The following is a 72,089-nucleotide window of genomic DNA, read 5'->3' as shown; positions in this document are numbered from 1 at the left end:
GACAAATTATTTATTAAAAGAATACATTGATCACCTCCTGAAAGGGATCTCAAAATGAAAACACCAAACAGTATGGAGGTCAAACTCCATAACTATCAAATAAAAGTGAAAATTCTGCAAGTAGCCAGAAAGAAGCAATTTATATACCAAAGAATCACAGTACAGGTTGCACAGGACCTGGCTGCATCAATATTAAGGGATTGAAAGACCTGGAATATGATATTCCAAAAACCAAGGAAGCTTGGAATACAGCTAAGAATTCACTGGCCAAATTGAACCTTCTGTTCAAGGGGAAAAGATGGACATTTTAAAAATAGAACTTGTCTGATGAAAAGATCAGAGTTAAATAGGAAATTTGAACTTCAAACAGGAGACTCAAATGGAAAAAGAGAAAAGGAAAAAAACTGCTTAAAATGCTCTTCTGTTTCTTCTCATCTCACTCAGCATCAATTCATGCAAGTTTTTCCAGGTTTCCCTGAAGTCCCTTCCCTCCTGATTTCTAGTAGAATAATAATGATGGATATGTATACATACAACACAATTTGTAGTGTTTCACCAGTTGATGTATGGATGCTAGATTTCCAATTCTTTGCCACTACAAACACAGCTGTTGTAAATATTTTTGTCTCTGTGGACTTTTTGCCCTTTTTCATTTTCTGTTCAGGATACAGACCCCGTTTTGGTATTGCTGTATCAAAAAAATATGCACATTTTTATTGTCCTTTGGGCATAATTCCAAATATCTCTCCAGAAAGTCTGGATCAATTCAGAGGTACACCAATAATGAATCCCTGTCTCATACTTCCCACATGCCCTCCAGCATTGATCATTACCCTTTCTGTTCACAAATTGACCAATCTGAGAGGTATGAGGTGATACTTCAGAGATGCTTTAGTTTTTATTTCTCTACTCAATAATGATTTAGATCAATTTTTCATATGACTATAGAGAGCTTTGATTTCCTCATCTGAAAATTGCCTTTGTACATCCTTTGACCATTTGTCAATAGGGGAATGACTTGCTTTTTTTAAAAAATAAATTTAACTCAGTTCTCCATATATTTTAGAAATGGAGCCTTTATCAGAAACACTACTTGTAATGTTTATTGCCCAATTTACCACATTTCTTTGGAAGTTGTTAGAGTGGCTTTATTTAAGCAAAAGTTCTTTTAATTTAACATAGTCAAAATTACCTAATTTGTTTTTATAATGTTCTCAATCTCTTACTTATTCATGATTTGCTCCCCTTTTCATAAATTCCACAGGTAAACTATTACTTGTTCTCCTAATTTGCTTATAATATTGTCTTTTTTGTCTAAATCCTGCACAATTTTTTTTAGGATTTTGCAAGGCAAATGGGGTTAAGTAGCTTGCCCAAGGCCACACAGCTAGGTTATTATTAAGTGTCTGAGACCAGATTTGAACCCAGGTACTCCTGACTCCAAGACCGGTGCTTTATCCACTATGCCACCTAGCTGCCTCTCCTGTACACATTTTGATCCCATCTTTGTATAGAGTGTGAAATGTTGGTCTAATCCTAGTTTCTGCTATACTATCTTCTGGTTTTTCCAGTAGATTTCATATAGAGTGAGTTCTTATCCCCTAAGATGGACTCCTTAGATTTATCAAACAGTGGATTACTATGATAATTTTCTGCTGTCTCTTTTTGCACCTAATCTATTCCACTGATCCACCCCTCTATTTCTTAGTCAGTACCACAGAGTATTGATGACTGATGATTTATATTATGATTTTAGATCTGTTAAGGCTAAGCTGCTTTCTTTTACATATTTTCCATTAAATTCCTTGATATTCCTAATGTTTCTCCATATGAATTTAATTACATTTTTTTCTAATCCACTAAGGTACTTTTTGAAACTTTAATTGGTATGGAACTAAATAAATATTTTAATTTAGGTAGAATTGTCATTTTTATTATATTAGCTCCGCCTATCCATGAGTATTTGATATTTTCCCAGTTATTTAGACCTGATTTTATGTGTGTGAAAAATGTTTTACAGTTATTTTCATAGAGTTTCTTAGTATCCTTTAAGCAGGTAGATTTGCATAACTTTTATATTACCTGATGTTATTTTAAATGGGATTTCTTTTTCTAACTCTTGCTGCTGTATCTTGTTAGTTATATGTAGAAATGCTGAGGATTTTTGTGGGTTTGTTTTATGTGTTGTATTTTGTTAAAGGTGCTAAATTGTTTCAAGTATTTGTACAGATGATTTTTTATGGTTCTCTAAGTATACCATCATGTCATCTGTAGAGAATGACTATTTTTTCTTTGTTCCTAATTTTAATTCCTTTGATTTCTTTTTCTTCTCTTGTTGCTGAAAGCTAGCATTTCTAGCACAATATTGAATAGTAATGGCAATAATGGGCATCCTTGTTTCACCCCTTATCTTATTGAGAATGCCTCTAGCTTATCTCCATTGCACATAATGCTTATTGATGATGTCAGATAGATACTCCTTATCATTTTAAGGAACAATCCATTTATTCCTATACTCTAATATTTTTAGTAGGCTGAGTGCTGTATTTTGTCAAAGGCATTTTCTGCAACTATTAAGATAATCACATGATTTCTGCTAGCTTTTTTATTGATATGGTCAATTATAATGGCAATTTGCCTAACATTAAACCAATTGTGCATTCCTGGAATAACTCCTACTTGGTCATAGTGTAATAACTTGCTGCAATAGCTTTCCTAAAATTTTATTTAACATTTTTACATGAGGGAAATTAGTCTAAAACTTTTTTTCTCTTTTTTGATCCTTCCTGGTTTGGGTATCAGCACCATCTTTGTGTCATAGAAGGAATTAGGCAGAGTTCTCTCTTTACCTATTTTTCCAAATATTTTATGTTGAATTGGAACCAATTGTTCCTTGAAAATTTCATGGAATTCCCTTCTGAATCTATCTGACCCTGGAGAATTTTCCTTAGGGAGTTCATTGATGGCTTGGTGAATTTCTTTTTCTGAGGTAGGATTATTTATGTATTTAATTTCCTCTTCTTTTAATTAGGGCAATTTAGATTTTTGTAAATATTCATCCATATCACTTAGATTGTCAAATTTATTGGCATACAATTTAGCAAAATATTTCCAAATTATTATTTTAATTTTCTCTTCATTGATGGTGAGTTCACCTTTTTCATTTTTGATTCTAATAATTTGATCTTCTTTCTTTTTTTCACCAAATTAACCAAAGTGTATCTATTTTATTTTTTTCATAAAGCCAACTTTTAGTTTTATTCATTAATTCAATAGTTTTCTTGTTTTCCATTTTTCTAATTCCTCCCTTAGTTATCAGAAGTTCTTATTTGGTATTTAATTGGAGGTTTTTAATTTATTCTTTTTCTAACTTTTTTAATTCCATGCTCAGTTCATTACTTTCCTTTTTCTCTATTTTATTCATGTAATCATTTAAAGATATGATATATCCACCTAATGACTTCTTTGACTGTATCCCATAAGCATTGGTATGTTTTCTCATTTTTGTTATTGTCTTCAATGAAAATATTAGTTCTTTCTATAATTTGTTGTTTAATCTACTCATTCTTTTAATTGAGGTTATTTAATTTCAAATTAGATTTTGATTTATCTTGGATTGTCTTGAAGGGTATATCCTAGGTACTGATATGGGTCTGATTTTTTTACCTTATCACTCACAATTTCATGGCCAATTGAATTAAGACATTGTATTGTCAATATTAGTGAAGCTTTGAGCCCCTTTGTAGAAGGAGCAGCTCCTAGTATTTTTTTAAATCATTGCCTCAGAGTCAGGGGGAAGTCATGTGTGTTCATTTCTTTTTGGCTAAGTATATTCACTCTAATATAGTCACAATTATTAAGAGTTATAAGAACCTTTCTCCCCAGTTGGGATATAGCCAGTTTCATCTTATTGAATAGCAGTTTTTTTTCTTTTCATCTTTTTACCTTCTCATGTATCTCTTGAGTCTCCTGTTTGAAGACCAAATTTTCTTTTTTACCTCTGAAATTTTCATCATGAAAATTTGAAAGTTTTCTATTTCCTTAAATGCCCATCTTTTCACCCGAAAGGGAAAACTCAGTTTTCCTGGATAGTGAATCATTTGTTGCATTCCAAACTCCCTTGCTCTCCAGAATATCATATTCCAGTCCCTTCAATCCCTTTAATGTTGATGCAGCTAGCTAAGTCTTGTGGTATTTCAAACTTTTTTTAGGTTTTTTTTTCTTTTGGCAAGACAAATGGGGTTAAGTGGCTTGCCCAAGGCCACACAGCTAGGTAATTATTAAGTGTCTGAGACCGGATTTGAACCCAGGTACTCCTGACTCCAAGCTGGTGCTTTATCCACTACGCCACCTAGCTGCCCCACTATTTCAATTCTTTTCTTTCTGGCCACTTGTAGGATTTTCTCCTTGATCTGAATAAAGTTCCACTTTATTCCTTGCTGTTTTTATTTTGGTATCCCTTTTAGTAGGAGATTTGTATGTTCTTTAAATGACTATTTTACCTTCTGGTTCCAGGATATCAGGGAAGTTCTTCTTCACTATATCCTGAAGTATGGAACACAGGTTTTTTTTTTTCACCTCAATGTTTTCAGAAAGCCCAATGATTCTTAAATTATCTCTCCTGGTTCTATTTTATAGTTCTGTGGTTTTGCCATTGAGGTATTTAAATTTTCTTCTATTTTCTCATTTTTTTTTTAAAAATTGGTTAGTGTTTATAGTGTGTTATAAAGTCATTAGTTTCTGTCGATTCAAATCTTTTTTTAGCAAAGAGTTTTCTTGATTTACCTTTTGCATCTCTTTTTCTAATTGACAAATTCTATTTTAGGAGGAGTTTTCAATTTGTTCAATTGTGCTTTTGAGAGAATTATTTCCTTCTTTGCACTTGTCCAATTGTATGTGCAAAGGACTTGTTTTCTTGTAAGATGCTAATTTTCTCTTGCTTTTCATTCCTCAGTTTTTTTTCATTTCATTTTTAAAATCCTTTTTGATCTCTTCTAAGAAGTATTTCTGGAAAGAAGAACAATTTATATTTTCCCCTGAGACTCTAGTCCTCTCTGAATTTGGTTCCTTGTCTTCAGGGTAACATCCAATGGACTTCCCTTTACACTCATCTTTTTTTTTCATTTTGGGTCCTTTCATTCTGTTTTTGTGCTGGTTTAGGGACTGTCTCACATAGCTTTGGTATTGAGAAACCTAGAAGCCTTGCCCACTTCTGGGGGGGTTACTCAGTGGATTAGCCTGTACGAGTGACCAGAAGCATTCTTTAGATTTTCTTTGTTGTTGATTACTGGTCCATTCCATAGACCTGGAGGAGGAGGTGTCAGGACCTGGGCTGTTCTTAAACAATGTGGTCTGGGCCCTGGGACTAGATCATTAATCTACTTTAACAGCAATTAGGCCTGGAGAAGATCTGTTGCCCCACACCTGAACTCTGAGTAAGGCACAAACCAGGGTGAGGTGAGGGGCTGCTTGTTCTGAAGAAAGTCACACATTTGAAAACACAAGGACTCTGCTGAAAATATAGGGGATCATGTATGAGGTCTTGCAGACCAGTTGAGTTGACTGAATAGATGTCCATGCTATTGCACTGAATCTCTTCTGCCCACCATGCAAACAGAAAATGCTTGTGTCATTCTTCTCAGGTCTTACCCCTGGACAAGCTCATGCTCCCTTGTGACAGGCTATTTTAGTAGATATTCTTCTTTTTTTGGTTCTTCTCTGCGTTCTGTGGTTCCATGTTAATAAGAGGCTTAGTTCATGTAAGTTCTGAGGGAAAGCCAGGTGTGTTTATAACATAGCATATATTTGTAAAAATAAAATATCAATAAAAAATCAAATAAAGGAAGTAGATGAAAAATTGTGAAGATAAATAAGAGTGATACAGAAAAGTAATGAAAACTGAATCAAAAACTTGGTGAAGGACATACAAAAAATAATGAAGAAAAAAATCTTCAAAACCAGACTGAGTTAAATGGCAAAAGAGGTCCAAAAATCAATGAGGAGAAGAAAGTCTTTAAAAGCAGAATTTACCAAAGGAAAAGGAGATGGAAAAATCCTCTGAAGAAAATAGTTTCCTGTATATGACAGTTATAGATCATGACAAAAAAAAAAAAACCAGAGAAAAAGAGTGAAATTAGTTCTCAATTGTAGATATCATGAAGGACCTTTCAGGGGAAAAGGAATAATAGAGTCAGCAAGGTAAATATTGCAAAAAGCAGCAGGAGACTTCTAGTCACAGTACAGTGTAGATCCCAGAATCTAGACAGAAGCCCAAGTCCCATTGTAGTTCCATCATAGGACATCAGGGAGGGCCCCAATCCCAGCCAAAGTCTAAGCCCTGGGAACACTGGAGTAAAAGACAGGACTGAATCGGAAACAAACTTATGCATTGGCAATGACTGTGCTGCTTAGGCAACACATTGGCAGGCCATGGAGAAGATTCTAACCCTGGAACAAAAAGTTTGGGATTATACTCTCTATAACCTAGGAGAAGAGCTCAAATATTAAATGAGTCAAAAAAAAAAGGTAACCATAGAAAGCAACTACTCAGAGAGAGAAATGTCATCTCAGAAAAAGAAAGCAATGATAAATTGCTTATATGGGAAATTTCAAAAGAATTTTTGAATTGGATTAAAATCCAAAATATCATGGAAGTGCTTATAAAAGATTTTAAAAACCAAAGAAGAGAGGAAGAGAAAATGGAAAAAAACAGAAATGAGAATCATGCAGAAAATTGTAAAAAAATGACTGAACAAATCAATTCTTATAAAAGTAAAAATAACGAAATGGGAAAGGACACACAACAGCTAACTGAATAAAATAAACTGTAAAAACTAGAATTGAAAATTAGAACCTAATGAACCTATGAGACACCAAGATTCCAGCAAATAAAATGGTAAGGCTAAAAAAATGAAGAAAATGTAAAGAAATTTTTATGAAGGACAAATAATCCAGAAAATAGATGAGTAGAGACAATTTATGAATAATTATTGCTCATCTCAACAATACAGTATTAAAAGACAATTCTAGAGGATTCATGATGTAGAATGTCATCCACATCAAGAGAAGGAAATATGGAGTCTGAATGTAGACCAAAGCTTACTATTTTAAATTTTTAAAATTCATCTTATATATTATGAGTTATTTTAATTCTCCTATTTTTTTTTCCCTTCCAGGGAAAATGATATCATGTTATTGATGGTGACAATGATGAAAACTAGCAATTGCACTTATGAGGAAAGAAGAATGAGAACAGAATGCAGAATGGCAACTGGAAACCAAAGGAAATCTCTCTGTAAAATGGTAGGGTGTCACAGAGCATTCCCTGATATTGGGGAGTAAAATCGTTCCTGTAGAAAAATAGTCATCCACTACTATTAAGAGTTTCAACTTTTTATGAGTTCAGATGAAAGATATTTCTGTAATTTTACTGAACAGTATTCTGTTTGAAGCCTTGTGAAAATTAATACTTCCAATAAGATCTTCTCTGTAATCTTAGAAAAATGCTACAATTTGCAGCCCCAAATTTCTACTTATTTGGAAACAATTGATAAGAAAAAGCAAGAGGTTCCTAGGGAATAACCATCTCTTTATGTTAGAGGATAGACTAATATCCAACAATATGTATTGCCCCAACAGGGCTGGAGTTCTTACCTTCTTCCTCTCCACAAAAGGTGTTCTCCTATAGGTTTCATCTTAAGGAGACTCATTATTAAGGAAAAGTGTTAAAACATTCATTAAATTATCTAGCTCCTTAAGTCCACAAATCAAAGGTCTGAGGAAAATATTCAAAGTTTATGTTAACTATAATGTCTATGATTTCTCCCATGGGGCATGGTACTATATAGATCATCTTTAGGGGAATATGTATTTCCTTGTCACTCAGAACCACAAATTGACATTAAAATAAATAAGGGGTAGTAACAACAATGAAAATTAGTTTTGTTTTAGTGTTCCAAGAGGTTCGTAGTTAAGACTAAATACGAAGCAGTTTGGAGGATTTTATTTCACTTTTGAAACTGTACTATCTGAACCATATCATCAAAGTCTACATCTCCTGATAAGTCAGGCTGGAAATGAAACTCTTACTATTCATGGTCAACTTATAGCACACAATTGGTGTGTAGGGTGTGTTCAAGGAAGACCAGACCTCTTCAGGGCTGTTTTCTACCTTTGAAATCCACCTGAGTCACCTAGCTCTCACCTGTGGCTCCACAATGGCCACAACTTGGTAAACCATTTCAGCAGATGGCCTAAACCAAGTTGAAGGTAACGGAGGGAATCTCAAACTCACTGGTGAGTAGTGGGTACTATCTACCCCAAGCATGTGAATTCTTTCACTGGTGGAATGGGCAGAGGAGAACAATCCATTCCAATGACCCTGAAAACGTCTGAAGCAAGTGCTATGAAGTGCTTACAACTTAGTTAGACAATGAAGACACCAAAATCATTCACTGCATCTAAAGCAATAACCACTTTTCTTGACTCCATCTTACTATGCTGGATCATGATGACTTTGGAAGAGAGTGAACCTGTTGATTTCATGGAGCTCTACCTCACTTAAATCCAATTTATGCACATAACAGCCATTTTTCAAAGTTTTGTGCATCTCATGACCTAATCTTAAACACTATCTTATATTTATTTAAACTCAATAAAACTTCCTAGATAGATCCTCATAGCAAACATTGGTATCTATTAGGCTATGTGATTATAAGGAGAAAAGACAGAGATATTTGAGAGTGACAAAGGCACTGTGTGGTGCAGAGTGCTGCACTGATCACAGACTCATTCTCTCTAAGCCAAATATTCATGTTCATGCAAAGTAGGACTCCCAAGAAAAAATGAATATTAGAAGAATTAATGTTGGGAAATTTGAATGTCTCTGTGAGCAGGAGCAGTTTGTTCCTAGCTTGGAGGGAAAACTGAGTTAACATAAAGCTGGCAACAGTGGAACAGAAAAGGAGTGGGCAACTTTCAGAGATCTGGTATACATCATTACATTTGCTCATCTAGGCCAGCACATTGGCAATCACCAAGACTGGTTTGCTGAAAATGATGATGAAATACAGAAGTTGCTAAATGAAAGAATGAGAACTCCACAAAGCTTACCAGCATGACAGGTCATCCGATCTCTAAGAAGGCAGCATTTGATTCCATTAAAAGTAAAGTCCAAGTGAAACTTAGAGAGATGTAGGATTCTTGGCTCAGTAAGAAGACAGATGGAATTCAATTTTGTGCATACAGTAACATGTCAGAATGCATTTATGATGTCCTGAAGGCTATTTATGGGCCGAAGACATATTGTGCATCTCAAATATTCAGTGCTGATGGATCCACATTGATTAATGATAAGGAATTGAACCTGGAGAGATGAGATGAACTCTTCCATAGTGCTCCTAACACCACCATCATCATCAATGCAGAAGTAAGTCATTGACTGTTTACCTCAGTCCCAAGCTGAAGTTCCAAATGAATGCCATCAGGCTCCTTTCAAGAGGCAGGCACCTATTCCAAGGCATTCTACTCCAGTTGATATCTACAGGGTGGGGGATCCATTGCTCATCCAAAAACTGACTGAAATCTTCCAGGTTATATGATAAAAATGTTATCCCCCAGAAATTCAAGGATGCCTCCATCATCCATCTCTATAAAAGTAAAGGAAATAGCTTATCCTGTGACAATCACAGGGGTTTTTTTTAGTCATTGGTGGTAAGATTCTTGCCAGAGTCTTTCTCAATAGGCTGATCCTTCATCTGAAAGATGGTTACCATCCTGAGAGTCAGTGTGACTTCAGAAAAGGTAGATGAACAGTTGTTATGGTGTTTGCTGTCCAACAACTACAGGAAAATATCAGAAAAAGAACAGAGCTCTGTATACATTCGTAGATCAGACCAAGGCCTTTAAGACCATCAGTAATGAAGATTTATGGAAAATTATGTCAAAATTTGGTTGCTCAGAAAAGTTAAATATTATTGTATACCAATTTCATGATAGCATGCATGCCCAGGTTCTGGATATTGGATGATGCTCTCAAGATTTCTCAGTCACCAATGGAGTAAAAGAAGAATGTGTCCTTGCTAGCATGATGTTTTCAGCCATGTTATCAAATGCCTTCAATGAGGATGAATATAACCCCAAGGCCAGCTACCACACTGATGGCAAATTGTTTAACTTGTAAAGGCTACAAGGCAAGACTGGATTGGAGGGGGTGTTGGTGCATGATCTTCGCTCTGCAGATTAAGGTGCACTCAATGCAACCACTGAAGCTGAGATGCAGCAAAGTATGGATCAATTCCTTGCTACTTGTTCTAATTTTGATCTAACAATTAACACCAATAAAAAACAGGTACTCCATCAGCCAGCCTACAACATCCATTTATGGAATCATCATTTTCAGCAAATGGAGAAGTTTTGTGTACTGAGGACAAGTTCACTTACCTTGATAGTGTCCTTTCCAAGGAGGTACACCATGACAGGGTTGACACTTACATTACCACAGCTAGATCAGCATTTGAAAGGCTCTGAAAAAAATATGGGAGAAAAGAGGTATTAGACTGACTTCCAAACTAAAGGTCTACAGAGCTATTATATTGACCTCATTGCTATATGCCTGTGAAACCTGGACAGTCTACCAATGCCATGACAGAAAACTGAATTGCTTCCATTTAAATTGTCTTAAGGAGATTCTGAAGATCACCTGTCAGGAAGAAGATACTAGACACTGAGTCCTTTCTCAGGCTAAATTGCGTAGCTTTCCAACATTACTACAAAGAGTGCAACTATGATGGGCTGGCCACATTATTAGAATTCCAGACATACACTTGCCAAAAACATTTTTTTATGGAGAACTCACATAGAGCAAGCTCTCACAAGGGACTCAGAAGAAGTGAACACAAGACACCATGAAGGTCTCATTGAAGAACTTTAGAATTGACTGTTCAGCTTGGTAGACACTAGCACAGGACTGCCCAACATGGCTTGCCCTCTTCAGTAAGTTTAGAATACCAACCCCAGCTGTTCACATGGACTATTTTTTGCCCAATTGTTGTGCCTGAACTTTTGCTGATCTGACAAGCCACAGTCAGACACACTGCAATTTTTCTCATAGTGATGTTATTTTTGTCTTCTTTGATAATGAAAGACAAGAACCAACTATTGCATGAAAAAACACATCTTAATGCTAGTCAGCTTCAACCAAGGGCAATATTTCACTACTTTTTGATGTCAAAGATTGTCCTAATGGATGGTAGGTCTTCCTCTGCACCATTGCACTGTTATATATTCTCAGAACTGTGTGTAACAAGAAACATCTCCAGACAAGTAAGTCTGCTTCAGGATAGCCAAAATGGCATGAAAATATACTATTTCCCAATATGAAGTAAGTTCAGACTTTCTGCAGTTGGTTCCAGGTGACTTACCACATGATGAAGTGAAGGTGGATTGGAATATAGCTCCAACTAACATATATTCAAAAGGAACTTAGAAGACAATATTAGAGTAAGGCCTCACAGATCATTTAGGATCCTAAAATTAAACCCAAGGAGAAGAAGCTTTTATTTTCCCATTGTGACCAGACAACCTATGATTTTGAATCCTTATTGTTGCTTCTACAGTTATTGTATCTCTTCTTTCCTGTTATAAAGGGAAAATGATTGGAGCTTCTATGACCTTCTTAGCTTTGAATTGTGAGTAGAGCAAGATAAAAGAAGTCTCAAATCTGGAATCTATGCCATGATTTTCCAGAAGCCAGAAAGAAAGGATAAAAGTCTTGAGATACAGTATGATTTAGCTCAGAAGTCATAAAAACTGTGACTGTAACACATTTTATTTTTTAGAAAGATTTTATCTCTTTTGAGTTTTACAATTTTTGCCCTAATCTTGCTTCCCTCCCCCCACCCCACAAGAAGGCAGTCTATTAGTCTTTATATTGTTTCCATAGTGTATATTGATTTATGTTGAATGTGATGAGAAATCACATCCTTAGGAAAGAAAAATATAGTTAAAAGTTAGGAAAATTACATAATAAGATAATTTTTTTCTGCGTTGAAGGTAATAGTCTTTGGTCTTTGTTTAAACTCCACAATTCTGCTCAGGATTCAGATTGTATTCTCCATCGCAGCTAGCCCCAAATTTTCCCTGATTGTTGCACTGATGAACTTTTGCTGATCTGACAACTTTTGCTGAGCCCATCAAGGTTGATCATCATCCCCATCTTGATGTTAGGGTATACAATGTTTTTCTGGTTCTGCTCATCTTACTTAGCATCAGTTCATACAGATCCTTCCAGGCTTCTCTGAATTCCCATCCCTCCTGGTTTCTAATATAACAATAGTGTTTATTCAGTGAAATACATTTACCACAATTTTTTAAGCCACAACCCAATTGAAGTGTATTTACTTAATTTACAATTCCTTGCCATCACAAATAGGGCTACTATGAATATTTTTGAACAAGTGATGTTTTTACCCATTTTCATAATCTCTTCAGGTTATAGACTCAGTTGTGGTACTGCTGGATCATAGGGTATGCAAATTTTTTTTTTTAGTTTTTTGCAAGGCAAATGGGATTAAGTGCACCCAAGGCCACACAGCTAAATAATTATTAAGTGTCTGAGGCCGGATTTGAACTCTTGTACCCCTTGTACTCCAGGGCCGGTGGTCTATCCACTGTGCCACCTAGCTGCCCCAGTATGCACATTTTTGTTGCCCTTTTGCCCTAATTCCAAATTGCTCTCCAGAAAATTTGGATGAGTTCACAACTCCACCCACAATGTATTAGTGTACCAGATTTCCCATATGCATTCCAACATTGATTATTTTCCTTTCTGGTCATATTGACCAGTCTGAGAGTTGTGAGGTGGCACCTCAGAGATGCTTTAATTTGCATTTCTCCAATAATTTTTCATATGACTATGGATCATTTTGAATTCCTCATCTGTAAATTGCCCTTGCATAACTTTTGACCATTTGTTAATTGGGGAATGGCTTTTTTCTTTGAAAATTTGACTCAGTTGTCTGTATATTTTAGAAATGAATCCTTTGTCAGAAATACTAGTTGTAAAATTGTATCCCAATTTGCTACATTTCCCTTGATCTTGGTTACAGTGATTTTGTCTGTGTAAAAGCTTTTTAATTTTATGTAACCAAAATTGTCTAGTTTGTTTTTAATGATGTTCTCCATCTCTTTCTCGGTCATACACTGCTTCCCTTTCCATAGGTCCGACAAGTAAACTACTCCTTGATCTTCCAGTTTGGTTATAATATTGTTTTTTATGTCTAAATCCTTTATCCCTTTTGATCTTATCTTGGCATATAGGGTGTGAGGTGTTGATCTAATCCAATTTCTTCCATACTGACTTCCAATTTTCCCAAGAGTTTTATTGAAGAGAGACTCTTTGAGTTTATCAAACAGCTGATTACTATAATCATTTCTTGCTATTGCACCTAGCCTGTTCCACTGATCTACCACTCTACTTCTTGGCTAATAACAGACAGTTTTGATGACTGATGTTTTATAATATAGTTTTTAGGTCTGGTAAGGTTAAACCACCTTCTTTTGCACTTTTTCTCTTTGAATCCCTGGAAATTCTTGACTTTTTATTTCTCCATATGAATTTACTTACAACTTATTCTAAGCTGTAACACATTTTAAGTGAAGTTGTTTACTATCTGTGAACTTCCTAGAGACTAAGGTATTAGGGAGAAAAGTGAATACCAAGGTCAAAAGTAAATTCTTAGGGTGGCTACGTGGCGTAGTGGATAAAGCACCGGCCCTGGAGTCAGGAGTACCTGGGTTCAAATCCAGTCTCAGACACTTAATAATTACCTAGCTGTGTGGCCTTCCACAAGCTACTTAACCCCGTTTGCCTTGCAAAAACAAAAAACAAACAAAAAAGTAAATTCTTTAACTTCTGTCTTTGTTACATTTAATATCACTTTTTAAAAGTTCAGTGATCTCGATTGGTCAAATGGAATTGGGATGTCAATTGCTGATAGATAAGAGCAAAGGGATACTTCAGAATGGAGGAGCATGTTGAGGTTAATAATAAGACATATACTGACCTTTTTATTGTAAATTTCTTGAAATTGGAGAGGGTATTATAGCCAATATTTCACTAGAAGAAAGAATTAAAAAGAAAACAACAGAAAGAAATCAGAAGAAGGAGCCCAAGGACCAGAATCAGGTTCATCTAGATGTAAGATATGCTGCTGTTGACATATGTTCTCAGTCACCATGTTGGTAAAGAGGGATATGGACACCATTAGTCTCTACTATCCTTATAAGAAGAGATAAATAAGTATAAAGCATTTTTTTCAGATGAAAAAATAATTAGTATAAAATATAGTCTTTAAAATGTCACTGCATCAAGAAATTTTCCTGCTCAGGGGCCAAAAAAGTGATTGCTTTATCTTCTTAAAAGAACACATTTTTCTATAATTGAAGTATATATTTCCCTGGAAGTAGATATCCTCTTCATACTTGATGAGTTAAGCATCCTTCCATTTTTATATTCTTTGAAATGTCTAATTATGTAGGCTTCATAAATATTAATTTCAAAAGTTTTTGAGTGAATGGTGACTAAAGAATATTTATGATTCTTTTCAGAGCTGATACTAAATATCTAGTTTCTTTGAAATGTATTAATTGGTGAAAATAAAAGGTAAATAACATAATATTGATTTTATTGCAAAATCATAAAATTAAGTTGAAAATTAAGTTAAAAAAAAGTCCTATGGGTCCAAATATGAAATCTTTAGAACTTCCAATTCAAGGAAAATATATAACAGGAGTGCAAGATCCAGTTAAGATTCATAAATGAATGCAGGAATTTAGAATTTGAAGAAGTAGAGAAGTTGATTTTCAAAGAATGAAATAAATATTAATAACTATAATCTCAATATTGCTTGAGGCAGTGCCTCTAGTAATATTTAAACTGGTAGGTCATTGGACAAAGATCTCACACTTAGGGCAACAAGAATGAAATTAATGTTTATAGATTGCCTAAAAACTAATTCTGAACAGCCCCTAGACTCTCTCTCTGTCACTCTATCACAATCTCTGTGAAAGTCCCAAAGCTGAAGGGTATTTTGGATTTTTCTTTCATAACCTAGCCTCCAATCTGCAGGAAATGAATCTCTCTGTACTTATCTAGGCTGAGCCTGTCACCAAGACAGTATTTCAAGGAATCAATTCTTATTTGGTAGAACCTATAAATGCTCTGATATAGCCCCCAGGAATCCAGAACCACCATCATGTCATGAAAATACATTGAAATTGGATTTTTTAAACAAATAATCTATTTATATTTATGCCATTGCTGTATACATATATAGAAACCTTATAAATGCAAATGATTACATAAAGGTCTAGGTGAGCCCTAATTTATTACTCATTCAAAATTTAAAAAACTTATTCTCATCCAAGGGTCTCTATTTTGTATTATCTCCTATATTTAGGTCTGAGTGGCTGTTAGATAAGTTTCACATTTAGCATTCTTTTCACTTTGGAGTAAAATATTAATCACTAAAATAATCTCATTGCTCTTTCTTTCTTTTTCTTCCTTCCTTCTTTCCTTCCTTCCTTCCTTCCTTCCTTCCTTCCTTCCTTCCTTTCTTTCTTTCTTTCTTTCCTTCCTTCCTTCCTTCCTTCCTTCCTTCCTTCCTTCCTTCCTTCTTTCTTTCTTTATTTCTTTCTTTCTTTTTTCTTTCTTTCTTTCTTTCTTTCTCTCCTTCCTTTCCTTCCTTTCTTCTTTCCTTTTTTTCTCTCTACCTTACCTCTGCCTTTTACTTTGCCCTTTTCCCTTTGTCTTTCTATCCATCAGCCTCTTTTCTATCTCTCTCTCTGTTCCTCTCTGTCTCTATCTGTCTCAGTCTCTTTCTCTCTCTGTCTTTGTCTCTTTGTCTCTCTCTCTCTCTCTCTCTCTGTCTGTCTTTCTGTCTCTTTGTCTATCTGTCTCTCTCTCTCTTGCTCTGTCTCTCTCTGTCTCTCTCTCTCCCCTTTTATTGAGTAGAGACCAGAAGAAAGACAAAGTATTAATGATTTCTATAGAAACACTCTTCTTGCTTTAACATACATATAGGATTTTCACACTCCTCAAACTTACTATTTTTTTTTCTATTTTGTAATGCCTACTAGAATATATTGAGAGAAGAATATAAGGTTTGAAATTTTTTTTGGCATTTTCAAGATGAAAATGCCTTGCAAAAAAGCATCAGCTTCAGAAAGATTTTACTGAGATATGACATTTTATTACATGTGGAGAAATCTACCAGAAGTACCAAATATTAACTATGGAACAAAATGAAAGTAAGAATGCTATGCTAATATATAACTCCTATGATCTAGTGACTGGTATGTTTTTAAAGATGTGAAACCATCCATATTTGGGAAATAAAGATATAAGGTGGAAACATGACCTGGGTTCAAATCCTACCTCAGATAACTCACTATCTGTGTTGGTAAATATAAAGCATTTAGCTATTGACAAAATTAAATACTCATCTGTCAAATGGAAATAATATCTATGATAAAAGGCATCATGAAAGAGAAACAGAAAAATGTGGGTCCTGAATCCTGCCTCTGAAACATAATGGTTCTCTAAGGAAAAAAGTCGCATATATAAATTTTGGCTCTCAATAAGTCAAGCTGGGAAATCTCTACATCAATTAAAACACCTTGAAATAAAAATAAAATCAGAAACAAACAATCCTTAAATCCCCATTTCATAAGAGAGCTGTGAGTTTCTGAGCTAATCTATGTAAGTTTTTTGAAAACAAGATGCTATAAAATTGTACTTTTTGCTATGACTTATTAAAAATGTCATTTTTGGAAAATTTGAAATTTTCAATTGCTATAGCTTAAGATTTCCTTAAAAACAGTTACCATAATCTTTTGGGGAAGCACTTTGAAAGACCAGGCTAGGTCAATTTATGCAATGGATTAATTATTTCAATTAAAAAAAAAGTCAAATAGAGAGAGTAGGGAGATTTTTTTTTAATTTCAAAGTAAAATTGTAGCAATTTTATTATTTATAAACAAGAATTTTTATACAAATAGCAGAAATTGCACTGGCACAAAAATATTTTTAAAATGTACCACTTTATATGCTTGGTCCTTCTTTAATGTTTCTCCAGGCCAAACTAAGTCTAGATTCTATCCACAGAAAACATTTAAATATGCGAAGTTTTACTGACAGGTTTTCTTGGGATTCAGTCTAGTAAATCCTCTCAGAAATGCAAACTTCAAGTATAGGTCAACTAGGGCTCCTAATTTTCTTCTCCTTCAGACTCTTTGGGCAGCCCAAGGAAACCTTTTTGCTGAGACATTTGTTTTCCTCCCTCTTGTTCTTGCACTTATGCTGAAACCTATCAACTTAATTCTGACTACCTATAGGAGAAGTCTCTAGAAAGAAAGACACAGGCTAACTTTTCCTAAGATATTTAGAATCCAAGTGATATTAAGAAACTTTATGTCTTTGAACCAAACAACACTTTTTTTAGGTTTTTGCAAGGCAAATGGGGTTAAGTGGCTTGCCCAAGGCCACACAGCTAGGTAATTATTAAGTGTCTGAGACTGGATTTGAACCCAGGTACTCCTGAATCCAAAGCCAGTGTTTTATCCATTATACCACCTAGCCACCCCCAAACATCATTTTTAATGAACAAATAATTTATTTGGAAATTACCTTTATGTGAAAACTAATATATGAGAGAAAAGGGAAAAGGATATAAAAATGTTTAATTTTGAAGGATTGGAAAAAATAGGAAACTTCAAGAAAATATGGGAGAGAGTATTTCACTAGAAAAGACATATCTCTTATTGATAGTTTTCTGTCTATAGAATGAGAAACTTATTTCTATCTATCCCTTGGAGGAAATGAATATCACTTAAATAGTTGAAATTATATGTGGATAAAATTTTCCCACCTTATTCTTCAAATATGCCTGTTATTTTATCAATGAACTTTTCATCTAATTATATAGATCTCAACTCTCCATTGCTTCCAATATTTTTGTTCATAAGTACTTTTATTTTTCATTCCAAGCACACCAAAAAATATCATCTGGTAGTCAATATATTGACAATGAGACTCCTGATACTTAAGTTAATTTATCTAGAAATGAGAGACCATAGGTCAATACTTGACTTATTCTGGACGTTTTTCTGTTTAATAGAACTTGGAATAGATTGTGGTTTACAAGAATGCCTATCAAGAATCTGGATTTGTGAGATGGAGTGAAGAAGGCAGAATAAAGATAGAAACTCTTCTGAGTTTCCCCCCAAAGCACTCCAAATATTTTTAAACAATGCCTAATCAAATTCTAGCATGTCAGAACCCATTAAAAACATTAAAGGAAATACAAACTTAGAAGAAGACAATAGAGTCAAAGACAAAACCTCCTAGAAAAATATGAATTGGTCTCAGATCATGGAAGATATCAAAAAGGATTTTGAAAATCAAGAAAAGGAGGTAGAGAAAAAATAGGGGAGTAAAATCAGAATGATGAGGAAAATAATGAAAATTGGATCAGCAGCTTGGGGACAGAGATACAAAAAGTATTGAAAAAAATAAATTTTTAAAAACCAAACTGGGTTAAATTGAAAAAAAGGCATCCAAAGAAATATAGTGAGGAGAAGAATGCCTTAAAAATGCAGATTTTTTTCAAATGAAAAAAGTTGAAAAAGCTCATTGAAGAAAATAATTACTTAAAATATAGAATGGAGCAAAGGAAACCTGATGTCTTTGTGAGAAATCATGAGGAATTAAAAAAATCAAAAGAATGAAATATAGAAGAAAAGGTGAAATATAAAACTGGAAAAGCAGCTTACCTGGACAACAGATCCAAGAGAGAGATAATTTAAAAATTATACGACTACCTGAAAGCTATGACCAAAAAACAGCCTAAGCATCTTTTTTAAGAAGTTATCAAGGAACATTGCCCTGATATTCTAGAAAGAGTTTGAAATAGAAATTGAAAGAATGTGCTAATCACATACTGAAAAAGATCCTAAAATGAAAGCTGTCAGTAATATTAATGTCAAATTTCAGAATTCTCAAAACAAGGAGAAAATATTGGGACAAGAAAGAAACAATTCAAATATTTTGTAGCCACAATCAGGATGAAATAATATTTAGCAGGTTCTAATTTAAGGGATTGTGAATTTTAGAATATGTTATTCTGGAAGTCAAAACATCTTGGATTGCAACCAAGAATGAATTACCCTGCAAAAGTGAACATACTCTGTAGGGGGAAAAGATGCATATTCAAAGAAATAGCAAACTTTCAAACTTTCTGATGAAATGGCCAGAACTGAACAGAAAATTTGATCTTCAAATACCAGACTAAAGTGAAGCATAAAAAGGTAAATAGGAAAGGCAAATCATATGGGACTTAAGTATTGAACTGTTTTATTCCTACATCGTAAAAAAATACTGATAACAAATATGAAGTTTCTCATTTATTGGAAAAGTTAGAAGGAGCTTATAAAGACAAGAAACTGGTGGGAGTTTAATTTGAAGAGATAATATATGAAGAAGATGGAATTAATTGGTGAGAGAGAAATGTCCAGAGACAAAAGGAAAGGTATATTGGGAAAAGGTATTTCAGATAAAAGAGTCAAGGAAAAAATGTTTGCAGTGGCAAGGAAGGAGAAAATGAGGGGAATTGAGTAAGCCTTACTCTGATCAAAATTTGATCAGAGAGGGCATAATACACACTCAAATGAGTATGTAAATGCATCTTATCCTAAAGGAAAGTAGGAGAGGAAGGAGGGGGAATAAAAGAGTTGGGGAAGGGGGGTGATGATAGAAGGGAGGAAAGATTGTGGGAGGGAGTAGTAAGAAGCAAAACATATTTGAGTAGGGAATGGGTGATAACAAATAGAAAATAGAATAAATGGGTGGGGGGGAACACAATAAACAATAGCAACTATGGGAAAAATATTGAGATGTTTCTCTAATAAAGACCTTATTTCTCAAATATAGAGAAATAAGTGAAATTTATTTATGTTTTTTGAGGTTCAGAGGTATTATAATGAATTTATAATTATCAAGGACAGTTGCTGCCTTGATCATTTTTCCATTTTTCCAATATATTATACCTTTAGATTCAGCTCCCTCATGTACCTTGTCTAAATTTGCTCCTTCTAACTGCTCTGTTAAATAAGAAGGTTCATATGAGTATTATCAGTATCATCTTCTCATGCAAAAATGTAAGCAGTTTAATGTCATTAAATCCATCTTAATTTACCCTTATCTATTCTTCACTCTCTGAATGCTTCATCAGATTACTATACTTGAAGATCAATCTTTGTCTTCAGCTCTGGCCATTTCAACAGGAACAATTGAAATTCCCCTATTTCATTGAATATTCATCTTTTCCCCTGGAAGAGGATGTTCAATTTTCCTGAGTAGTTGATTCTTGGTAGTATTCCAAGTTCTTTTGCCTTCTGGAATATCATATTCCAAGACCTATGAGCCCTTGAGGTGGATATTTCTATGTCCTGTATAATCCTGACTGTAGCTCCACCATAACTGAATTGTTTCATTCTGCTCATAATATTTTCTCTTTGACTTGGGAGTTCTGTGATTTGGCAATAATATTCCTGGGGGTTATTTTTTTGCATCTCTTTCAGGAGGAGATCAGTGGATTCTCTCAATTTCCATTTTACCCTCTGCTGCTAGTATATCAGGGCAATTTTACTGTATTATTTCTTGACAAAATGAAGTTAAGGCTCTTTCCCTGATCATGACTTTCAGGTAGTCCAATAATTTTTAAGTTGTCTCTTCTGGATCTATTCTCCAAGTGAGTTGTTTTTCCAATGTGATATTTCACATTTTCTTCTAGTTGTTTATTCTTTTGATGTTGTTTTATTGCTTCTTGATTCCTCACAAAGTGATCAGCTTCCTTTAGCACCATTCTACATTTGAAGGTGTTGTTTTCTTCAGAAAGCTTTCTTATCTCCTTTATCATCTGGTCAATTCTTTTAAGGTATTCTTCTCATCATTAACATTTTGGACTGCTTTTTGTATTTGCCTCAAATGGGTTTCTAATATGTTTTTTCCTTGTGCATTTTTCTGGATCTCCTTGACTAAGCTACCAACTTGATTTTCGTGTTTTTCCTGTATCTCATTTCTTTTTCTAATTTTTCCTTCCTTACTTGATTTTAACAATCTTTTTGAGCTCTGTCATAGTCTGTGGCCAACTCATATTTTTCTTGGAAACTTTTGATACAGAACTGTGTGTTTTCATCCTCCATGGGACCAAAGTAATTGTCTATGGTCAGGTTCCTTTTTTTCTGTTTACTCATTTTACTAGTCTGTGCCTTTGTTTTGGGGGTACCTCCTGAGCTTTTGAGTTATTATTGAGAAACCCCTGCAAGGATCTCAATTCCTTCAAGGTCTTATGAAAGGCTCTGACTATTCTTCTGGCCTGTGCTTTAGTCTATGCATGAGCATAAGCACATCCTTCTGCCCTGGAGTTGGGAGGAGGGTCCTTGATGTGCTGGCTGTAAGGGGACCAAGACTGTGAACAGAGTCTGAATCTGAACAAAATTACAGAGTCCTGTTCCAGGGACAGAGAGACCTTGATAGTCTCCTCCCACCCCTTCACTTTCTGTGGCTTGAGTGCTCTGGGAACCCCTGCCAGACAGCTCCCTACTGGGCACTTGTGTAGACCTGCTTCCCTTTCCTGGGATCTGTACTGCACCCAGGACTCTGGCTGCAGTGAAGGCCACAGCTGTACTGAGGGCCACATCTGCATTGAGAACCATCCTGGCCTGTTCCCCATGCTCACTATGGAAGAGGTTTCCCCACTTGTCTTCCAAGCTGTGCTTGGTGCTCCCATTTGGCAGTTCAGGAAACTGATTCTGCTCCCAGGGCCCAGGCACAATGTGGGTTGTTTTTGGATGACTGGATTTCTTTTGCTTCTGCCCAGTGATCCTGGCTGCTCTGCCACCTCCTCCAACCTTATTCAAATGAGCCTTCCCATGGTTACCTTGGGCTTGAGAATTGCCTCATGGGATCTTTCTCTGGGTTCTGTCTCTTGAAAATTTAGAGTCATAATTTTAATTTTTTTGGAATATGTTATAAGAGAAATTCTGGGAAAGTGTGTTCTTATGCCACCCTCTTGGCTCCACCCTGAGTGAAATTTATGCAAAATAAGAGCCATCCCCCAATTGATAAATAATCAAAAGATATGAACACGTTTCAGAAAAGATAACAATGCTATATTTGTCCACATCTAATATAAATGTCTTAATTCATTCCAGATAGGAGAAATAGGGGTTGGAAAAGTTCTGAGTTGCTAATTTCTACCTATTGTTTTGACTAAAGGATAGAACAACAAAATTACAAATTGTCAAGGGGAAATAGGGGAAAATGAGACAATAATGCACTGCTGGAGTTGTAAGAGGACTCAACAATTCAGTAGAGTAATTTGAAACTATGTTCAAAGGGCTATAAAACCATTCCTAGCCTTTGGACTAGCAATGCCACTACCAAGTTTATACTTCAAAAGAGATAAAAAACAGGAAAGAAAAGGATCTATATGTACAATGATATTTATAGTGTCTCATTTTCTGGTGGCAAGGACCTAGAGATTTAGGGGATGACCATCAGTTAGGGAATTGCTGAATAATTTGTGGTATGTGATTAAGATGAGGTGCTACTCTGTTATAGGAAATGAGGACCAGGATGCTCTCAGTAAAAAAAAAAAAAAAAAAAAAAAAAAAAAACTTATAAGAGCAGATGGAATGGATAATATACTATATACAAAGTAACAGCAATGTTGAAGGATGATCAGTTGTGAATGACGTACCTTTTCTTTGTGGGGGCGGTCATGTTTACTTTTATATGACTATTGAGGCAATGTTTTTCATGACTACATATTTATAACCTATATCAAATAAGTTGCTTTCTCAATAAGGGAAAGTGGAGTGAAGGGAAGGGAGAGAATATTGAAATTGAGATTTTAAAAGGTGAATTTGTTTTTGCATGCACCCAAACAAGAATAAAAAAAAAAAAGAATTAAAAAGAATTAGAAAAATAAATCTGGCTTCACCCGAGATGAAGCAATGAAATGGGACTTTAGCTATAGTTTTAAAGACTATGACATTAAAGTTTTAAGTTTTCTAGACATCATATTTGTAGAAGTCTACATAAACCTGACACCTTTCCTCTTAGACGCTACAATACACTTTGACAAAACTATTTCCCCAATTTGTGTTTATCTTCCAAGTTTGGAGGCCTAGGCTTTTGACAAATCCCACCATAATATAATCTCATCATGTAATATAAAAAGTTGTTAAATGAGTACAATAGGTGAAGACACAATCATATTTCCATGGTAACATTACAGTAAAGTCAATTTTACAGCTGTTCTTACTTAGATGCATTTAAATTATATAAATGGAAATGGTACAGAAAAAGTCAGGTCTTCAGAATAATACAGCTTTCTAGCTTAGGAGTTCTAAGCCTTTTTATATGTCATGGACCACCTTTTTATTTATTAATCTATTTAATGCCCAAATGCATTAAATTAACAAGATCATCAATAGTTCTGAATTCCAATCTTTTTCTTCACTCCCTTCCCTCTTTGATCCAAGAGAGTAAGTAATATAAAATTTATTTCCATGTTTGACATGTTGTGAAAGAAGAATCAGAACAAAAGAAAAAAAGCATGAAAAGGAAAAATTAGCAGATTTTAAAAAGTGAACATTGTACATTTTGGTCTGTATTTTAACTCTAAACTTCTTGCTTAGAAAAGCTATCACAGATTATACAATGTTGTTGTTAATGGCTATAGCATTCTCCAAGGTTCTGCTCACTTCATTCATCATTTGTTCATATAAGTCCTTTCATAGACTATATTTTAAATCTGGAGTATATGGATATATTCTCTGAATAATTTTTATAAGAATTGAAGAAAATGAGGGGAGGCTAGGTGGCTCAGTGGATAGAGCACCAGCCCTGGAGTCAGGAGTACTTGAGTTCAAATCTGGTCTCAGACACTAAATAATTAACTAGATGTGTGGTCTTGGACAAACCATTTAACCCCATTGCCTTGCCAAAAAAACGCCATAAAAATAATTGAAAGAAATGATAAATTTCAGTTACAAGTTACAATACTCCAACATTCAACTTCACACATCTGTGGTCAAGAATTCCTGGTCAAGGGTGAGAAATGTTTCTTCAAATTTTTCAAATCCTATGCACATTTGTTATTAGTTCTTTGACATAACAATCAGAAAATATTCCCAGATATTCCATTAGAAATTGCTTTTTTCTGTATAAATTTTTAATAATAATATTTGTTAAATTATGCAAAATGTTGTGTATATATAAGAATATAATAAAAATCTTCTCTGTAAATATTTGCAGGTGTGTATACATGTATATATGCATACATGTTTATATGTATATATGTATATGTGAGTATTGAATAAAGGGGGAAAAAGAAAAGAGGTAATGTATCTACTACTGCTCTAAAGTGTAGTGGCACTGTTATAAATTCTGTGTTCAGGAGCCATGACTAGGGCCAATATTAGGGTAGGTAAATATTGCAAAAATAAAGGGAATTCAGCAACTTCCTAAATGACTCTAAAAAAAGACATAAATAAGCTATGTTATGCTGTGTTTTCTGTAATTATAAGCTTCAAATTAATAATTCAATATGAAACTAAGTACAAGTGATAATAAAGAATAAAGGTTCATTAGTATTCTGTACAAAAAGTTATTTTAAAGAATTATTTTTTCCATTCTTTCAGTCTAAGAAAGTATACCATGCTATAACTTTTGAAATCCACTAAATTCATGGGGAAGAGTATTTCAACAAAATAATTTAAATTTACATATTTTTGCCTAATTTTACTTAAATTATTTTATGTCTTTAGAAGATAAGTTAAAGTAGGATGAGTCACATAGTAGTATTTTTGGTTTAAAAATTACTTTTGCATACCCTATTGTAGAAATTAATATAACATATACATTTTATAATATAATAAATAAAATACCAATAGAAAAACAAAAGAATAAAAATATAAATACCACAAACAAAAATAAAGTGCTCTCTGGCATCCATGAGGTATACTTCGCCTTAGGCAATATTATGTAAAACTGTATCTGGCTTCTATTACTTTGGATAGAAATTCCAGGTGAGTTTCCTTCATTACTTGTGGTGGAAGATTTTTCATTTATTCACTAGTGGTTATGATTTTCAAATTTTCAGTAAATACAAAACTATCCTAGGAGAAATACATTACTATTTGGTGAATTTAGTGATATCATATGGTCATATCATATGTATTTTAAAAGACATAAGGCCATTGACCTCAAATATATATTTCCTGTGACAAAGTAATAGGAACTATGGAAACTGACAGCACTTTAATCTAACTTCTCATTATGCATAATAATAGGAATCCTTTGCTTAGTTTCATAGCTTAGCTAACTGTCTATCATTTTCGAATTCCTCATTATGACATCCTTCAGTGAAATATAGGATATATTTGTTGACACCATTTTTTCAACACTCATTGACTCTTCTACTTCTTCCAAAATAGTTTTGTTACTCATCAAATGAAATGGTTTTCTCCAAGGTCATTTAGAAATGTGTCACCAAATGCAGTAACTTTTTTTTCTGTCCTCATATTCATTGAATTTTCAAACATATTTCACTTTGTAGCATCTAATATTTATAGCTGTTCTTGTATTCATTGTTGCTCTTTCCTAATTTTAATTTCTTGTCTCGCTAGAATTCAGTAATATTTTCTGCCTCATTGTCCTTTTCCCCACCCATTTTGATGTGTATAACACCAAAGATATAATCTTCATTCTAATTCTTCTTTCTCTCTTTTAGGTAGCCAAGTGTTGCAGCATGTAGGGTCCTGTGCATAGAGTTGGGAAGACGTGAGTTCAAATCCAGACATACTTACTAACTCTATTATTTTGATCAAAAAATGATATCATCTATTTTCCTTGATTTCCTCAAAAGTAAAAATAGGATAATCATGTCATCTACTTTTCAAGGGTATTTTGATAATCAATTAAATATTTATTAAAAATAACTTAATCAGAGTACATGAAACATAGAAGACATTATACAAGTGTTAATTTTCTTCTCCTCTTCCTTTTTCTTAAGTGATCTTCTATGGTTTCAATTAGAGCCTAGACTGATATAATTTCAAAATACATGTATCCCAATTTCTTTCTTTTCAATTCCTGCCTGGGATGATGCTGGATGTACCATAAATCAGGCTGTACTATAAAATTCAAGGTAAGAAAAGCACTATCTTCCTCACTAAACTTATCTTCCATTATTTTTATTATTTCTTCATTTTAAAGCAATATTACAATCCTCCTAGTAACATAGTTTTATAATCATAAAAATAATTTTTATTTTGTTATTACCTTCATTGCACAGTCTGATCACTTAAGAAATGTTGTTTCTGTTCTTGAAAAATGTCTATGATCAAGCCTTTTCTGTATAGTTGTAATAGCACAGTTCATGTCTTCATTTTTTATTTCATAGGTTCCTACCATAGGCCTCTTTCTGGAAATTCAAAATTAACCTGGACTTGATGTATGTAAACCTTGAGAAATTTTTAGTCCATGAATACAAGACATATTTAGTCCATATTTAGTCCTGAATTGTATGAGAAAAAAAAGGAAAAAATCTTTTTTTATTACATATAATTTGAATTTAGAAGTATCTTCAGTTATGATCTTATGAAAATAATATTATTGTGAAAGCATCCATAGGATTCTTGAGATTGTCAAAAAGGTCCAGGACACACACACACACACACACACACACACACACACACACACGTACAAAAATTTAAAACAAAACCTGGCTGCTTGTTTCTTAAGAGTGAGTCTTATTTTAAAATGGAATTTTCAACATGTTTCCCTATGCTGATCTTCATAGTGAAGACACTGAGAATAAAATTACTTACTGATTTTGTTTGTAATTTTTTTAGGTTCTTTTTGCAAGGCAAATGGGTTTAAGTGGCTTGCCCAAGGTCACACAGCTAGGTAATTATTAAGTCTCTGAGACCAGACTTAAACCCAGGTACTTCTGACTCCAGGGCCGGTGCTTTATCCACTACGCCACCTAGCCGCCCCTTTTGTTTGTAATCTTATTGAGAGATTTGTTTTTCAATTCTTCATTTTCTCCAAAAATCATTAACAAAAGGTGTGATTATCTTAACTGTAGTCTTTTTTGTTGATAATCATGAGCACTGCAAGTATTATATGAAATGTTATTTCTTGTTGCCACTGTAAAGGAATGAATGTATTTATTTCCTTTTGAAAGGAGAAACTATCTCTATTACTTATTATCTAATATTTCACAAGTTCTGGTTTCATTTACTTAAAAAATGTCAACATTGATGTTTCATTTCTGCTAATAATATTTAACATTTCTTCTAATAACATTAGCTCCATTTTTTGAGAAGTTACAATTAACCTCAAAATTTATATTTTTATGCATCAGGAATGGATATGCTGTTTGGATTTTCCAAGGCTACACTAGCATAGGATAATATTTAATAGATGTTAATAATCAATAAACTCTTTTCCTCTCCTGCCGTGATGATGATGATAATGATAAAGTGGGAGGAAAAGTTTAAGGTAACATAATTTTATAATCATGGCAAACCATGTGATTTGGTGAAACATTTTATAAATATTAATTTATCTACTCATACTCTAGTTGTTCAAATTCTAAATTATAATAATTGATAACAGAAGTTTCCATCTTTGATCATTTTATATCTATCTTTCCAAGTGGAGGCAACTTTCTAAAAAGTTCTTACTTCCTACTTTGAGACAATTTAGGACAAGGCTTTATACCATGAAATAAGACAAAGATGGAGGGAAGAAGAAATGGCATGTTTCTAACTACTACTTGAAGAAGGAGTGACATTTCTGTTTCACATAAAGTATTCTAGGTCCCTTAACAGCATTTCGAAAAGTTACTGACCTTACTTTTCTTTTCTGGAAGAGTAAGTTGGAGCCTATAAATCAAACTACTTTACATTTCCAAACTTGATATAAATGTTATATTGACTTGGGTTCTATTTCCAATGCCCTGAGTTAAGTTTTTGTTATTTCTAATCAGAGTGAACTGTTGGTATTTGTTTTTACTTTCATAGTTCATTAAAGTTCAGGTCCACTGAGCTGCTTATAGTTATAGTGAGAGAAAGAGACTTTCACCTACATAACTCACCTTAATAGACTGATAAATAACCATGAAGGTTCTAACCATTTTCTGTTATTGGAAATGGAGAGTACTGTCAGACTTAAATGAACTAGAAACAAACCTAGAATTAATTTTCTGATATCAGAATTTGAAACTGATTAGTTCTGAAAACTCGTGTTTGGAACTTTCACTCTATTGGGAAATAATTTTCAGAAATCACTGGCTAGGTTTTTGTGCATTCTTTGTTTAAGGTTTATGAAGACCTATAATATACAACATTTATCCTACAGGATTGTTCACAAACTGTGTTAGAATTCTTATTGTTTGATGCAATCAGTTTTCAAGCATAAATTAAATGCCTACTATATCCCAAGATCTGTTGATAGAAATAATTGTATCTCTTTGTAATTGCACTAGATATTTAGACAATAGGAAATAAAATCCCATATATTCTATTGTCAGAAATTCTTAAATAACTTAATTAATTAGATGTAGTGCTGCTTGGTTTTTTTTTTTTTTGCATTGCAATCCAAGAAGTTATTCAGCATAGTATTTCAATTTCTTTACTACTGGAAATCATTTAGATTTTGAGAGATGATTAGAGTTTAGAAGATAGTTTGAGTTAAAACAATACACATCACTAAATATCAGCTAGGTACTAGGCATAATGCAAGGTGCTGGGAAATATAGATAACCAAAATGCTAATAAAAACAAGGAAAGACTAGGATGAACTCATTAAAAATTCTCTATTCCATTCACTAAAATGAATTAGTAAAGAAAAGCTTGATTATTTTTCATTTATTTATGATTGAAAATTTCATTTTTAAAGGATAAAATGTCAGGATACTTACCAGTGAATTTAGTTGTACAAAATTTTCATCTGCACAAAACTTGCTAAGAAAGAATTATCATTCACTCCCAATATTTTATTTGTGACATATGACAATTGTTATACTAACTATATTTTCCCCAAAATATAATAATTTACTGCTTCTAAATTAAGTTGTATGAATTTTTGTTTTAGCTGCACATCAATGTGGTACCTAGAAAAAAAGGCACATGCTAGCTACAACAGTCCAAGAAATGACATTACTTCTCACTTTTTGTCCCAACACCATTCCTCCTCTACTCTATAACAAACAATTAGTTTCTGAATTCCCAAATTCCATCCCCTAATTGAACTTGCTTCTCAGATACAGTTCAATGGCAAATTGAAAAATCACCACCAAATCTCCATTTTTTCCCACCAAAAGTATAAAACAAATCAAAAGAAACCATAAGCAAAACAATAACTACTACAAGCACAACAGCAAAAAAAAGGTGATCCACTTGAATCAAAGTTAATCTTGAAATAAAAGGGCAATTCATGGCACCATTGATGCAGTGAACTTTTCACATATTCCTTAAAGCAATACAGTTGTAGAAAGAAAAATGAAATAGTTAAGTAAATTTACTAAGAGAAATCCAAGAAGTAATCTGAGATCTCTTTTGAAATTTCAAATTTTACTTATTTATTTAACTATATTATTCTATCTTTGTCCATTAAAAGTTTTTAGTACTTTCATATGTACTTGGAGATTGCTTTTGGGTCTATTTAGCTTTTAATTTAGAAATACTGAATAAAATGATGAATTTAAGAATTGAAAGAAGAAATCATTTGTTATACCAGATTTTCTGAGTTGGTTCCTTATTATAAAATATCTTTTGCAAATTTTCCTAGAATTCGTTATTTATTCCAAAAGAATAAATTCTTCTAATAAACCAGAGAAAAATGTCCCATATCACATGGGAAAAGAAGATATGGCTGCTTACAATTCCTCTTCAAAAACTATCATTGAATAATGAAATGGCCATCAGATTTTAAAATTTATGACATTGAATAGCAACAATAATATCTAACATTAATAAAATAATTTAAGATTTGGCAAAAAAAGCACCTTACCAACATTTTCATTTAAGCCTCACGATAACAGGTATTACCATAACTATTTTATTGATAAGAAGCCTACTGCTCAAAGAATTCAAGTGATTCACATAGATTTGTATTATGGGTGTTCATTAATGAGAATGGAACAAAGGTCTTCTTGACTACAAGTTGAGAATCCTTTCTATCTTCCTTACTCATCAGAACAATACAATATCAGATCTTCTTCTTAAGTTTCCCAATTATTCCAAACTGAGGAAATAGCTGAAAATTGACCCAAAGTGGAGAATAAAGTTAAAATATGTAAGTGGTCTCATTTAAGTGTGAGGAATCAGAAATATATGAAGTATTTTTTTTTGTCTCAGCTGTTTAAGACCAAATGACACAGTAAATAAAAGTATAGAGATTCCTTCTCATTGTGTCAACATTGCCTCATATAAGAAAACCATTTTGGGCTGGACAGGGATGAACTAGAGTTAGAGTCTTTCCTTCCCAGATTTTTTTAACAAAGGCAAACTAAATAATCTTTTGCCTCAATTCTTACCTGATCTTTAAGTACTGAATAGGCATTGCTTCAGACAAACCAAGGCTTGGGAAGGACTTTAGCTTAAAAAGGCTAGGGTCACCCACTGTATCCAGGGCCAACACCAGTCATTTTGACCTAAATCTTGCCACTGGACTCTAGAGGAAAGAATATTAGTGAATACTTTGAACAGCACTGCCTCAAATAAGACCAACTCACTTGCAAGTAAAGTTACTATGATCCTGATGTCATTTTCCTTTTCCAGAATGAAGGATGAACAAAACCAACAATCTATAAAAGTACTTAAAGAGGAAAAAGAGGACACCAGTCTGAAACTCTTTTTAGTAGTTAGTTTAAGTTTTGTCTTAAAATAACCCCTTTCTTCTGAAATGAGTCTATTACATAAAGTTCTTTAGGTAAGAAATTATTTCATATTTATATCATTTTGCTTCTTTATCCATAGGTTTGGAGCACAACTATGTTAGTTATTATTGTTCTGTCATTTTTTTTGTCATCTTGGACTCTTTGAGACCCTATTTGGGGTTTTCATAGAAGAGGTATTAGACTGGCTTCCCATTTCCTTTATGCAAGTCATATAAAAGTGCTTGTTGGATTGACAAGAATCAAATGAATACTGTCCTGATAGTTCAATTTATTCAGACTGCAAAGTAACTCAAAATATGAAACTTTGTGAATACAATGACAAACACATAAATAAAGTTAGGTCTAAACCTAACTTTAGGAAATCTTTAGGAAAAATATCAATTGTTCATGGGTAGACAGAGCAAATAGCATAAAAATTTTCCCCAAATTAGCCTGCTTATTCAGTGTCATAGCAATGAAACTACCAAAATTATTTTATAGAAGTAGAAAAAGTAAGGAAAGAGGAAAGATAAAAATTTCCAAAAAGAAATTTCTTTTCAGCTTATACCACAAGAACACAAGAGTTCTGATTTTAAATTTGTTTTTAAAGCACTAAATGGTACATATACAGTTTCTTTTAAGACAACGAAAAAGAATTAAATCCAATGACAAAAAGAGTTATCCATATTTACTATAAATTATCCCTTAAGGACAAGTATCTTTTGTAGGAAGTACACAAAAACTTTCCACAGAGAAGCCACACTTCCACAAGATGACTAGATAAAGTAGACTTGGGTTTTGTTTCTGCATCTGCCACTTGGTGAATGAAGATACCATCTTCAGGATGCTCAGTGTCATTCATTTCATACATATGTGATGATACTATTGCAAGTGTGGTCCCACCATTACTGAAGGCCAGTGATGCTAGGCTAGTAAGATACTGATGGAATTGACACAATCGTTTCTTGATGAATGGATCCTAAATATTAACAAATCCAACAGATCCACCTATACCAAATGTGTTGTGAATGGCGTGAAAGGAAATGGCATTGACAGGATAAATCTGCTTAATATCATTTTCTTTTAGTCTGTGACATTTGAATGCATATTTGTTCTTCTGTACCTCAGGACTTGGGTCCAAATATTCAACTACCAGTTGGCCTTCAATAGAGCTTAATACACAATCCTGCTTGTTTGGAAATGCTTGCATGCAACGAATCTGGTACTTCAGACTAGACTCCCTTCTCTGCTGGACATAATCCATACTCCTTAAGTCCCATACCAACACTCTCCCACCAGCTGTCCCGACAATTAATCTGTCTCCAAACACAGAGAGTGTGTACACCTTTTAAGACTGAGAAAAGATTCCTGAACTACAAGAGCATCCCACAAATTAAGTATTTGATGTCAACTTCCAGTAACCATAACATTAACATTGACTTTTGGACAAAATTCAACACATCTGATAGGTGCATCATGGGTTCCAACAAGATTTCTTGATCAGTATTAAAAGCATTCATTTTTAACTGGTGATCCAAACCTCCACTCCAAGCAAGTGTTGGATCATAGAAAGCGCAGTCGAGGACGACGCCAGTGTGTTGGTATTTGAGGCACATGGTGTTGGTAGGGATATCATAGAGCTGGACTGAACTGTCCCAGGAGGAGACCAACAGGAACTGGAATGTGTTGGGGCTGAATTTCACTGAGGAGATGCCATCTTCAGGACACTGGTTCAACTTGAAGTCATTAAACCCCATTATCTTGTAGTCTCCTGTGATGCCACTGTCCATTGCTCATTGTGCTCTCTTAAAAGGAAACAAGCATACTTAATTTTACAACTCAGTAAAGTCCTTTGAAAATTTTTCTTCTCATGTAATTGTTCATGCATTACTATTGAGTGTTTTCAGTGTTATCATTTATCTTCTTTATATTTCAGGTGTTAAACATCTTTAACAATCAAATATATATAAATGTTGAAATTATTTTGGAAAAGTAAAAGCCCCAAAGAATGGGCTTCCAAAGAAAAAACAAAAGGAAATTTATAAACAAACCTAAATCTTGAAAATCTGAGAAAACATCCAGTGTGATTTCTTTGGAATTTAAAAATACTTCTTAAATAACAAAAATGATAATAAAATGGTTATAAAAGTTGACTTTTTCCCTTGACATTATACATCTTTTTCTAGCATATTGGCTATTTGGGAAAGATTTTACCAATAATTCCTATTTGATTTCCTGTGATTTGTAATTCGGAACACAGGATGATAAAAAGCTGAAATAAGCAAAAAAAAACCCCTGAAAAGTTAAATTTGAACTTCCCTTAAAAGTATTCAGTGGCATGAAGAGTAATAAATCAGAAAAAAGAAGGGAAAGCGATGTGAGGAAAATTATGGCTAAGTGATGTAAGAAAACCTATTTTGGTAGGCTGCCAGAAACAGTGGAGCAAAAAGAGTTTCACTCTCTCTAGACAGAAGGACTAAATAAAACACACACCTCCAACTTTTGAACAACTGGTCAAGTATTAGAACTGACAGTTGGTAATTGATTTTGATGTCCTGAAGTTAAGCACTTACCCATTGTAACTAAATCCCTAGATCCCTAGGTAAATCACAGGAGCACAAAACTTATTCACAAAACTTTCAGGTATGGAAAAATGCATAGTGTTTTGCAGTCTTTAAATAAGTGATCTAAAGTTCCAGCAAATTAATTCTCTGTCTTTCTAGTTTGAAATCAGAATTTGGCAGTTCACAATGAAGGAACAGTAGAACTGCTTAATTACACTAAAGCAAGGATGATAGTAACAGACTGTTTCATCCAGAGAATATATTCAAATTTATATATATATATATATATATATATATATATATATATATTATATGTATATATACATATAATATATATATGCTTATGCATATATGTATACATTTGGATAGATAGATAGATAGATAGATACATAGATAGATAGATAGATATACAACTACAAACAAATTTTCTCAGTATTTCAAAGACAACTAAATGTTAAATCTTGAATGACTGACTTCAGGGAATAAAGATAGTAGATAATTAAAATCTTTGCTTATTTCCTATATTTTGCTTTGCCTTTTCAAATATAGTGATACTACATAAAAATACATTGTTAGATATGTGCTAACTAAAAAAAAGTCCATATAATAAAACATCTTGCGATCAGAACCTCAAAACCTTAAACTTCAGTTTACTTGTTTACATTTTTCTCAGATATCAACAAAAAATTAAGTTGACAAGAACACAGAATAATATTGATGAATAATTAAGCAAAAATATAAGAATTGGGGTCAGCAAAAGCTCCGATCCATCTTTGCCATTTGCAAGGCTATAGCAACAAGCTACAATGCACTTTATTGAAGACATATACATCCTCTTTCTTCATCCTTTAAACAAAATTCAAGATAATGCAGATATCATTTTATTCATTTTTCAGACAAGGCAACTAAGATTTAAATTAAGCATATGGCCTGCCATTTGGTCAATAAAAGTTTATTTAATGCCTACATTAAGTCTGTAATTTGGACTCTTATAAATACATGAAATAAAATAGATGCCAATTATGTCCAGAGAAAGTACTGATAAACAGAAATATGTACAGATTACTTTATACATACACACACACACACACACACACACAAACATTTGTGTCTAATAGTAGTCTAGACAAGAGGGGAAAGGAGGAATTAAAAAAGGGGAAAATTATAATGTTTATTTGTAGGGAATAGCAAGTTGTGCATGGTAAATTTGAAGTTTTATGTATAATAGCATTTTTAATTGTATGATGTTATGGAAATGCTTGCTTTGTTCCCTGAACTAAAAGTATTTTTAAAGACACTACTTGCTCTTAAAGAGCTAAAAATTTAAAAGGGCAGGCCACATGAAAAAAATTAAACAAACAACTTATACAAGGGATAAATTGATAATAAATAATGAATAAAAGGTTCTAGGAATCAGGAATAAGGAAAGACTTCTCATAGAAGATGAGTTTATAGCTGAGATTTGTTGGAAGCCAGGGAAGCAAAGAGATAAAGATGAATTGACCTGGGTGGGGGGAAGACATTGAAAATGGTCAAAGTCAAGAGATTTAGTATTTTATGCAGGAATAGAAGGGCCACTATTATCAATCAATTCTGTAGTATTTCTTGGGGTGATAATTGTGCTGTAAGCTATAAAATGATAAAAGATAGGGAGAGGTAAAAATATGAAAGACTTTGAACAGAAGAGATTTTATATTCTATCTTTAAAGTGATAAGTGACCACTGAAGCTGACTGAGTAGATAGATGACATATATAGTCCTAAACTTTAGGAAAATCACTTTGACAACTGTGTAGAGGATTGAACAGAGTGGGAGATACTTGTTACAAGCAGACCAATGATCATGCCATTGCAATAATCCTGGAATGAGTTGATAAGAGCCTACACCAGAAAAGAAGTAGTGTTAGATGAGAGAAAAGAAAATATGCAAGAGATGGTGCTAAAGTAAGCAAAACAAACTTTGGAAACTAATTAGATATAGAAGGGAATAGGGTGTGAGCAAGTGAACAGTCAAAGACTACTCCTAAATAGAAATTCTGGAAAACCAGAAATTAGAAAACTAATACTGCTTTTGAGAAATGAATGTGTAGTACAAGAGAGAGGACTGTTTAGGAGAAAAGATAATAAATTTACATCTGAATGACTCAAGGACATCAGTTCCATAAGTCCAATAGGAGTTGGTGAGAAAAATTTTGAGATTAACATGGAGGCTAGGGATGTCACAGCACATCCCTAATTCATGACTAACGTAGCAATTTTCCAAAAAAAATCAGTGATTTTCTACAAAAGTCTGACTCTAAACAAAAAGATTATTAAAGTGATTAAATGACTTCTGAATTATCAAAGAAAACATGTATCAAAGCAACAATATCTTAAAAATTTTCATTCATAAGGACTCATAAAAATGATTGTATGCATAACTTGCAATTGCCAAAATATAACAAAGGATCATAGACTAAAGCCTGTAACCAACTCCCTTCTTTCCACAGATGAAGAACCAAAACCCAGAAATGTAAATTAACCTTGGACAAGCTCATCCAGTAGCAAATATTATGCATAGAATTGTAACATATGACCTCTAATTCTGAATAAACCATTCTTTCCATCTCACAGTCACCCCAATTTATTCTTTTGAAATTGAAAGTTAAGATTTTCAGTAGACAAAAATAAAATAGTTGTTATAGTTAATACTTAAGTTCCTATTTTATCATGTCTTGCAAGGGGACTGAGATTGAAGTGTTTTTTTTTATCTTTACTAACATCCATCCTAGATGGTTGTATGGATGGAAATTGCAATATTTTTACCATTTTTACATCTGAATAACTCTGTTACTTTACCTTCACAATTCAATGTTGACTAATAGATGGAATCATTAGAATGCTATTTATTAATAATTTTTTTCTTGCTTGCTTAAAAGTCATAGCTATCAGTTCATGTAATCTTTTCTTTTTCCCATTTCAATTTATTTTATTTCAATAAACTATTTAGGAAGACACCTGTTCTAGGTTGTAGGGATACAAAGATAAAAATGAAAGAGTTCTTGACCTGTAATTTGCATTCAATATTTTGTTTCTACTGAGAAGTAATATTAACTTTTTCCTCTTAAAGCAAACCAACAGTAAGTGATGATGAATTGCTATTAAAACACTCTAAATTAGTTATATATATATATATATATATATATATATATATATATATATATATATATATATATATATATATATTGCTTCACTAATGTACACCTTAGAATTGCTATTTAAATTATTCTCCAGTGTCTGGCCTACATTAACTAAGCCTTCCCTTCTCATCTGAATCCTCTGCTATGGTTCATTATTTGGAATGGCCCAGTAGTTTTTACCTGAAGCCCAGCTGCTTGTGTTGCTTTGAGATTTGAAGCTGGTTATGTTGTCAAAGCCTTTCAAATACCTTTTGTTACTTAAGACTATCTTCCCAAGTATAGTATACCAAAAAAGAGATTTATTTAATACATATGAGCTCAATGTAATGAAGAGAAAATTTGTCCTAGAACTAAAGGACCTGGGTTCATAATCTACTTTATTACTTTTTTATTTTTTATTACTTTTTTGAATTCTGGTAAATCATTTTAAACTATCTGGGACTTAGGAAAAATGAAGAGCTCAGATTACATGACTTCTGAGGTGCCTTCTAAGTCTAAATCTAGGATACTATGAACATTATATACAGAAAAAATATGTTAGCTAGATATAAGTTACAATTTGACCAGTAATCAAAAATTTCATATAACATTTTAACTTATATTCCCAATATGAGAACTCTCTTTATCCAGGACCTGGTACTAAACCCTTATTTGTCCATTAACCTCAGGTGAAATTCTCCAAAGGCAACTTACAAATTCCTAATGTCCTTGGTAATTATTTCAGTTGGAGTTTTCAGTTCTCCTAACTAGTATTTTTTAGTACTAGCTTGGGATGGTCCCAGCAGTCTCCTCTTATATAATTTACTATTGGTCTCCCAGAACATCTGCTGTTGTTGGAGATTTAAATCTATAAGGTGAACCTTTATTAACTCTGGATACCTCATGGGACTTTTGGGATTGAACTGTTGAGTGTAAGGCAAGATGTCCCCTTTCTTTGCATCCAAGAAGAGCTCTTGCATAACTAAAGAATAGGCTCATAAATTTATATGATTTAGAGATTAATACTTTAAAGATTCTATAATTTCTTAATTTTGTAAATGAGGATAGAAAAAAGCATCTGATACAATAAGGTTGCACATGGAATCATTAGCAGATTAAAAATTCACACTTAAGATTTTTTATAATAAATTCAGTGATTTTTTATTTTATTATACCAAACTGTGATTAGAGAGTGTGAGGTTGGGGTTGACCAGAAAATCTGAACTTGGGGAAATTAAGACTATCACATTTTGATCAGTCCCCTTGCAAGACATGATGAATCAGGAATTATAAGTGGTTCATTTGCATATGAAATAAAAAAACCTAAAGTTTTTGGGCAGGGGATTACTAGGTGACCCAGTGGATAGTATACCTGATCTGGAGTCAGGAAGTCTAATCTTCCAAAATTTAAATTTGACTTCAAACACTAACTGCCTGTGTGACCTAAGGCAAGTCACTTAACCCTATTTGCCTCATTTGCTTCATATTTAAATTGAACTGGAGAAGGAAATGGCAAACCACTCTCTATCAAAAACTCCCCAAAGGGTGAAATCAAGAATAGGACACAATAACTTACTTATGAAAGTAGAAAGGGATAAATTAAAAATTTAATTATACATATCTGTTTTTATATTTATATTTTTATAATTATTTTATATTTTATTTTCCTGGTTCTGCTTATTTTACTTTGCATCTAAGTTTCTCTAATTTTTTCAAGTTCATTTTTCTTTTATAGTACAGATTTATACAATCATTTTTATGAACGAGATTTCATATCCAGTTCATATCCACTATAAAAAACAATATTATTGATATTATGGTTTATATTGGATCTTACTCTCTTTAAATTCCTCTAACTTTATACCTAGTAGCAGAATCTCTGGACCAAATAATGTGATTATTTTAGGTATTTTATTGATTTAATTCCATTTTTATAGAAGAAAATAATTAGATCACTTGACAGTTCTCTCAACAATGTATTAATATAGAGACAGGCACAGTCTAAATTCTAGAGTGGCAGAGCCAATAAAAACAAAAAACTGGAGTGAATATTTTTCCATTCCAAGACAACTTAGAATGTCAGCAGGAAAGGTCTATTGCATTTGTGGGAGAGTAGAACACAGTACAGCACAACTTCAGTCCCAGAAAACCAGAACCACAAACTTCCTCTCATAGATCTCAGATGGTAAGGAGGTTGAATGGTCAGGAGATTACAGGAGTCATTTTTGCTATCACTAGTCAGAACTCTATTTCTGTACCCATTCTCAAATCCATGTCTCAGGCCTGATACACAGTGCAAGGGAGACAAGGAGTAGTAGCACACCAGAGCTTGCTGCTACAATGGAGCAGAACCCCTCATCACAGTCACAGGGGAAAAAAAAACAACGGATTTGTGGTAACTCACAGACTAAAGCACAGGCAAGGAGTGTACTAATCATACCTCTCCTTAGATCATTTCATCTTGGAAGAACTGAAAACTTTCAAGTCCCTAGAATTATCTCTAAAATCAGCTACTCAAAAGCCCTAAAACTTGGTACAGTTCATTCTCCACTCTGAAAACTGAGTCCTACTTTAACAAAGAGATAAAGTCAACTCATAGACTGGAAAAATGTCCAAACAAAAGGACAAAAAAATAACCATAGAAAGTTAATATGATAATAAGAAACTTGTCATAAGAACATCAAAAAGTCAAAGTTCCTATATTCAAAGCCTCCAAGAAAAATATGAATTGTTGTCAGGCCATGGTGGAGCACAAAAAGGCTTTACAAAATCAGGTAAGAGAGGTAGGGCAAAAATTGAACAGTGAAGTTAGTGATACAAGAAAATCAATTTTAAAATGAGTCATCAATTTGATAAAGCAGTCACAAAATCACTGAATAAAATAACACCTAAAAATCAGACTAGACCAAATGGTTAAAGAAGTACAAAAATCAAAGAGGAAAGAATGCTTTTGAAAGAAAAGCATAATTGGCCAAACAGATAAAAGAGGAACAAGAATTCAACAAAGAAAAAGACTCCTAACAAATAAGAATTGACCAAATGGAAATTAGAATTGAGCAAATGGAAACTAATGAATTCATGAGATTTGGAGAAACAATAAAACAAAACAAAAAGTGAGCCAATAAAAGGGGATATGAAATATCTCTTTTGAAATCAACTAATCTAGGAAACAGATGAACAAGAAATGATTTAAAAATCATTGGCCTAATTGAAAGTCAGAATAATTTTTTTTAAAAAAATAGAAGCCAGACATCAATAAATTGCCCTGATTTTTTGGAACAGAGATTAAAAAAGAAATTGGAAAATTCCACCCATCCCCTCCCTCTTGAAAGAAATCCTAACATGAAAACTCACAGGAATATTATAGTTAAATTTCAGGATTTCTAGTTCAAGGAGAAATTAGTGATTAGAGACAAAAAGAAGAAATTAAAGTATCATTGAGTCACAATTAGATGTTGCAGCTTCAACATTAAAGGACCATAGGGTTTGGGATATGATATTCTTGAAGGCAAAAGAGTTTGGATTGCAAACAAAAATCATCTACTCAATAAAATTAAGTGTACTCTTTCAGGGGAAAAGATAGATAATCAAAGATATAGGTAACTTTCAGACTTTTTCTGATGTAAAGACCAGAATTGAACCAAAAAGTTCATCTTCAAATACAAAACTCAAGAGAAGTACAAAAAAAATAAAGAAGAAAGGGAAATAGGAAGGAACTTAATTATGTTGAGCTGCTTATGCTCCTACAAGGAAGATGATAATTATAACATAAAAACTTTTTCATTATTTGGACAGTTATTAGAAATATATAGAGACAGAGGACCCAGGTGTGAGTTGAATATGAAGGGTTGGTATTTATTTTTAATAATATGAGGTGATAGAGGAATACATTGAAAGAAAATATTGGGGGAGGTAGAATGGAGTATATTTCCTCACATAAAAAAGTTCTAACAATACAGTGAAAGAAGGGGAGTTGTGAAAGAATTTGTAAACCTTACTCTCATCAGAATAGGATCAAAGAGGAAATAACATACACATTCAATTATGTATGAAAACCTATCTTTCCTCATAGGAAAGGAGGAGGAGACTAGGATAAGAGAAAGGGAGTGACTGAAGAGAGGATAGGTTGGGGGAGGGGTTAGTCTATAAAAAATTATTTTGAGGAGGGGAAAGTAAAGTGAAAGAGAGAAGAATATAAAGATAAAATAGAAAAATAGAAAACAGGAGGAATTTGATAGATATAAATAGAATTAGCAATAGCAAGTGTGGAAAAAAAGTAAAATCAAGTTTCTCTAATAAAGGCTTTATTTCTCCAACATGTAGAGAACTGAACCAAATTAATAAAAATAAGAGCCATTCCCTAATTAATAAATGATCAAAAGATATGATCTGTTGTAAGATGAGGTTATCAATGTTACTTATAGCCATATCAAAATGTTTTAAATTCACTATTGATAGGAAAAATGTAAATTTGAAAAAATTCTGCCGTACTATTTTATACCAATTTGATTGCCTAAAAGTACATAAAAGATATATAACAAATGTTACAGAGAATGTAGAGAAGAGGAGACATTAACGAATTGTTTGTGGAGTTGTGAACTGATTTAACCTTTCTGTATAGCAATTTAAATCTATGTACAAAGGCTATAAAATGATACATACCCTCTGACCAACAACACTACTACTTGGTCTGTGTTCCAAAAGGAAAACCACTATATAAATGATCCAAAAACATGCTCCAATTTGCATTTATAAATAACTAGTTCTTTTTCCTTGAGATTGATAGCATTCTAAATCATAAGTCCTTCAGAGTTGCCTTGGGTCATTATATTGTTGTGAAAAAATAAGTCATTAAGGGCTGATCATCTCCTCAGAGTAATTTATGTTCTTAAGTCTATGAATTCCTTAGTTGTTGGATTGCTTTTATGTGAATTATTGCTTATATAGAACATTTTGTTCACATAGTATTTAATCTTTTTTTAAATAAATTAAAAATTTTCAATTATTTCTACTTTATATTAAAAATTGAGGTGTATAATTGCTCTCATCACTTCAATCTTATTTTATTTTAACATTTTCTATTAGATTCTCAGCCTTAAATTCCTCTGGACAAATTTTTTTCCCTTAATCTCATCAAGCCCTATAAAATATCATCTTCATTGATGAATTTGTTATAATACTAATTTCTTTAATCAATATAGTAATTGTTCTTTCATGAGGCTCAGTCATAATCATTTGCATAATTATGCCATTTATTAATAAACATATTTGAAATAAGTGATGCTCTACTAACCTCAATTCCTTTATAAAATGTTTTATTAGACTAATAAATTATGTAATGATGTAATTAAATTTCTCTAGTTTGCTTTATTCTTTGTTTCATTTTAGTAACATGCTGATACTTTTAATCTGTAATAAATGACACCATTCCCAATACAACTTTGTAATACATATAATGATTTTGATTGATACTACATATGACTTTCTGTTTTTATACTCTACCATACATTAGTTGAAAATATGTACTTTGTCTTCATTAATTTGAAAACAAATGATGCTTAGCATATAAGTAGAATTTCATGTTTCCTTAGCCTTTTATTAATGTACAATTGTTACAAATCTTGCATGTAAACGTAATTTGCTTTATTCACTCTAAAATAAACATTTCATGTTTTCTCAATTTTTATATATTTCCCCCTCCATTTTTTCAGATATTTAACAATATTGGAGGGCATAAATTGATTATTACTGTTACAAATAGTAATTACTTTGGTACATGTATCAATTGAAGGAACACATTACTATCTTCTATATGTCAAGTACCATACTATATGCTTAGGATATAATTATAAAATATTAAATAATTAATCCTCAAAAGTACATCATAAAGGAGTCAATTAGGCACGTAATTTTTATCCCTGATGTCCTTTAGATATCATTAGTGGAAAAGATTGTAGTAGAATACAGTAATCAGAATCCTGAAAGAAAATTTGATAAATAACTGTTTTTCCCCATTATTCTTTTGTGTCCCCATAATAATTGGCATATTACCTAGCTACATTAGTCAATTATGATCATGTAATATCTATCTTTATAGCTTTGATTATCTAAATATAGGTAATTCACATTTCTCTATACATTGTGTTTCAAAAGTCTCATTTTCTAGAATTGTTGATTCTTATTTTAATCTAAGTACCATTTTTCAAACAGCAAATGACATAAATAATCAGTGATTATGTCAAAGAAAATGGCAATAATGAGATCTCATTCCCAAATTTTTGGGATGCAGCAAAGGAAGTTTTGAGGGGAAACTTTATATCTCTAAATGATTATATGAATAAAATAGAGAAAGAGGAGATCAATGAATTGGATACACAACTAAAAAAACGAGAAAAAGAACATATTAAACAACCCCAATTAAATACCAAATTAGAAATTCTGAAAATCAAGGAGATATTAATAAAATTGAATGCCAGAAAACAATTTATCTCATAAATAAAATGAAGTATTGGTTTTATGAAAAAAACAATAAAATAGACAAACCTCTGGTTAATCAGATTTTTAAAAAAAGAGAGAAAGAGAAGATCACCAAATTACCAGTTTTAAAAATGAAAAGGCTGAACTAACCCTCAATGAGGAGGAAATTGAAGAGATAATTTGGAACTACTTTGCCAAACTATATGCCAATAAATTGGACAACCTGGGGAAAATTGCATGAATATTTACAAAAATACAAACTTGCCCAGATTAATTGCCCAGATTAACTGCCCAGAAGAGGAAATAAATTAATTAAATAAACCCATTTCAGAAAAAAGAAATTGAAGAAACCAACAATAAACTCCCTAAAAATTATCTTCACATCCAGATGGATTAAAAAGTGGATTCTACCAAACATTTAAGGAACAATTAATTCCTATTGTACAAAAATTATTTTAAAAAATAGGAGGACAAGGTGTTCTGACAAATTCCTTTCATGATACCACCATGCTGCTGATACCTAAGCCAGAAAGAATTTAAATAGACAATGAAAATTATAGACCAATCTCCATAATGAATATTGATGTAAAAATATTAAATAAAATTTTAGCAGTGATACAAAAGCAAGTTATTACAAGGATAACACACCATGATCATGTTGAATTTATACAGGCAGGGATGCTTTAACATTAGGAAAAAACTCAACATAATAGCAAAACCAACAGAAATCATATGATTATCTCAATAGATGCTGAAAAAGCCTTTTAGAAAATATAGCATCCTTTCCTATTAAAAACATGAGAAAGCTTAGGAAGAAATGGAGTTTTCCTTAAAATACTAAATAGTATGCATCTAAAACCATCAACAAATATTATATTTAATGGGAATAAACTCAGAGCATTTCCAATAAAGTCAAGGGTGAAAAAGGATGACCATTATCACCATTACTTATCAATACAGTATTGGAAATGCTAGCAGTAGCAATGAGAGAAGAAAAAGAAATAGATGGAATAAGAATTGGCAATAAGAAAGCAAAACTTTCATGCTTTGCAGATGATATGATGGTATACCTAGAGTACCTGAGAAAATCATCTAAAAATTTCTTTGAAACAATTAAAAATTCATCAAAGTAGCAGGATGAAAAAAGTAAACCCTCATAAATCATCAGCATCTCTATATATGAACAACAAAGCCCAAGAACAAGAGATAGAAAGAGAAATTCCATTTAAAATAACTGTAGATAATATTAAATACTTAGGAATCTACCTCCCAAGAAAAATCCAGAAACTATATAAAGACAAATATATATTTGTCCTTAGATTTAAATAATTGGAAAAATGTCAAATGCTCATAGTTAGGTTGAACTAATATAAAAAATGACAATCATACACAAATTAAATTTCTTATTCAGTGCAATACCAATCAAACTATTAAATAACTATTGAGCTATAAAAAAATAGGAACAAAATTCATTTGGAGCAACAAAAGGGCAAGAATAGCAAGGGAACTGATGAAAAAACAATGTAAAGGAAGGTGGCCTAGCTCTACCAGATATCAAACTACACTATAAAACTGCAGTCATCAAAATCGCCTGGTGTTGATTAAGAAATAGAGTAATGCATCAGTAAATTAGAATAGGTTTAAAAGAAACAGCAGTAAATGACTACAGCAATCTATTATTTGACAAGCCAAAGGACATCAGTCTCTGGGTTATTTGACAAAAATTGTTGGGAAAACTGGAAAATAGTGTGGCAAAAACTAGGCATAGATCCCTGTCTCACATCTTATACTAAAATAAGGTCAAAATGGGTACAGGATTTATACAGAAAGAGTAATACCATAGATAAATTAATAGACCAAAAAATACTCATCTATCTGATCTATGGAAAAGGGATAAATTGATCACCAAACAAGAATTTCAGCACATTATGAACTTCAAAATGAGTGATTTTTGACTATATTAAATAAAAAAGTTCTTATGCTAATAAAATCAGTGCTGCCAGAATTAGAAGAAAGCAAAAACTGAGAAATAGTCTCACAGCCAGGAATTCTCATAAAGGTCGCATTTCTAAAATATAGAGAATTGCATACAATTTATGAGATCACAAATCATTATCCAACTGATAAATGGTCAAAGTATATGAACGGTTTTCAAATGAAGAAATTAATGAAGAAATCATATGAAAAACTGCTCCAAATCACTATTAATTAGAGAAATGCAAATTAAAACAGCACTGATGTATCATCTCATACCTATTAGATTAGCCTAGGTAAGAAAAAGGGAAGGTGATCAGTGTTGGAGAGGTTGTGGGAGGACTGGGACATTGATGCATTGTTGGTGGACTTGTGAATGTATACAACCTTTCTTGAGAGCAATATGGAACTATGCTTCATGAGCAATAAAACTGTTCATACCATTTCACCCAGCAATTCCAATTCTAGGACTCTATCCAAAGGAAATTGTAAAAAATGGTAAAAGTCCTACATGTTCCAAGTTATTTATAGCAGCTCTTTTTGTAGTGGCAAAGAATTGTAAATTGAGGGAAGATTCATTAATTGGGAAATTGCTAAAAAAATTATGGTATGGAATATTATTGTTCTATAAGAAAATATAAATGATTAGACTCTAGAAAAGCATGGAATGACTTATGGGATTAGATGCTGAGCAATGGGAGTAGAGCTAAGAAAACAATGTACACATCAACAATAATATGAAATGAACAAACTAAAGGAAGCAACTCCTCTCATCTGTCCATAGAGCTAAGATAAGTGTATTAGGCTGATAATGGTCAATATTATCCCCATCCAGAGGAAGTAAAGCAAAACAAAACAAAACACACAGGGGGGAAAAAAAGGGGAAAATATACCAAAACTGAATCTGATGAAGTTTATTAAAATATCTCTTATGTGTCTCTTTCCTTTAATCCTAATTTCTCATACCAAACATTTACAAATTTGTAAATATGTTTAACAAATATGTATGTCAAATGCTAACCTGACTGTTCCCTACTGAGGGTAGGGTCTGGGAAGGAAGGGTGGAGGGAAATTTGACAACCTGGAAACATGAATGAACAAATGGATGAAAGTTTAAAAATACTTAAAAAAACCCTTTTGTATCTCCTTTTAAATTTGGTCAATTTTATTTTAAAAGAAGTTTTTTTTTATCTTTTTCCAGTTTCCCAATTGCCTTTTTGAGGGAATTATTTTCTTTTTGTATTTGTCCAGTTGTATTTTTAAAGGAATTATTTTATTCTGCCATTTTTTGCTGTAAGATAACAATTTTCTCTTACATGGTGTTAATTTTCTCTTTCATTTCTTTTCCCAGTTTCTCCATTTTAATTTTGAATACCTTTCTGATCTCTTCTAAGAAGACTTTCTGGTTTGGAGACAAATTCACACTCTCCTCTGAAGTTTCACTTCTGTATTCCTTTTCTGAGCTTGTCCTTATTTTCCTTTTTTTTTAACTGTAACTTCGGTTTTATTTTGGGGAAAACTTTCACCTAAAATGAATATACTGATACTTGGAGTTAGTTGATAAATGGTTTGGTTTGAGCCTTCTGTTTCCAAAGTGCATGGTATAGTTTTCAGCCTCATGTCCTCCAGCATTCAAGCTAGTCCATGGGTTTCTGACTTAGATTTTAGATTTAGACTAACTTTCATAGATTATTATATTTTGTTTATTTTAAAACTTTTACTATGATACAACATTGAAGTAAACAGTAATTAGGTTTCTACCATTTTTTTCACCAATGGGAAAAAATTGTCAACAGGAAAATAACTTTGCCTATATGTGTACAGCTTCTTAAATCATGTTAGAAGAGGTCTCACATTCAATGATGAAGGAATTTAAAAATAGCAGTAATGATTTTCTTCAGAAAGGATTTCTCCCTGCCCCCAGCAAGTAACATGAAAGAATGGGCTTTCTTACACTAATTCCATACATATTTTAAGCAGCAAAAATAACCACCTTTAATTTGGCATTCATGTTTACAGTTACTCCAAAAATCTTTTGAATTTCACAAAGCCATTATCCGATGTTGCCATGAAATAGAGATCAGAGATTCTAGGTAGCAAAGGGTCTCTTCCAAACCAATGTGAAGTCAAAAGAAACAAGGAGTAGGGCATTACACTAAATTTCTGGATCTAGTACATTAAAAAGAGTGAAAACCTAGGAAAAGTTACCTACAGTTTTATAGAAGGAACTAAATACCTACAAAAGATGATTTGGGGTTGTACAGTATTTTACACTGTGTGGATTTTTTTGCATCTGCCAATTTAAAGCAGACATGCACTGTATTTACTCCTACCCTATTTCCCATATCCCCTCCCACCCCACCCCCAGCCACCTCTTACCTTATACCAAACATTATGTATAGGAGCCCAAATTATCCCAGTGAACAAAGTTAGTGTAATGCACTGGTGTGAAGTAAGAGATTTTTAAAAAAAGTCCCTTTTAATCTTCATCTAAGTTCTGCTGTAGAAGAAAATTGGCCACCCAATTTTCATTCTTCTCACAAGCAAAATAAGCCTGTATCACAAGTCTTTCAGAAAATCCTAATGCCTTTAACCTTTCTTTAGCTTCTTTTTCCTGAGATGTTACTTGAATGCAGTTCATTTGACCACTTCCAGCTTCAGTTATTCCTCCATTGGCACCCACCCACACCTCCCTTGACCACCAGATTCTTGAACTGGTTCATTTAATATTTGAATAAAATGCTCTTGATATTGGCTGATTTACTGCAGTAACTAAGGATTTTCTCATCCTATTTGCTGTAACAAGGGTGGCAGAAGGGAAGGATTCTGTTGAATAATTTGTCTTATCTGCTGAAACTGAGGCTGATTCCTTAAAAATTCAAGTGGATGTCCTCCAGAAGTAGTAGCTGTTTCTGTTGTGCTTACAGCTGCTGCCACTGCTGAAGACTGAGCAGCCCCTGTGCTGGTGGCTGGCGGGTGGGGATCCACCACAGCCTGACTTTCTCTGTCTCCTGGTATACCCATTAAAGATGTTCTACTGCTCTATCAGGGTTGTTGAAACTGGCTCTCAGAGCTGCAATTACTTGCTCTTGCTCTTAGGTCATTAACATGACCTCAGTCACCATATTTTCATAGGATTGCCCCATCAGAAGAGCACTTGTTGCATCTTCAAAAAAAGTTTGACTGATAAGAGTTACCCAGGGTACTGTCAGATGATGTTGGACTAATACCAACAGGAGCTTCTACTGGCTTCTCTGCTGGTTTCTTTTCCTTAGGACCACTAGTTGGTATAGGTTCAGCTGCTGCAGCTGGTGTTGGAATGACAGATGTAGGTGTAGGGTTGGAAGCCAAGGCAGGGGAAGGAGTTGGGGTTTGAGCCACAGATGTTGCTGTAGATAAACTAACTGCAGTAGTAGTAGCAGAATTTGATTGGTGAATTGTAGCTGGTAATTGTGTTGAAGTAGCTGCTGCTTTGGGTTTTGTCACCACTACCACCACAAAATTCTTCTCATCAATTTTGTATTCTTTGAGAGCAGTATAATCATTGAAGATTTTTCCTGCATAAATTAATTTTTGGTCTGTTACTGAATAGGCATTCTTTTCCTTTTCAGATTCAGTCTTCTCTTTCAGTGCTTTAACTATCTCCTCAGGGTCTATGTCAAACTTGAAGATCTGTTGCTAGAGGGTCTTCAGAGTGATTAGCATGGTGTCTCCGCTGTCCTGGACTCCATGGCTGCTGTGGGCTCAGTTGGACTCTCAGGCCCGCTGGGAGGGAGGTGTAGGTGGCTGATGGGGTTGGTCAAATTCACCCTGTGGGGCAACTTCTCTCCCTGGCCTAGCCGCTACTGCTCCTGCTGTTGCTTTCCCCAGAATGATTGGTCGCAATCGGTACCTCCCCAACTCACAGGCCAGCAGAGAGTCCTTCTCAGGGAAGGGAGGGAGTGAATCTACTACTTTATCAGGGCCTGGTCACCATCATGATGACTCTCTTTGACCTAGATTTTTTTTTATAACAGAAATATTTTATTTATTTTGAATTTTACAATGTTTTCCCCCTAATCTTGTTTCCCTCTCCCCACACCCCAACAGAAGGCATTCTGTAAATATTTGCACTGCTTCCATGGTATACAATGATCTATATTGAATGTGATGAGAGAGGAATCATACCCTTAAGGAAGAAAAATAAAGTATAAGAGATAGCCAGATTACATAATGCTATAACTTTTTTTTTAAATTAAAGGGGGGTGGAGCCAAGACAATGGCATGAAGGTAGCATTTCCAGGTAGCATTTCCCCCCCCAAACTCTGAAAAATAAACAAATGATGACTCTAGCCAAAATTTAGAAAGGCAGAACCAATAGAAAGACTGAGTGATACATTTTCTCAGTCCAAAATAACTTAGAAGTTCTGTGGGAAAGGCGTGTTTCACCAGGACAGGGAAAGCTGAGACCACAGTGCAGGGCAGTCCAGCCCAGCCCAGCCCAGCCCAGCCCAGCCCAGCCCAGCCCAGCCCAGCCCAGCCCAGCCCAGCCCAGAGATCACTGGCAACAGCTTAAAGGGGCAGTGAGAGAACTCTGCTGAAAATGGGTGAATGTGGAGTGGGGATTACAGGCTGCAGAATCTGAAGTGAGAATATGGAGAAAGAAGCCTGCACTGCCAGAGACTGTAAGGGACTCTATCCAAAGGAAATTTCTGCAGAAATTTCTCTGCTCTCCCTCAGGGTAGGACTCTACTGATTGCCTACACTAAGATCCAGGTCGCAGTTTATGCTTCTATTCTAAGATAGCAGGATCATCCTTATAGCCCCAAGGTAGAGGGTAAGTACAGGGGCCATCTACATATCAAAGCACAGGCAAGAGAGCCTAAGATCTTGGAAGAATAAAGATACCAGTAGGGTGTCCCCCCAAAAAATAAAACCAAAGCCTTGGAAGTGCTGTAAATTAGTCCTGTGCTGAGGAAATGAGTAAACAACAGAAAAAGAAGAAGCTGACCATAGAGAATTACTTAGTACCATGGAAGATCAAAACACATACTCAGATGATGACAAAATCAAAGCTTCCATATCCACAACCTCCAAGAGAAATAGAAAATGGGCTCAGACTATGAATAAGCTCAAAAAATAAAAGACTCTGAAAATCAATTAAGGGAGATAGAGGTAAAACCAGGAGGAGAAATCAGAGCCATGCAGAAAAATCATGAATACTAATCAAAAGCTTGATGAAAGATATACAAAAATATTACTGAAGAAAATCATATGTTAAAAAACCAGTTTAGGCCTAATGGAAAAAGCAAAACAAAAAACAAATAAGGAGAAGAATGCCTTAAAAAGAAGAATTGGCCAGCTGGAAAAGGAGATTAAAAAAAAAGCTCTCTGAAGAAAATAATCTTTCAAATGCAGAATTGAACTAATGGAAGCTGATGACTTTGCAAGAAATCAGGAAAAAATAAAACTCTTCCTAAAAAAGCCAAAAATTAGAAGAAAATTTGAAATATCTCATTGGAAAAACAACCTACCTCAAAAAAAGATACAGAAGAAATAATTTAAAAATTATTGGGCTAGGGGTGGCTAGGTGGTGTAGTGGATAAAGCACAGGCCTTGGAGTCAGGAGTACCTGGGTTCAAATCCGGTCTCAGACACTTAATAATTACCTAGCTGTGTGGCCTTGGGCAAGCCACTTAACCCCATTTGCCTTGCAAAAACCTAAAAAATAATATTTAAAAATTATTGGGCTATCTGAAAGCCATGAGCAGGAGATGAGCCTAGACTTCGTTTTTGAAGAAATAATACAGCAAATTTGCCCTGAGAACCGAGAAACAAAGGGTAAAATAGAAATAGAGAGAATTCATCAGGTCACCTCCTGAAAGAGATCCCAAAAGAAAACTTACAGAACTATTATAGCCAAATTCCCAAACTCCCAAATCAAAGAAAAAGTTCTAAAAGCTTCCAGAAACAAACATTTCAACTACTGTTGCTCCTTAATCAGGATTACACAGGATCTGGCAACATTTACATTAAAGGTTTGTAGGGATTGGAATGTGATATTCTGGAAGGCAAAATATCTTGGTTTACAACTGGGAATCAATTAGCCAGGAAAATTGAACATCCTCTTTCTGGGGAAAAGATGGACTTTCAATAAAACAGGGGACTTTCAAACATTCCTATTGAAAAAAACTGGAGCTAAACAATAAGTTTGATCTCCAAGTATAGGTCTCTGGTGAACCATAGAGGGAGTGGAAGAGAAGGACTAATTTATGAGGAACTTAATGGTAGTGAACTCTTTGTATACCTGCACGGGAAGAAGATATTGATAAGTCCATATGAACTTTCTCATTTATAACAGCTGTTAGAAGGAGCATATATAGAAGGAACATAGGAAGGAGTGGAATTTAATGGTATAATTTAATAAAAAGCTGGAGTCAATGGGTGATAAAGGAAAGTACTGGGAGGAAGGAAAAGGAGATGAAGAAGCTAAGAAATTTCACATAAGAGTCAAGAGAAAGCTTTTTCAGTGGAGCAGAAATTGGGAAGCCAAGGGGGAATGAATGAGCCTTCATTCTCATCAGGCATGGCTCAGTGAGGAAATAGCATACACAATTAATAGGGTGAGGAAATCTATCTTACCCTATAGAAAAATAAGAAGAAAGGGATGGGATAAGGGGGAATAGGGGAAGGGAAGGGGGAAATAGGTGACAGAAGAGAGGGAAGATCAAGGGAGAAGGTACTCAGATTCACCACACTTTTGGACAGGGCCAGGATGAAAGGAGATAGAGAGAAAGAATAGAATAAATGCGAGTGTGGAGAAATAGAGTGGAGGTACATATAGTAATAGCAACTGTGAGAAAAATATTGAAGTAACTTCTCTGGTGCACTTATGATAAAGAAAGCAACTCACCCCAGAGACAGAGTCATTGAAATCTTAACACAGATTGAAGTACAATTTTTTTTCTCTCTCTATTCTTGAAGTTTCTCATTTTCTTGGGGGGGGGTAGGTGTTTTATGTTTACTCTTATGTTTACTCTCATAACCCGTTCACTTTACATCAATGTATGAAATGGAAACAATGTAGGGACTATCAGACAGCCTTTATGTTGGGGGAGATGAGTAAAAAATTGAAGAATTCAGAGCCTTGCAAAAAATGATGAATACATATTACTACTGTATATAATGGGAAACCAAAAAAAAAGGTTAAAATGCTAAAAAAAGAAGAGTGGGAATCTAAAAAAATACTGATGAGGAAATCAAAGGGATCCATAGTCATTTGAAAAATTGTTCTAGGGGTGGCTAGGTGGCTTAATAATTACCTAGTTGTGTGGCCTTGGGCAAGCCACTTAACCCCACTGCCTTGCAAAAAAAAAAAAAACTAAAAAAAAAAGAAAAATTGTTCTAAATCACAACTTATTAGAGAAATGCAAATTAAAGTATCTATGAGGTACCACCTCACACATCTCAGACTCACCAATATGACCAGAAAGGACAATGATCAGTGTTGGAAGGGATGTGGGAAATCTGGTACACTAATACATTGTTGGTGAAACTGTGAACTCATCCAAACTTTCTGGAGAGTAATTTGGAATTATGTCCAAAGGACAATGAAAATGTGCATACCCTTTGATCCAGCAATACCACTACTGGGTCTATACCCTGAAGAGATTATGAAAATGGATAAAATCAACACTTGTACAAAAATATATCATACAAGCCCTGTTTGTGGTAAAAAAAGAACTTGAAATTAAGTGAATGTCCTTCATTGGGAATGGCTTAACAAACTGTGGTATATGTATGTATGTCATGAAACACTATTTTTTGATTTGAAACCAGGAGGGATGGGAATTCAAGGAAGCCTGGAAGGATTTGTATGAACTGTTGCTGAGCAAGATGAGCAGAACAATGTACACTGTAAAAGCAACATGGGGGTGATGATCAACCTTAATGAACTTGCTCATTCTATCAGTGCAACAATCAGGCACAATTTAGGGCATCAGCAATGTACTCAATGAGGGAATAGAATACATTTCCAATATGGTTTAGACATTTAACTAAACCCTTCAGAAAAGTAGAGGAGGATAGGGGAAAGAAAGGGAAAAAGTGAGGTGATAAACTAGAAAGGATAAGCAAAATAAAATGTAAAGCTTAAGATTTAAAAGTTTGAAAAATCAAGTAAAGAAAAAAATGGGAAAGGGAAAAGGAAGAGATATAGAATAAGGGAGAGCAGATTGAGAGATGCAACCATTATACACAAAACTTTGGTGAGGAGGGATAAGGGGAAGAGTAAAGAGAAAATTATAAAGAGGGGGAAGATAGAATGGAGGTAAACACAGAACTGGTTTACTGTGAATGTAAATGGGATGGACTTTCCCATAAAACAGAAATGGAAAATAGAGTAGAACAAAAACAAGAATTATGTAATAAGTTGTTTACAAGAAACAAATTTGAAGCAGAGAAATACATTCAGGGTAAAGGAAAAAGATTATAGTAGAATATATTCTATATTCTATATTCTGTATTCTGTATTCTATATTCTGTATTCTATATTCTATACTCTATATTCTATATTCTATATTATCCTTCAGTTGAAAAAGGAAAAAGGAGCAAGGCAGCAATTCTCATCTGAATGGAAAAAGCAAAAATAGATCTAATTAAAAGGTATAGGAAAGGAGAAAGACATTATAAGTCTGAGGTTAATGAATAGATATTATTTGTTAAATTTTGTGAAATGTTCCTTATCATGTTCTTCAGTTGGGGAGTGACAACAAATTATGGTATATAAATTTCATGTAATACTATTGTTCTATAAGAAATTTTTCATGACCTGAGTTCACAAAACTTTAGAAAGATTTGCATGATCTGATGCTGCATGAATGTTGTACACATTAACTGCAACACTGTAAAATGATCAGCTATGATGGAAGCAACTTCTCTCAGCAGTTCAGTGAACAAAGGTGATCCTGGAAAACCTATTAAGGAAAATGTTATGTACATGCAGAGATGAAAATTTTGATTCTGAATGCAGAGCAAAGCATACTATGTTCACTTTTTGAAACTTTTTTTTATATTTTTCCTTCCCCCTCAGAGATATTTTCATCCTTATTTCTAATTGTTCTTTCACAACATGATGATATGGAAATAAGATAAAAATGATGGTACATCTACAATCTACATCAAATTCATTGCTGCCATAGGGATGGGTAGGGAATGGAGAGTTGTAGAAAACTGAGGAAAACAAAAGATTTCAAAATGATGAATATTGAAAACTATCTTTGCCTTTAATTGGAAAAAATTTAAAAAATACTAGATCCTTCGCTCATCTCTAATTTTCTTGTAGCTATTTTGTTTGTTTATAATAATTTGCATGTTGTCTTCCTATTAGTCTATGTTTTTCTTCAGAGAAGAGCCTGAGTTTTGATTTTATTTATATCCTCAGTGCTTATCACAGTGCCTGGAACTAGTAGTAATAGGTTTGTAATAATTACTTATTGAAGTAGGTTTTTAATAATTAGTTATTGATTGATCACATTGTTATTTGAAATATGGCAATAAAAAGGTTGTACAAATGTATGTTTGTGGAAATAGAGGGAATTGTGTTTGCAATATGGGACTAGCTCATTACCTACTAAAATTACAGAAATATTTTTCTTAAGGATCTAGAACCTTCTGAGAAATGAAATTAAACCAAGAAATAATAAACTATAAAAGTTTAGCAAACTGTTGCATACTATATCATCACCAGTATTTCATATATATATATATATATATATATATATATATATATATATATATATATGTGTTTGTGTGTGTATGTGTGTGTGTGTGTGTGTGTGTAAAAGAAATGTGAAACTAACCATCCACCCATCATCTCAATAAGGTCCCCAAATGAAAACTCTCAGTAATATCATAAAGAAATTTCAAAGTTGCACAAAAAAGAAAATAATTCAAGCAACCAAAAAGGGGAGAAATGATGAAATATTATGTATCACAATGGCTTCCATCTTAAAGAAGAGGAATACTGAGAATGCAATATTTTGGAAGGTAAAGGAGATATGGTTACAACAAAATATAATCCACCCTAGCACAGCTGAATCCTTCAGGGGAAAAATGGATAGTTAGTTAAATAGAGGACTTTCAAACATTCTTAATAGAAAGACCAGAGTTGAATATAAAATATGTCATTGAGATAGAAGGCTGCAGAGAAGTACAAACAGTTAGACATCACAGAGTAATCATAAGGGACTCAATAAATGTCAATCTTTATGGGAAAATTAAACAAGTAACACCTGAGACCTTTATCATTACTAGGGCAGTTAAGGAAGTTTTCACAGAAGAGGGTATGGATGTGTCAATTCTGTTGAAATGATCTCCAGAAAAATGTAGGAGTAAGCAAGAAGGATGTAATGGAAGAATGAAAAAAAATAGTTAAGAACGAAAGATATTTTCTCATATATAAAAAGCACATAGTTAAAGCTTTTACAATGGAGGGGAAAATGGTAAGATGAGAAGCAAACAATACTTGAAGATCATTCTTATTAGAAACAGTTCCGATAGGGAATATTATACATATACATAACCAGTTGTATCTAGAATGCTGTCTTTTTTTTTTTTTTTTAGGTTTTCGCAGGGCAATGGTTAAGTTGCTTGTCCAAGGCCACACAGCTAGGTAATTATTAAGTGTCTGAGACCGGATTTGAACCCAGGTACTCCTGACTCTAAGGCCGGTGCTTTATCCACTTCGCCACCTAGCCACCCCTAGAATGCTATCTTAACCAGTAGGATAGTGGATAGGAAAGGGATAATAGAATGTATTGGGAATGATAAAATGGAAGGTGTATTAAGGGACTCTGTGAATAAATGCAAAACAGAATGTGGAAAAGGGGACAGGATAAAAGAGAGAAGAATAAAGAGAAGAAAAATGTGATGGAGGAGGGAGAAGTACAGAGTAATTCATTTGTGTAAATATGAATATGATGATCACATTCATAAAATAGAAAGAACAGAATGGATTAGAAACCAGAATCCAACATTATGTTGTTTAAAAGATACATGCTTGAAAAAAGAAAGATGCAAACTGTTTCAGTAAAGAGAACTAATAATCTTTAGTTGAAATTTTAAAGAGGGCAATGTTAGCAATCATGATTTCAAACAAAGCAAAAAGGATATTGACATAATTCAAGACAACATTGTATTCAAAGGTACCTATGACAATAAAGTAATATGAAATGATTTATACCAAATTCATCTGAAAAAGACTCATTTCGTAAATATATACTGCATACAGAACTCCATCAAATTTCTATAAATAAGAACCATTCCTCAGTTGATAAATGATCAGAGGTAGTTTGCCCAAACAGGTAGTTTCCAGAAGAGGAATGCAAAAGTACTTTAGTTAAATGAACAGTTTCTCCAGATCACTATTCATTTGAGAAAGGCAAATTAAACTAATTTGGAAGTACTACCTCACAAATCAGAAATGACCAGTGATGGAAAGCATGACAGAATTATTATATTAGTAACTGGAGTTTGAGCTAATACAAGCATTCTGGTAAACAATTTGGCACTTTGCCTAAAGATTTATAAAACTGTGAATACCCTTTGTTCCAACAAGTCCAAAACTATGTCTATATTCCAAACTGATTAAAGATAAAAGAAAAAGTGCTTATAATGTACTAAAACTTTATAGTGGCTAAGAATTGGAAATCAAGATGGAAAAGTCATGACAGCAGAGTTAAAAAGAGAGGAATGGTCTCTTCCATAAAATCCTCCAAATACTTTTAAATAAATACTCTAACCTAATTCTAGAGGAGCAGAAGGAGCACAAAGAAGGAGCAAAATGTTTTCCAGCCCAAGAAAAGTTGGAAGGCTGGCAAGAAACAGCTGTTGCGCCAGTGTGAGGGCAGATCAACAAGTACATACTGGGCCCCAGCAAACCAGGGGCAGGCCTTGGTATGACTGAATCAACAGAGGCAACAGTTGCTTCCAGAGCTCACAATTCACAGATGATAAGGGGGTTGAACAACTGACAGGAAGGGGATTAAAGGGGTATCTTTGCTAGCACTGAGGCAAGACTTCTTAGCTTTGCATATATGCAAATCTAGGTTACAGTACTGGTTGGCAGTCCCAAGGCAAGGAAGAGCATGAGTACACTAGAGCTTGGAGATATGACAAAACTGGGAAACTCCTCAGGGCAGAATAGAGAATTTATTATCATTCACATACCAGACTAAATGTGAGGAGTGTAGTAAGCAGACTTCTACATAAATCATACTATCTAGGAAGAATTTAAAAGAATCTCTGAATATAGCTACAGAAAACCCCTGAAGGTTTGAACAGTGCACCCTTTACCTTGAAAGTAATGTCCAACCCTTGCAAAATGTTAACAGTCTAGTGATAAACTGGAAGAATGAGCAAAAAGGAAAAAAGTCTATGGTGAAAGAAGAGTAAAAGATTAAAAAGTAAAAACTTCAACATCCAAAACCTCCAAGAGAAAGCTGAATGGGTTGCAGGTCATAGACAGCTCAAAAATATATTCAAAATCAATTAAGAGAGATAGATGGAAAGTTGGGAAGAGAAATGAGAATGAGGCAAGAAAATCATGAAAATGTGTCAAAAGTTTCATAAAGGAGACAGAAAAAATGCTGAAGAAAATTACAGATAATTCAATATGATAAAATAAAGATAAAGTCTTTAAAAAGAATACCTTTAAAAACAACATTGATTAAAGTAAAAAGGAGGCACAAAAATCACATAAAAACAATTCCTTAAAAAGTAAAATTAACCTAATGTAAAAGAAAGTTTCAGATAGTGACTGAAAAATAATTCTTTAAAAATTAGAATTTAACAAATGGAAGCTAATGACTTTATGAGAAATCAAGAAACAAATAAAACAAAACCAAAAGAATAAAAAATGGTATTGTGAAATATCTGATTGAAAAATAACTAAACTGTGGTAGGACTCTAGAGAAGCATGGAATGACTTACAGGATCTGATGCTGAGCAAAGGGAGAAAAATCAAGAAAATAGTGTGCACATTAACATTGTGAGATGAACAAACTTGATGGAAGCAGCTCCTCTCAGCAATTCAGAGAGCTTGGACAACTGTATTATGCTGGCTATGGACGATGTTATCCCTATCTGGAGGAAGAAAAACAACACAAAACAAAATAAAACAAACAAACCAACCCTTCAGTATCTGATGAATATTTTATAAAAATTATCTCTTATGTATCTCTTTTCCTTACTCCTAATTCCTCATGCCTAAAATGAGTAATTTGTAAATATGTTTATTGAAACTATGTATGTACAGTGCAAACCTGACTATTCACTGCTGAGGGGAGGGAGTGGGAAGGGAGGATGGAAGGAAATTTTGTAACTTGAAAATATACATGTACATATGGATGAAAATAAATAAATTAAATTCAAAAAAACAAGAAAAGAAAAATAACTAACCTGGAAAAATATTCAGAAAACATTTAAAATGTAATAATATTGGACAATCTGAGAGCCATGATTAAAAGAAAAGCCTAGATATCATCTTTCAAGCAATTATGAAGGAAAACTAATCTGATATTTGAGAACCAGAGAGTAAAATAAAAATTGAAAGAATTAACCTCCTGAAAGAGATAACAAAATAAAATCTCCCAGGAATTTATAGCCAAATTCTAGAGTTCACAAGAAGAAAAAAATATGTTTCAAATAGCCAGAAAGAAATTACTGAAATATTGTGGGGCCACACTCAGGTTCATATAAGATTTAACAGTTTTTATGTTGAACAACTGATCATAAGGGGATTAAAGTGGTCTTTTTGCTAGCACTGAGGCAAGATTCTTTAACTTTATATATATGCTTATCCTGGTCACAATCCTGGTTGGCAGATCCAAGGCAAGCAGGAGCATTAGGTTCACCAGAGCTTGTAGACATGATAAAGTTGGGACAATCCTCTTGGCAGAATAGAGTAGAAGTATCCCTGTTGAATTGATTTTTTACTACATTGTTAAAAATTTCCATTATACTATAGCGTATTTTATTACTTTATTCCTGTCTGAACCTATTCCTCTCCCCAATATTTCATTGTGAACTTTCTGAGAGCAGATGTTATTTATGTTTTTCTATCCATAGTGTGTGACAGAACTCAACTTAAATCAACTTTTCTTTGATTAAAATAATCAGTTAATCTACTGGCTTATGTAATAATATGGAAGACTGAATAATTAGAAGTATAAGGATTCCCCCCTACAACATTGTTCTTTGACTCCATTGAAAATAATGATAATGTGATTATGAAAATATGGTGATGATATATTAGTAATATTCTTGAGAGTTCAAAACAATCAGAGCATATTGCCTCAAATACCAAGATACAATATTCTTTCACAATTTTAAGAATAATATTTTGATAAATATTTTATTTTGAATAAGCATTCATCTCTAAACTACAAAGAATGAAAAAGTTTCAAAACATAAAGACTTTGAAGGATAAATCAAATCATAGAACAGAATAAAATACATATCATTTGCATTATACTGTTTACTCTGAGAATTATACAGAAAATGCTTGCAGAGTACCTTACATACCAATACCTTTATTCAAATATAAAAACTTTTTTTCATTAATGCAATAGATTGCAAAACTTTAAATTAAAAGAAAATAACTAGACAGCAATGTGTTTTTCTCTGAATTCCACTGAAAAGGATAAAAGCAAAATGAGTAATAATGCTCCCTTTTACATAAGACTCAATGGTTTACAAGAGCCTGAATGCCAGACATTAGTACAAATGAAGTTAAAATTAAATGTAGGTTTGTGTTTTGACAAAAGAACTAAAAAGGTCGAATTGTTTCATCACCAATCTTTTATAATTAACCTTCTTATAACAATATCCACACTTTTAAGAGTAATTTGTTGTGCTCTTTCCCTCAATCTACTTAAAAAACACAACAAAAAAATCTCTTCTTTTTTCCCATTAACTTAGACCAAAATTCTTTTCTCAGAAAATGTGAAGGAAGTAAATCATATGAAATCAGTCTATTTGGAGATTAACATCATTTTCTCATCATTTGCCAACAAGTGAGATAGTGAATGGTCATTTATAAAGCTACAGTTTTCTAAATAAGCATCACTATTTTCCCTTGAATTAGTTTAAAACAGACTCAGAATTCAAATGTCACCTAACAAAATCTTTCTAAACTGTGAAAATAAGCCTAAGGATCTTCCACCTAGCATTGGCAACAAACTAGATAAGTCATTTGTATAATCCACACACAAAAAAACTGTTTCTAAATAGAAAAGGAACTGGGATGGAAACCTTTCCTCATGAGCAATAGCAGCAGTGGGTCAAAAATAAATCAGAAGTGAAAGAGGCATGCAGAGTACTCCACAGAAACAGGGGAAGAAGGACACTGCTATTCATTTTCTAATGATGTGCTTCAACATGCTGTTAGTACTACATTTCAAAATATTTATACTGGAACATTGCCTAAAATCACAACTATTATGCAAAAGGAACTTATACACTATACTACTTACTACAGGGATTGTGGATGTCACTGTAAATGACAGAATGCATAGTAATTCATGCACTGAAACTCCCCGGCACAGATTATTTATTTAGCTGCTTTTGTACCTTGCTATGGTATTGACAAGAAACTAAGTAGATTAAAAAGCATTTTGGAAATTAAGAAATAAGACATCTCCATGGTCAATTAGAAAAGTAAGAAGGAATAAAAAAAATTTCCCTGTATAATCTAATTTGCCAGTAAATTAAGAAGACCTTTCTTAAACAGATGGCCTATATTCTTTCAATTTAACCATTGAAAGAATGTCTTCTGTGAGATAATCTTATCCCTAGCAGAAGCAAGTTTAAATGTGTCATGGTAGTGTGATATAGTAGAAAATACTAGATGCCAGGTGATCAGTCGTCCTTTGGACCACTCTCGAGTCGTTTTCTACATGATAAAATGAGAGGATAAGACTAGGGTAAGCTTTGATCTCTTTTACTTTGCCTAATTTAATAGTCCTTATATTTCCTAATACAAATGTAACCAAATGTGATTCTAAACTCATGGTTTTAAAATCCACATTCAGACCACATTTTTCATTTCTGTTTCCAACAAAACAAAGCAAAACAAAACAACAACAGAAAAAGTTTAGATTCTAGAGCAATATGCATTTATCAAAAGAAGACAAAATTTTGGTTAAAATAGTTATCATATTCGCATCATGTATTGTCATTAATATATTTCCTAATTATTGAAAAGACAATCAGAATACAAAATTAATTCTGAATATGCTTTACTTTAAAATCCAGCTTGTCTTTTTATCACTCTGTCAGTTTTAAATCTGAATCAAGGCACATCCTCTCTATCATCTGAGATTTCAATTACCACTCATTCTCTCATCAGGGGTGAATATAATTGTAATGCTTAGCAATCTAGTAATTATTGTGCAGGAGAGAAGGTGCATTGTTCTCAGACAATGTTTGAAAGAGTAAAAATGTGTACTACATGACTCATGTCACATTCTGAGGATTTAAAAATATTATAAACTCATTGTTAACAGCAACTTAGAGAAATGGAGGTGATATCTATATAAATACCCCAAACAACAGATGGTCAATTTGTTTAGGGAAAAAAATAACCCTTAGGAAACTCAAGAAGCAAACCTAGGAGCTGATAATTCTAAATATTCCTCTCCACTTATTTAAAATCCTATGACACTGAACTTTTGTTCTATTTCTCTCATAAGAGACTCCATCACCCAGTTCCATGGTTTTTCACTAGTTGTCCTTTATTACTGGGGTACTTTCTAATATTCATCTGAGTCTTCTGATTTCCCTGACTTCCTTCAAGACTGCTCAGTTCCCATATTATACAGATCACCTTTCAAATCCTTGCTAGCATCCTCCCTGTGAGAATTCCTTACATTTATAAATGCATATAAAGTCATTTCCAAAATGTTTCTTTTTGAATTGAAATCTCCTTAAGTGTAAAGGTTATTATTACCTTTTTTTCTTAACAAAGTTACTGTCATCTAATAGGCACTTAATAGATGCTTGTTTACTACCTAATTATAGATTTAAAAAAAATCTAAGAGACTATCTAAAAGAAATTAAAAAGAGACTATCTAGAAAAAAATCTTTTCATTTACAGATCAAAGAAGTGAGTTCTAGGAATTTTAAATAACTTGTCCAATGTGACATAGTATTTAGTAGTTAGAAACAATTTTTTTTATTACACAGTCAGAGATTTGTTTGAAGAATTCAATCTAAGGATCACCCAATGAGAACTGAAGAGGAACATAATATACTTGAGCAGGCTATGATATATTATACTGAAGAAATATCATGAAAATATTCTTTTAAAAGTGAAGAAATGAAAAAATAAAATTTAGACTGACCAAATGGTAAAGTGAGTAGAAAGCATATCTATTAATATTAATAACCTTTAATTATCTAGAGAAAGCAAGAAATAGTCTTGGAAAGTTATTTGGGACACCTGTAGTAAACTTACAGGAGAATGCAGATGAGAGTTGCTTAGGAATAGCAGGTAGAAGTAGGTCTTCATCACTGGAGAAAAAAACACATCAATGACATCAAAGATTCTTTGGCATTTTTGAGATATTTATATTTTTTTTCTTTCCTACTTCTCTCTGATTCTAGGAAATCAGTGCAATACTTTTTTTTTATTTAAAGACAACATAAAAAAAGCATTTTAGAAGATTTAGTCTAATCTTGACAGGGAATAAAGTAAGGGGAAAAATAAGAAGGAAGGGTGTGCTTGCTTATTATTTTAGAATTATTATGAACTATGCACAAAAATAATAAATATGGAACTTTTATAAGAATCTCAAAAACTTGTATTTCTGGGGATTATATCCTCAACATATGTAGATTTGCAGATTGTGTCCTTCAAATTAAACTCTTACCAGAGTGTAATCTCCTCATTATCTTGGGTAACAGGTGGGTTTAAATTCTAAAAATCAAAGCAAAACAAATAAGCAAGACAAATTGATCATAAATTCCCATTCCTGAATTTAGCTTGAATTGTCAGAAAATAGACACATTTAATTGAAAGTATTTTCTAGATAACCTATTAAGATCTGTAGATATAAAATATCTCCTTCAAACCTGAAATGAAATTACCCTCAAACACATTTTGTGTCTAGAAGACTGGATACAAATTTAAAATATGTGGATAAGAGGCTTATGAGGGAGGTGCAGAGAACTCTCTTAGTTGTATCTTAGTATTACATAACTATAGTGTCCTTTGTCTTCACCTCGTGTTTTTCTATTGATCCCCAAAGGTCATAGAATTCCAAGCCATTCCAATCTCTAGCTAGATCTTTGTCTGCCAAAGCTAGGTTTGCTTTGTTATTCACATGAATCCATAGTATCTCTATTCTTGACTGCTGGGTTCAAGGTATTAGAAATCATTGCATTTCTTAACTGGAGCTTCTTATGTGAATGTGTCTGACTGAAAAGTATACATCACTGCCACCAGCTGGTGATGAGCTGTCTCTTACTCAGCTTTGCTACAATATTCCATATCTGACAAGAATGGGATGGGGAAAAGAAAGAATTTTTTTCTTTCTTTTCTGGTAAGCCTTTCACAAAACTACTCCCTGCCATAGATTTTTTTCAGAATTGGAAAACTTCATTTTTATTTGAAGGTCACCATGGGTGTGACATTCTATTAATATTAGAGAATGACAATTAGACAATTAGACCAATGACAAACTGTTCTATAAATACTCCTATTAACTCCTCCTTCAAAGGTTTAAGACTTTGGTACTTGTACTTTAATATAGAGCATTCATTATGTTGGGTGTATGTGCTCTCATGATCTCTACATTTGCTAAGCCTTTTTTCATCATTAGTCAGTGAAGGGGAGGAAGGGGCAAGGAAGCCTTGAATTATCCACTGAACATTTTATTGTTACCTATAGGACCCATACTTTCATCATTTTTGCCAATATTACTATATAAACACAGGTGAGCATAAGTACAAGTCACAAGTATAATAAGGGAGAAAATGGAGTTGATCAAATTGTCTTTGCCATTAGTGATAATTAAGTTTACAAATGAACTTTTTTCAGGACTTCTATGTGTTGATCTATATTATCATATTTCCCAGACTCTGATTTTTCAATCTGCTCATAATATAAAGCTTACCCCCCCCAAGTAAATCCCTGTTAAGATCTTCAACCAGAAAGACACAATCAATGGTCTGTTTTCACACCCAATGGATATATTGAATCATAAAATAATAATGCTAATATTAATTAAGTAAAAATCATATTATTGACATATTTTAAATACTAAAAATAAGTGTTAATATGAATTAAAAATAAGAATTTGTAAAAATCCAAATGAGCACCTTTGGACAAGAGGCAAATATCTATGACAACATATAAATTAAAACTTATTGACAAGTGATTAATCAGAGTACAGACAAAGCATAAAGATAATATGTGCAATTGGTAACATCTGGATGGAAAGAGTCATATCTCTAATCACACTAAGAGCAAGAAAGATAATATTGCAAGTGCTTTAGGCATTTATGTTCTTGAAATCAAAACAGTCTGATGCACAAAAGCAGTTATAGGGAAGTGAGTTGATTTAGTGCTTCGACTTGTTTTGCAAGGTGACCAAAAAGTCTGCTAGTCTGGGACTAGTCAACATTCACTGAGTTAAAGATATGAATAACTTCTTTGCAGAGAGAATAGGTCAAATAATGATTCCTGCAGGAATGACTGTCTGTTTCCAGATTCTTGATATTGCAATAAGCAAGCCATTCAAGGACCATTTGTGCATGGAAATTAATGACTACATTGAAAAATAGGATGGAGAGAAATCAGCGTGGAAACTTTGTGAAGCATAGCCTGCATGAGGTTGTAACTTGAATGAATAATTCATGGAATTAAATCACCAACATCTGTGTTGACAATGCACTATGAACAGGTTACAAGGACAAGAAGTTCTCATTTAAGGAGAACAGTTGCTGGACATGAAAGATCAGGGACAATGTCTCTATAGAAAATGGAGTCATGTCAGACCAGAATTTAGGGTTTGGAGAGTTGTGACAATGTTTCAGAAGAAGAGGATGTGATATGTTTGAATAAATGTAGACTTTGGCATGTAAACAAATGTAGAGTTTTGTACAAAAAATAGATTCAATTAAAAAATAAGATACCTCCTGAAGATAATCCTTAAGGAAGCTTTTGGAGCAAAAATTAATATAAGACTTAGTCTTATTTTGGGTGAAATATGGTAATGACCTCCACTGATATTACCAAAACAATTCTTCAGAAATTTTACTGCTTAAAAAATTTTCATTCCAGCCATATCTTTAGAAATAAGAAATGATATTACCTTTAAGAAAATGCATGGACCAGTAAAAATTTCTACCTACTGGAAAAAAATTCACTAACTAGCTAGATTTATCAATATTCTTTTGATCCCTATCCCTTTTACTTATTGATTTTTGAAGATGATTATTGTCCTTTTTAATCTAAGGAGACCATGACATCAAATAAATGATGACATGGCATGTACATTACATTGATTGAAATAAAAATATTGTCTAAAGGAATCCTTTTCAGTGCCTCTTCCAAAACTATCTTACTCAGTTGCTGGATAGAATAGGAAACAGGACTCCTTGTACTGGTCTAGATACAGTGGGAGATATTGGAATTATTATTCACAGTTAAACTGCAAGAATAAATTAGTGGTCCAAAAAAAGACTGTTACTTCTTGGCAAACTATCAATTGATGAACTTCTAAGGATTTAACTGAATTGGTTTTAGGATGAGAAGAAAAGCAAAATAGCACAGGGTCTGTATACATTATGACAAAGACTATAACAGACTTGTTATTTTGCAAAGATTAGATAATTTATAATTAATCAAAAATAACATTCACTTAAAAGCAAATTTTAATGGAAAAATGCAATTTTTACTAGAACTAAGAGACATTAATTTGAAAAAGGCTCATTGCTTTAAATTAGAACAAACTGAATTTATTTAAAATATGATAATTTTAAAAGAATTTGTCTGAAATATTTTATAAAAAGAAAATAACAAAATCCAAAAATAATTGAGTGACATCTCTATAATTCTTAGCAATGTAAACAAATTTTAAAAAGATATGCTTTTAAAGTGGCATTTATTTGAACCTGTTATAATTCAGTTGATAGCCAACTGAGTTCATCAAAAATGATTTCTGAATATGATAATCAATCTTAATATTCTTCTCTGACTCAATCTCCTGTAGTATTTCAAAGTATAGAACATCCTGTCTATATCCTCCACAAGGTCACTATCTAGAATACACCTAACACAATGAGGACTTTCCTCATTTTCTCTAAAAATTGTAGGTAGTAGTAGATCTCATAGGTTGTTCAAAAATTACTAAGGTTTATAAATCTTTTATTTTAATGAAATCCTTTACTTTGTTTTATCTACCTAATCATTTTTCTGCTATATGTACAACTTATTAAAGTTAGAGGTCTCATTTCTTGGAGAGATCCTCAATATTTATTCTTCAGAGACTGTATGGCTTCTTGACTCACAGGTATACAATACTAGAAAAAGAGAGGACTATTATTATATGATCCTTAGTTTCAGATAGAAGCTTAGAGTCATTTAAAGCACATTCAGTGATTTTTTTACTACCACTTCCATTCTCAGTATTAAATAATTTAATAAAATCTAGACACTAAGAGCCAATTTTTTTCCCCAGTACCGAATTGTGTGAAAGATGTAGAGAAGACAGGGGTCATTTTCCCATTTCTGTGATCTCTTTGGCATATAGATAAGTAAAGTTATTGTTGGATCAAAGTGTATGAACTATTTTGAAGCTTCTGGACATAGTTCCAAAGTGTTCTCTAGAATGGTTGGACAAGGGCAGCTAGGTAGCATAGTGAATAAAGCACCAGCCTTGGAGTCAGCAGTACCTGGGTTCAAATCTGGTCTCAGACACTTAATAATTAACTAGCTGTGTGGCCTTGGGCAAACCACATAACCCCATTTGCCTTGCAAAAGCCTAAAAAAAAGAATGGTTGGACAAGTTTTCAACCACAATTATACATTATTTTCCCAGTTATTTTTTCCATGTTTCCACCAAAATTTGCTTTTTTTGCTTTTCTTTCATGTTAGGCCATCTAATAGATCTGAGGGGTTATCTAGGAGTTGTTTTAATTTTCGTTTCTCTAATTAGTAGTTATTTAATACATCTTATGTGACAATTCATTCCTTTAATTTCTTCTTCTAAAAACTGCCTATTAGTATTTTTGAATCATTTATCACTTGTAGAATGACTCTTAGCCTTATAAATTTGTTTCAATTCCCATTATAATTGATAAATGAGACTTTTATCAAGGAAGCTTTCTATAAAATGCTTTCTTTTCTCTTTCAAATTTTGACTGGATTAGATGTATTTATGCAAAAGCTTTCAGATTTCATGATATTGAAATTATTATACTTCTCAGGATTCTATCTTTTTTTTAGTATACTCTTCCCTAAGGTACATTTTACTGTTTTCCTATCTTAATTATAATAATAATAATACTATTAAAATTTCTGGTCCTCTATTTTATACTCACACATCCCCTTATAATTTCTCTCTTGGGAGTTCTCAAAGTTGCGTTTTTTTTAGGCTACCATCTAGTCCCACCATTGGTGTTTCATCCATATAGTTTCTTGGCCAGGCTCCATTACCATATTACAAATCTCTATGACCTACTAAGTTGTATTGGCCTGCCAGAATGTCTCACTTAGCTTTTCTCGTCTCTGTCACTTGAGAATTTGATTTGAGACAGTATTTTAAATTTTTTGGAGAAAATTGTTGGGTGAGCTCATAGTATCTGCCATTGGCGGAGGTTGTAAACCTTTTCACTTTCCTCTTCAAGTACCTCTAGATCTAATAAGTTAGGACACATTTGTAGCAGCACTTCTATTTTTCATGGTAGATTAAGCTGATATAAAAATTAACAGAAACATTTTTTCATCATTTGTCTATTGGTTGTTCTTAAAACTTAATACAAAGATTAGTTTGGGATTATTTTGATCAATTATCTCCCTTATCAAGTTTCTTAAAACTTCCATTTCCTTATATTGTTTCTTGCTGTGTAATGAGGAGATTTTGTTCATAACCTTTTGCCATGCTTTTTTAAGAATATAAATTAATTTATATCATAAATCAATATCATCCTTGACTTTCAGTCTTTTTCTTCTCATAAGTCAGTCAAGTGTTTGTTGAGAAAATTTTAGATTCATTTGGACCCCAAACAAAATTTACATCAAGAAACAACCCCAAACAAAATCACTAGCATGAATTTCTATTAAATTGTGTCCATTCTTTCATCTACTTCTTTCCATTTGGCATTAATAACATCCTTTATAAGGCATATTCGTGTGGACATTCATTTTCTTTATTAAAGATTTTATTTATTTTGAGTTCTACAGTTTTTCCCTTAATCTTACTTCCCTCCCCTCACCCTGCCACAGAAAGCAATTTGTCAGTCTTTACTTTATTTCCATGTTGTACATTGATCCAAATTGAGTGTGATGAGAGAGAAATCATATCCTTAAGGAAAAAACAAAAAGTATAAGAGATAACAAGATCAGACAATAAGATATGTTTTTTTTCCCCTAAATCAAAGGGACTAGTCCTTGAACTTTGTTCAAACTCCACAGCTCTTTATCTGGATACAGATGGTATTCTCCAAATCATATTCTACTATTTGAGATGAACAGGTAATATTACCAGGGCAATTTTGTATTTTAATGGGTTTCATGATTTTTATGGTCAAATAATTCATTATAAAATGGTTAATTTACTAATTATGAGTCTCTCTATATTTAAGATCATGAAATGATAGATTTAGAAACAGAAAGCATCTTTGGAGGATTTAGCCTAACCTCATTCATTTTATATTTCAGAAACCATATCGGGGGGGGGGGTTGACTTATGTATGGTTATACAGATAGTAAATGGAATAGAAGTAATTTAAACTTGTTACATGATTCAAAAATGCAATATTGTTCTTGTTGTTTTTTCTAGACTTGATTGTTAGCACAACCAGTCTGTTTCTGGTTATAATGGAAGATACCAAACTAACAGGAACTTGTATTGTTGGATTCAGGAGGCATAGTCCAACTTTAGATCATCTCTCTGCAATTATTAAATATAATAAAATATAAGACATTAAAGGCAAAAAAATAATAATTTAAAATAAAGGTTCATGCTTTCATACTATAGAACAAATTGGCAAAAGATTACTAAAATGAATAAACAAAAAAAATTTGTATAATATTGTGAAAATGCTAAATAAGAGTGATACAAAGATATAGATACAAAAAGAAAGACATTCCCTTCCCTCAAAGAGCATGTGGGAAAGTAACCACAAAATAACACTGAAGGGGTGGGGGACAGTGGAGAAGACATGTTGCAATGGAACTTAACCAATAGAACAATATATCTACAGAATAAATTATAAAAATGAAAAAACAAATAAAGCCAGCAATTCCAATTCTAGGCCTATATCCAGAAGAAAGTATAAAAATGGGAAAAATTCTACATGTTCCAAAATATTCATAACATCTCTTTTTTTCAGTGGCAAAGAATTTAAAATTGAGGGGATGCCCATCAATTGGAGAATGGCTAAACAGGTTATATGATACATGAATACCATAGAATATTATTGTTATATATAAAAGTATAAATGTTCCAATTTAAGAGAAACATGGAATAAGATACAGGATCTGATGCTGAGCAAAGGGAGCAGAACCAAGAGAACAGTGTACACATCAATAGCAACACTGTGAGATGAACAAACTTGATGGAAGCAGCTCCTTCCTCTCAGCAGTTCAGAGAGTTAGGACAATCATATTAGACTGGCTATGGACAATGTTATTCCCATCCAGAGAAAGAAAAGCAAAACAAAACAACAACAACAACAACAACAAAAACAACTCTTCAGAATCTGATGAACACTTTATAAAAATTATCTCTTATGTATCTCTTTCCTTTAATCTTAATTTCTCATACTGAAATTTACTATTCTGTAAAATGCTTATCAAAAACATGAATATATAATGTTAACCTGATTGTTTGCCAGTGGGGGGGCAGGAAGGGAGGAAGGAATAAATTATTGTACAATAAAAATATGCATGTGCATATGGATGAAAAAATAAATTAATAAACAAATGAATAAAAAACTTGGATCTTCCTGACTCTAAAGTCTAGTGCTCTTTGTATTGTGTCACCTAGCTAAAAAGCAGAGATAAAGTAATTAGGGATTTGTAGATGAAGGGTTGTATCTTAAGGCCTTAATCCCTTCAGGCCTGGGCAAGGTCCCTTATTTTGTTGTTAGGATTTCAGGGATGGACAAGGTGCCTTACTAAAAGTTCATTGATCTTATTTCAATTACTTGAATAATGGGATGAGGGAACAGATTAATAACTATAAAACATATTTCTCAATCCAAATTTTTCCTACTTCAAACCCAATATAATTATGTATCAACACATACATCATTTACCTATATTAATGCAAGTTTCTCTTTCCTAGGAATTCCAACAGTAAGATACATTGATTCTGAAATATTTTGTCCATTTGACCCAAACATGTCTGCTTGATTTTCAATCTTATGCCAACTAACCTTTCTCATCATTTCAATCATTTATCATTCCTTAATATGGTGTCTTCATTCTAGTAAAACATTTACCCTATGAATATAATACTTTTTCCTAATTTTTTTGCATTTACTTAACAATGCTCTTGCTCTAGAGAAGGGATTCTAATATTGAATTTGTACATGTATGTGTATGATGAATACAATTAGATTCTTTGTCATTATAATAAAGGCTATAGGCTCCTTAGAATTTTGTTTTTAATACATAAAATAAAATTCATAAATTTACAAACAAAACCAATTTTTATTAAATTCCAATTATCAAAATGTTTTGTTTAAAAGAAGTCCATGCCCTCCCCTTTCCTAAAATGATTGTTGCACATACTTCCTGATAAACCATATGTAATCCTCTTTCAAAATATCCATAAGAAGCATTCCATAATTGATTTTACCAGAACAATCACAATAACAAAGAATATGGAACAGTTGCAAGAGATTCAGATTTAAAGACAGTAATATTTGAATCTGAATCTTTTTTTTGGTTTTGTTTTTGCAAGGCAATGAGGTTAAGTGACTTGTCCAAGATCACTCACAGCTAGGTAATTATTAAATGTCTGAGGGCAGGATTTGAACTCAGGTCCTCCTGACTTCAGGGTCAGTGCTTTATCCACTGAGTCACCCACCTTTTTTGTTAAGAAAGTAATTAGCTGGTAGGTAGGTAGGTAGCACAATGGATAGAACACTGGCCCTGGAGTCAGGAGGACCTGAGTTCAAATCCTGCCCTTAGACACTTAATAATTACCTCAATGTGTGGCCTTGGACAAGTCACTTAACCCTATTGTCTTGCAAAAACCTAAAAAAAAGTAATTAGGTGACCATGGACAAGTCACTTTCAGTACCCTGAACAATTTCAAAAATGATTAATCTCATAAGAATCTTTCATCTGCTTTATAAGAGGGACTTCCCTTTATGTTGAAATCTTAATCCAGATTTGGAGAGTCAGGAGTAAAAACTAACAGTTATTTTGTAGGATGCTTCATAAAATAATGGATTTAGATCTGGAAATTACTTTTGGAGATCATGAATTCTAACCCCCGAATATAGGAAGTGAAACTGTAGTGCAGAGAATTTAAATGACTTACTCCTATTCACTCAGCTAGTAGTATCTGAGAAAGCATTTGAACTTGTCTTCATGACTCTATGTACAACACTCTATTTACCATGTCTAAACATAGGCATTTTGTTTTGTTATTCAAATACTTTGTAAGACTTTCATGTGTGCAT

General features: G+C 33.1%; 2 pseudogenes; both read right to left on the bottom strand.

The window, feature by feature from the left end:
- Positions 1-31,707: 31,707 nt before the first annotated feature.
- LOC141492163 (mitotic checkpoint protein BUB3 pseudogene) lies at positions 31,708-63,148 on the bottom strand (annotated as a pseudogene).
- LOC141491766 (UV excision repair protein RAD23 homolog B pseudogene) lies at positions 47,668-48,893 on the bottom strand (annotated as a pseudogene).
- Positions 63,149-72,089: the final 8,941 nt, after the last annotated feature.

The sequence above is a fragment of the Macrotis lagotis genome, chromosome 6, assembly GCF_037893015.1.
Source record: "Macrotis lagotis isolate mMagLag1 chromosome 6, bilby.v1.9.chrom.fasta, whole genome shotgun sequence".
NCBI lineage: Eukaryota > Metazoa > Chordata > Mammalia > Peramelemorphia > Peramelidae > Macrotis > Macrotis lagotis.
The sequence above is the reverse complement of the archived record's forward strand: the minus strand, read 5'-3'. Positions and strand labels throughout refer to the sequence as shown.